The following is a 72089-nucleotide window of genomic DNA, read 5'->3' as shown; positions in this document are numbered from 1 at the left end:
AATGGAAGAGGATCTGGCATTACCAGAGCGCTGACTTTGGAGGTGGAGAACCAGCTTCAAGTCTCAGTGTCGGGCTCACCATTCTGCGATTCTGGGCAAATCGCTTAATCTCCCTGTGCAAAAAAGAAAGTGTGTCCTTGTGTAATGCAGCTAGTGCTCATGTGAATGGCTCAAATGCCTCCTGATGGGGTTTGCAGTACATAAAACAGCCCAAATAAAAATAACAAGCATTTACAATGCAATGGGTCTCTCACTTGCTCGAGTTGGAGCTATTGGTGTTGTAAATTCCTAACTGGACTTTTCTTGCCACATAAGTGGAAAATGAAAAGGAAAACGGTTGACATAACCGAGCCGATTTATAGCACCATGGCCTGAAGGAGGGATACAAAAAGAAAAAGAAATTTGCTCCATCGTGCAAGTACCCATGTAACAGGGGCAGTCCACAAGGAGGTTAAAAAACAGACCCAAGGAGGGACAAATGTAAAGCATTTACCAATGATAAAGGATTTTTGAAAGGCAAGCCCACGAATGAGCGAAAGTGATGGGCTTGCAGTGGGCGTTGTTAAAGGCCTACAATACTTACAGCAGGTCAAAGCGCTTGCGCGCTCGACCTAAAACATTAGGATTCTGCTTCACTTTCACCTAAGAGTTGTGAAGGAACCAAGAAAGACTATCCACCTTTTGGTTGCACACTTGCTTTGAGTATTAGAAGATTTAACTCTAGCCCACCACTAAAGCTGACAGAATAGTTTATGGGTCTCACCTACTTTCTGGAGTGGTACAGAAGAGGCAAGTTGCTCAGATGCATCACAATGATCTTCAACTTATCATTAAAATACAAGCTTTTTGGGCCATGTAAATGGCCTTCAATACCAGGATGTTAGCATCCTTTGTAGAACTTAGGGTGCACTAATAAGAATTGTTACATATTTTTTTTTTTATATATCTGTTTTATTATTTCAAACATATATATTCAATTACATCTTCAAATAACATAATACACAAGTCAAAGATCAGTAGACGGAGATTGGGTCTATACATTCCATCATCCAAGGGTCAGTAAATCATTTGTTTTCTTTTGGTGTAACACAGATATGTGTATCGAAAAATGACAAGCGAAGTCGCAGTTTGACAATACCATCTATTTAAACTTATTCGTTATTGGTTGCAGGCTGAGTACCAAGTAGCCAGATAGAGAACAGTTTTACTAACATTATATAGCAATCATTTCTGCCAAACCTCCCCATTCATGGTGGGCTTTCATCGTTTTTGGTTTCCAGCTGTGTAACAAGCGTATCCCAAACGTCATAGCCTGTGTGTGTCTGCCCTCCATCTTGCAGAGCTCGCAACATTCGTAGTTCCACACGTGCCCACTGCAGTGTCATGACTCGCCATTGGTGCATTTCTGGTGCCCTTGGTGCCTTCCAATTCATAGCAATCAATCACTTGAACATAATAAATGCCAGGTCAGCGAACCTGTGAGTATGTATGTCCTGTTTAATTCTGGCTCTAATCCCTAGCAAACAGGATCTCGGCTCTAGTGAGAACACATGCTTTGTGATGTCAGTAACCACCACTACTACCTCATGCCAGACTTTCTTAAGGGGCCCGCAATCCCACACCATGAGATAGAAGTGGGCCGTGTGTGACCCACATCAGGGGCATGCCGGATTGGTCGCAGGGTACATGCGGTGAATACGGGATGGGTACAGGTATGTTTGATGTACAAAATTATATTGGGTATATCATAACCTAGGGTTTCGCGATACCCGCTGAACTTGTTGGAGGGTCACCAACCATGTCTCGGGGGTCAAAGGCATGGGGAGGACTGTATTCCATCTTTGTCTTGCCACCTCGAGTCCATTACCGTCTACATCCATTAAAGCTTTATACAAGTTTTTGATCACTTTTGATAGGCCATCATCAGAAAGCATGAAGTGTAATGTGGGAGAAGGCACAGGTTCCCTATCTCCCCCCGCCCATTCTGTTTTAATCAGGCGACGTATGGTATAGTACGATATAAACTGTCCTGCTCCCACCGATGTGAAGTCCCTAATAGCTGTGAATGACATCAATTTACCATCATCAAAGCAGTCCTCCACTGTCTCTATCCCTGCCTCCATCCATGTTGTTAGGGGGGGTGTTTTGAGCAATTGCATGCCTCCCGGTATTTGATCTAGGGGAATGAGGGGTGAGTATGGGGGACTACTTCTTCCTTTCTGTACATATCTCTTCCAGCATGTATGGGCCGCTTTCAACAAGCAGTCGTCGGTGTTATGTTTCACTGTGCAATCTATGAGCCAGGTGTACACAAGAACGTTCTGTAGCTGTGTGTGTATCCATGCTGCCTCTGAGGATTCAGGTCTACGTATCCATTGCAATATCAACTGTAGCTGTGCTGCAGCATAGTAACGTTCAAAGTTTGGAGCACCCAGCCCCCCGCACGTAGCGGCCTCTGCAAGTTAGTAAGCGCCACTCGGGGTCTACCGTTCCCCCATATAAGATCTAACAGTAGTTCGTTCAGTTCGCGGAAGAAGCTCTTAGGTAGGACTATGGGCAATGCAGCAAAGTAATAAAGGAGTCGCAGGAGCACCAGCATATTTGCTATTGCCACCCTACCCAGGGGGGATAGGTGGAGCGAACACCAGAACCGAAGCGAGCCCTTCATAGAGCACAGTGCACGGCCCAAATTACCATCTCTCAGGTTGTCCAGTCTATGGTAGATCTGCACTCCCAGATATTTGAAGGTGTTGAAACACCACTTCAACCTTCCCGCAGGGAGTCCCTCCCTCATTTCTGTAGGCAAGTCAACCAGAGGAAATAAGCAGGACTTAGACCAATTAACTCTCAGTCCCGAGATCTCTCCATACTTGTCTAGTAGTGACATCACCGCAGGCAGTGTGGTCCCACCACTTTCTAGGTAAATCAGCGCATCATCCGCATAACAAGGAGATTATATGGTGCTTCCCCATTCGGTAAATCCCCCACTGCTCGGCCAATGTGCGCAACCGTGCTGCAAGTGGCTCCATTGCGATGGCAAACAATAAAGGTGATAGAGGGCACCCCTGCCTGGTCCCCATACCAATGGGAAACCTGTCCGATATCACTCATCCCGTTTTAACCCTAGTTGTAGGGTCAGCATATAATGTCTGTACCCATCGCACAAAACCCTGGCCAAACCCCATGCGGTGTAAGGTGGCAAACAAGAAGTCCCATCCTAGCGTATCAAACGCCTTCTCTATATCCAAAGGCATTGCTACATTACCATATGCATCTGTGGGAGTATCACTAATGATGCCCAATAGTCTGCGGATATTTAAAATTGATAACGGCCTGTAGGATCTCACGTCCGTGGGATCACGACCGGGTTTGGGGATCACCACCACTAGTGCCTCTCTCTGTGACTGTGGGAGTTCCCCATTAGTCCACGCCTACTCACACACCGATAACAGTTGTTGCCATAGGTGTTGTGCGTAAGTGGGATAGTACTCTATTGGCAACCCGTCCACTCCCGGTGTCTTATTGCGGGCTATTTGTGTTATGGCTACTCCTATTTCCTCTATTTGAAGGGGTTCATCCAGCATTGCCATATTTGTTGCCGATAACCGCGGGAGGGGGGCTCCATCCAGGAAAGCTTCCAGTTCCCTATCATCGTAGCTTACTTGCCCACAGTATAATGTCATATAATAGTCCTTAAAGGCATTGTTAATTGCCTCCTGTGAGGTGACCAAAGTTCCATCATTCAGATGTATAGCCCCAATTGGGATGTGTTGTTGGTCCTCTCGCAATAGCCATGCCAGCAGTCTCCCCGAGCGGTCACCCTCCGCTTGCAATCGCATGAGATGATAGTTATAATCATGACGTCGGAGACGTTGATCCGCCTCTTCATGTAACACTCGCTTATCATGAAGAGATTCGGGTGATGCCCTATTTTGTGCAACTGCTATTTCCAGCACCCGCAATTCCTTTTCCAGAGTGGCAACCTCAATGTGCAGCGAGCGGCGCCCCCCCCAGGAGGCCGAAAGGCAATGTCCCCTCACCATTACTTTATGTGCGTCCCATTCCGTAGTCCTCAAGTCTGTGGAGCCACTATTTAAGTCCCAATATTGTTTTACACAGGTATTTAATTCCTCTCCGTAAGGTCGGTCTAGCAGCGCCTCTCTCTGCAGTCGCCATGTGGGTATTGTGGTGCGCTTTTGTCCCCATTTTACGGTCAGCAGCAACGGGGAGTGATCGGACAAAGTTCGTGCTAAATACTCTGATTCTTTAATTAAGGAGCACACATTTGGAGTTACCCATAGTAGGTCTATTCTAGTGTGCATTTTGTGTATCACGGAGTAAAAGGAGTACTCTCTATGTGTCGGATGATGCATGCATCACATATTATGTACTCCCAAGTCATCGGCCCAAACCGTCAGCAGGTTAGAGTTGCGCCTGCTTGCCACGACTTGGAGGGGCAATATCGAGCGGTCCTTTAGTACATTTGGGACACAGTTAAAGTCCCCCCCCAGATGGCAGGGGCATCAGGGTTCATCAACAAAGCAGGGGTCAGTATATGGAGGAATTCGTTGAGCGCACTATTAGGGGCGTAAACCCCTACTATGGTGAACGGTCTGCCATCAAGTCACCCTTCCAACACCACATATCTGCCCTCTTCATCTACCCTATTTTGTGCTCAGTACGCATGGCACCCCAGGCGCTATCCACATAAGCACTCCTCTCGCATATGCCGAGAAAGATGTGCCATAAACCTGTCCTTCCCAACGTTTCCGTATAGCCTGCAGATCACTACTCAACAAATGTGTTTCCTGAGATAAGTGTATATGCGATGTCTCTTACCCAGCGCAGCCATTCCACGAACGTTCCATGTTATGATTCTATATTCCTGCATGATATGTAGTATGTGTTGGCCTGCAATCTGGTAAGTCGTTTGCGTGTGTTCGCTTCTCCTCGTGTTCTATTCTTAGCGGGGGTATGTATCCATAACCCTGGATAAGGTGTTTATAAAGTGATTGTGTAGACCTGCATCCTGACTCGTTTAAACATATTGAACAAAAAGCCCCACCCCCATCAGCACCCAACATCCCCAATAATCACAGTGGTGCGCATGTGCCTCTTTGGGCAACACCAACAATAGTATGAAATAAAACACATATTGAGTGCAACAGTACCGTGTCCATTTGGATACCATCTGGGGGAGCGTGATGGTTATCACTGGAGGACTGTCTCTAGGGCCCCCACTGTAAGTTAGAAGATATTCGTGACGGCGCCTCCGACAGCCTGAGCCTCATCGCAATAAGGATCCTCTCCTTCCTGTGGGTCAACAAGAAGGTCTTCGCTAGCACTTGTGGGCAGAACTATCGCATTGTTGGAGATTTTATCCCAAAAAGAGGTCAGTGTTTTCGTGTCCTTGAGTTTCTTTATCCATATAATTCTATGTTCATTATTCTGACACCACAAGGGCTTTCCAGATCCCCATGCCAAACTCCGCCAGCTGGGGGGAGTTACTTTTCAAGCATCATAACTCATCTGCAGTCCTGGGTGTAATCTCCGGCCCCTATCAGAATTGTTACATATATGGAGAATACATGAACTGGAAGGTAGCTTCCTAAAAATAACATGCAATATCAGTGCTGTTCACCTCCTGCCAACTTACTGTGGCACAATTTGCAAGGTTTGAAAAGAAACATTGTTGCAGCATACATTGTTTGGGATGTAGAGTCGCCAGATGGAGACACCAGAAAAAGTACCTAAAACAGAAACATGGATGTTTTGGAGGGTGCTGCAGTCCAGACCACCGCACAAACAAGTGTAAAACATGCAAATTGCAGTCCACAATTATCAATTATCAGTAACTGTTCGGAGAACAGAGCAGATTACAGGGTTTTCACAATATAACACTGTTAGGGTAAAATATCATTTGAATGGGGCTCAATCTGCAATTAGGAAGGAATTGCTGGGCCTTGTAATAGTCAGGGCATGACTTTCCAAATGACTTTGTTCCAGAAGGGAGTGGGATTCTGTTTTGACTAGGTGTGCAGTCAGTGTAGTGGGTTTGTTAGTCTTTATGATTTTTGAGTTTCTGTAAGTCTGGAAGGCTGTATAAAATTGCTTACGTGTTTCCACTGGCTTTACCAATACTAATTAATGGCATTTATATATGTGCTAAAAAGCCAACAGTAAACAAAATGTTTTACTAGCCAGTTCATTGCACTTTGAGGCTGCATAAGGTGCAAGTTTGGAGTTCTGTGATAATGTGTGCTATTGGAATGTGATGTCTTAGTGGTCAGCTTGACAACGACTTTTAAGTCTCATTATCTGTGCTGGAATGGGTTTGGTGTTCTGGCCAATACATACATAATGTCATGTTTGTGATTGTTTCATTCTTGTTTGCCCTTTCCCCCCTGCCTTTCGTTTGCTTTCCTCCATATCCTTTTCTCGTAGCACGTGCCTTGGATTTTCGCACTCTGTGCGAGACTAGAACCCGAGCATGGCGGGAAGAGGGACATCTTGGAAAGGATAGTCAAACCAAAATGGGTGCTGTTGTCAATATACTGATGTCTAACTATACGGCATGTTTTTTGGGGGTTGGATTAGCCATTCGTGGTTACATCTGAGTACACCTCTGCATGACAGCTTTGAATACCAATCTGAAGTGACACCACAAGGAAGCTGTAAATATTTTCCCTGGGAAAGAGGTCTAATGACCTGCCATTTCCACAACTTTCTACTATATATTTTTTTATTTGCTAGATCCTTTCATTTCAACATTGTCCGCTCCAAAGACAACATAGAGATAAGCTCAACGTCATTATATCACACTGCTAAAATCATCCTTATGTTCTTTTAAAATAATGTCAATTCTAAACGCTCACGAATTGTATTTTAAGCCGTTGTTGACTCGAGCGCCAACAAGGGCTTTTGTTGTCAGTGGTCCCTTCTTGAGAGAGCGTTTACCGAAAATCTCTTAGAATAAAACCGGTGATCGACCGCGCTTGAGTGATTCCACTGAACATTGTCTCGGGCCTTTCGGGAGGTCAGGCACCGACAAGCAGCCCCAGAGACCTTTCAGCCTTCTGATCACGGAAGCACATGCAACTGTTAATGATGCTTCACGAGTGGACGATGAAGCGCTGATTCTTTTGCAAAATATTTGGATGTTTACATCTATCTTGCACTGCTTTTTTGGAAGCATGAGGAGAAAGGTGCTTGTTTTTACTGTTTGCTATATTTTCTTAGTTACTTTTACAGTCCTACCTTTGCAGAGTCCTAATGGAACCATACCTTTGATGTATATCAGTGATTAATTTGTGCTTGTCCTTTCCGGACCAGAGCACTGGCACTTACTTTTGAGGTCCAGCACTTATTTTTCTGCCTCAACCATTTACTGCGAGCAAAAGACACAAATGGGAAAGGTGGAGGAAGAGAAAAATGAAAAATGTCACAAGGGGAGAGAGCAGAAAGCAGCAGGAGTGAGCTGAAGGGGCAGGGAGTGGCTTTAAAAGAGGCAAGGAGTGGTTGTAAATGGATTGAAGAGGCCTGATAGGTCTTCAGGATTACGCTGCCTCAGGATTACGTGTTCCCACATTTAATTGCAGCAACCTCGTGTTTAAGAGGAGTGCTTTGGACACTGGCACATTTTGATTCACAAATTAAGCAGTGATACAACTTAACCGAGGTTTTCGTAATGCACCATCACCAATCGATATAATGCATCACTATCTTTTTTAGTAATTAAAACCTTTGCATACTTCCGTTTTTCAATGTGTTTATTTATTTAGAGGCAATAAGACGTCCATCAGAAACATTTTACACCCATAATGTTACCCAACACCAATCTGGAATGCAAAATAATCAGTGCAAGCTTAAATAGTTATTTTCCAATCTTTTACGAGGTATAATTTGCCCAACAACATTTATTCAAGAACTCTAAATCGTATCTTTCAGGTGCACACTTAAATCAGGCTAAAATCAATATTTGATTACAAATTAGTTAGAGAAAAACAGTGTCACTGAATCCCACCATATAAATGTAGTGAAATTGATCAATTAATATCCTTGCGCACCCCTTTCACAAACGTATAAAATAAGACCAGATCCTAGAAAGTTGTCAACTACCTGCTGCCAACCCCCAGATGTGCATGTTTTTAGTTCAAAGATGATCAACACCGCCTACCCAAACACACACACACACACAAACACACAGATTACAACCTTTGTCCTCAAGTACTTAGAATTAAGAAATCTTGCTTGGGTTCCTTCCTTAATTGAACGTTCTAAATGTTGACAGAGAGATGTTTGCATCTTCTGGGTGCACGCAATACAGTGGCATGCCTGCAATCAAAGTCCATTAGATTTCTAAATACATGTCAAGTTTCACAGAAAAGCGCTCCTTTTGTTTTTGCTAACCTCTGGATGTGAATAGTGTACATACAATAAAACTGTAAACCCTCTTTAAATAGGGCACTGAGTTTTCCTGTCTCAGCACTGCAGAGGAACCCGCCTCAGCCTTTGAAGGTATGCATCGGCCATTATCTCACGCCTTCCTCCTCTCTCATAAAATGACTATGGCCAGAATCCAGCCTCACTCCGGATTCCTCTGTTTGTACGCCTATGATAGCTTTTATTTCTGCAGTATTTGTTCGGCACCAGTACACAAATCATACTTGTTTCACTCACACAAAAATTGTTTTCCTGACTGAGCATATCAAATCATTGCCCTTGTATTTTTGGAAATGAGAGATTAAACATGTTACCACCTCCGCAACCTATTGATTTTTAATTTACTCTTGCCACATAAAACACATTTTTTGAACCTTCAATAATAAAAACTAGAGGATGCATGGCAATGCATATGTGCAGTGGCGGCCACTGCAAATCTCAGTAGGGGGAGCAGGGGGGCTGTTGATAGGGACATTTTCACTTTTTTTTTTTAGCATGAGTGGGATCGCATAGTGTAAAACCCAAGGAGATCGCGGTGTATATTAAATAAAAAGTAGTTCAGAAATCATGGTGAAAAAATGGAGCCTCTTATGTTTTCAGTAGTTAGCCAGTGCACTCGAGGAGGGCTAAACACTGGAAAAAGCATGATGTATGCATGCCTTTCACTAAGGAAATCAAGCAAATTTTAAATTGCAAGCCCACAAACCAACGAAAGTAACGGGCGTGACATGGGCGCGGTTAAGAGCCCACAGAGAGATTACAGCAGGGACAGAGTGCTTGCACGCTCAACCCTAAAAATGAGGGAGGAAGGTGTTTCCCACTGTGCAATAGTAGTAATGTATCACTGGCTGTAACTGAAGCATCAGTACAATACATTGGAACACCCGCAGGCACCAGATGTTTTTCATGTCTGAACATTATCTCAAGCCTTTTGTTTCACATGTTTGGTCTTTAGCTTTCTGATATGAAGTTTCAGGATAATGATTTGCATAGAAACCTACATCCGTTTTTTCACAGAGGTAGGTTTGGTTTAGCTCGAATATAAAAAAGGTTCTAAATTGTAATGTGGGCAGCTTTACCAACATCACTTCATGGTTGATGGGAGACGGGCCGTGCAGCACCTGGATATTTTTAGTGAGTTTACTGCTGGCAGAAAGTGACTAGTTATAACACTTAGGAAAGAACAATTTGAGGATTTGGTGAATGAAAGCTATTTTATCAAATGGCTGATAAGCACTAATATATATTTTAGGTGGTAACAATTGCACATTTCAAGACAGAAAAGAAAAGATAATGAAAGAAAGCAAAAGCTATTTATTGTTAAAAAGGTTGATGATGCTTTCTTTTGATATCCCAAGATGAGAAGGTGAGGGGCAGGGAAAGCACGGTGCATGCCACAGTGTGAGAGTCAGGCCCGGACTGAGTTCCAATCTTTCCCCAGCAATGCCTGCTTTGTCAGACTTCCACAGTCTCTCTAGGCCCTGTCTCTCCAGCAGTGATTGCTCTAACTCTTTTCATTCCCTTCCTTCCTGGACATTCTTTCCTCAAAAGTCTTTGCTCTCAAACTTCTCACCTACAAACCTCTTGCTGTCATCCCATTTCCTCACTTTGGCCCCTTTCTCCTCAGGAGCACATCCTTCCTCACTCTCCCTCCCCCGGCCTGCTCTGCTCTCAGTATTGCCTTCTCCTATCCCCCGGCCACTCTCTTCTCAGCAGTGCCTTATTTCTATTGTGCCCCTTCTTTTGTTCACTCCTTTCTCTGAAGTTTTGCTCTGCTTTGTAATAGAGGGTGTCCCGCTTTCCCTTGTGAGACTGACCACAACCACAGCCCAGATCTTGGTGCAGTGTTTCTACAAGATAAAAGTTTTATGGCTGTTGTGGGAAATTGGGTTGTTGATTGAGGGAGAGGGTGTGAACCCCTCTGAAGCAACAGTCACAATCCCTGTCAGGGTGAACCTTAAAAGTTACTAAAATAATCTGTTCTTAAACCTTTGGTAGCTTGACACAAAATCAGTCTTAACTTAGAGGCAATGTGTAAAGTATTTATGCAGCACATATAAACAGCATGTGTTTCATAAATACTTATTCAGCACAAACAGTAATAAAGTGAAACACAAGACAAAAAACATCCCACACCAATTTAGAAAAACAGAGTGCAATGTAATACATTATTTGACACCAAAAGGACAAAAAACCAATTAGTTGAACCAGAGATGTGCAATTATGAAGGGATAAGGTAGGTATTGCACCTAAAAGCACAAAGTGCCACTCGCAGTCATCTGGTCATGCAAGACTGAAGAACATGACAAGTTCAGGCTGACTGGTATGATACAGGAACCAGGACAGAGCCCAGTATTGTCCTTTCCTAAAATAGCCACATAGACCACTGGAATATTTCAGGTGTCCCCTTTAAGTGCATTAGTCATGTTAGCAAATTTATGTCAAAAGTGTGCATTAAATGCACTTTTTGATTTCATTCTTTTTCAAAATTTTCTCGGGGTTGGAAGGTCCTCCTATCAAAACTTTACTTGAGGAAGGCTTGCTGGCTGAAATTAAGATCGGGTATTACGTCTGGCTTTTAGCAGTGCCAGTTGTGGATGTGGGCTGTGCCATTAGAGAAGTAGGTGGAGCAAGTGGAGGAAGTGGGTAGAACCAGGGGGAGCGGGTGTGGCCTCCTAAAAAGATTTGAGAACCTGCATTTAATATTTTACAAAGTAAGCACTGACTCAAAATATATATTCTTGGTCCAGTTAAGTGCATCGATGCTGGGAACTGGAAACTAACCATACTAGCGCCCAAAATGGCAAAGAGAAAAATAGCACAATGCTGGGGCAGAGGATGTACACCAGATTGTGAAAACTGGCTTAAATCAGATTTGTAAAAATACAGCAGGTGATATATTGGAATGTACAGATGGTATTGGCTGATACAGAGGGAAAAACTAAGCAGGGAGAACCTAATATTGCTAATGTTTGATGCAGACCGGTAATCCGCTTGTGTGTTTATAGCAAGCCTCATTTATGACGAATAAACAAAGGCATACACTGTAATAATAAAGGGTCCCAGATTTTTGTTTTTTACTGATTTGTACTGCAAAATACAGACTGAAAATCATCTGTTTTCCTGTCTGTCTTTATTTTTTCAAAATGCAGGAAAACACAGAAAATAGATTTTCTCTTTCACAATTTCCACTATTGTCAATCATGAATGCTAGGTCAATAACTCTGCTGATTGACTGATGGGACAGTTAAAAAACGAATAAAGAATTCATAATGAAGGTTAAATAACTGCAGCAGTACGCCTGTTTGAGCAAATGTGTTCAGAGGACTGCTTTGTACACGAAATGGCTAAAACCCATTTTCAAACATGAGTAAACATTTGGCAATTAAATAAATCTGGAAGCATTTCCATTGCAGCTTCAGTTTTTACACTATGCCCAACCTAAATATGAATAAATATAAATAAAAGGAGCAGTACACAAATATAGAAAAATACATCTAAATAAATAAAAGTCAAAACAATAAATACCATATACACAGGAGACCCACCTATCATATTTTGAACTAGAGAATTTAGAATATATTTTCTGTGGAAATTAATGTTATTAAACTGTAGGCCGAGTGCTATTTCCTCATGCATAAAATGAATGAAAAAGACTTAAGCAAAGGACTTGAAAAAGACTGTGTAAGTGAGGAAGAAGCATGTTGGGTTCAAGCTGTAATGAAGAACATATTTTAGTGTAAGAATATGGACAGGTTGTCACCCTGATTCTTCAGAAGTGGTGGGAAATATATGTTTTAAGTACTGAGTCACGATACTGTAAAAAATTGGGTTTTTGGTTGAGGGTGGAGTGAAACTCTACCCAAAAAACAATCACAATTCTTGGTAGTTTGGCCCAAAACCAGTCAGGTTTAACTTAGCAGCAATGTGTAAAGTATTTATGAAGGACACAGCCAGTAATAAAGTGAAACATACCATGAGAAAAACCCCAACCCAATTTAAAAAAAGAGAATGACACCAAAACAAATCCAATCAGTACAACCGAATACATGATTTTTTAATGTTTTCAGTACACTCTAGCACTAAAAAGTTCAAAGTGCCATTCAAGGATATTTGGTTGCGAAGACTGATGCAAAGTCAAAAGTTAAGGTTAACCGCAATGGAGCACAACAGATACACAAGGTGGATTGGGCCTGGTTTCAGCTTACCTTAGGACAGAGAAGACATTTTGAAGAAAAGTCTGGGAGAAGGTAGATTTCAATGGGGTGAGGCAGCAGGCTATGTCCAAAGAGGAGTCATCATCATCGGGGAGGGCTGGTTGAAGTCTTGTTGAAGCAATTGACAATGGCAGGAGCAAGCTCTGAGCAGAAGAAGCTAGATTTCAAGGCTGAGGAGTTTGTCGTTGTTGATTGGGAGGTGATCGGCATTGATTCGGTGATGACTTTTACCTTCCAACATAGGCAACCTCTTGTAAGTCGAAAACCTCCAGCAGGACACAGCCACAAACTGTAGCCAAAGAGGGCTCCACAAGGCCAGATGCCATCACTGAGAGGGCCCGGTGAACAGGATTTATTGCTGCTACTGCAAAGTCAGACCAACTGTCAATGTACCTTGAGTAGATCGACTGGCAAGTAGATTTGCCGTCTCCTCTTGGTTTTTCTGGTGCTTTTTGGCAAACATTTTTTGAAGTCCCAAGATTTAAGGGTACGCAGGAGCAGCACTTCCACATGTTCAGAAGGGCACTGAAGAAATGTCCTGAGGGTCCAATGTTTGTACCTGGTGCAGACCATTGAAGTGGAGGAATTTCTTACACTAGCCCCACATCTCGTTTTGGAAAGTTCTTCCCTTACCCTGCCAAGGCTCAAAGATTTCTTGCAGGCCTGTGCCTCCCTCACCCCCTGACTTTTAACCTACTTAGCTTGCTCTGTTTCAGCACATTTATTTAATTATTTCTTTCAAGATGGCTGCCATGTTTATAGTTAGGAAGATGTTTTAATTTCATTTTATCAGTACTACTCTGTAAAGGCGTCACTATCAGCGATAATGATACATGAGATACGTAGCTATTCACATTATATACTTTCCAACTTGCAGGTGACAGTGACATAAAGTACCTTTTTAGGGAATTGTTTATATAATTGCTGTCCCAAGCATGCCTCCTTATCTATTGTTTGGGAACATACCTGTGTCAGGGGTCCTACCAGATCTGTATAAATACATCTCACAAAGATAAGATAATCAGAGGGATTCCTACCAGATGCCATCGACTCCATCTATGCTACTTGTCGCCTTCATGCTGACCCAGTCTTCGTTTTCCCCACAGTATCTGATCTAGCGACCTCATTCCAAGGTAACAAGGGTTGGGGGTTCTTCTGATGGACATGGTACTGGCAGATACGGTTTAACATACCTAGTTCTCTTTAGGTTAGAGATTAGGTTCCTCATGCTAGGGTATTAGGGCCACCTTTACATCTATTTCAAATTACATCTTATAGCAAGATGGTGCCGGTCTTTGTATTCATGACTCTCATTTTACCATTCTTTTACTTGCATTGTTCATTATCCTAATCATTGCAGTCCATTCAACATATCGTAAACTGCAGTCTTGTTAATAAAACCTATTGAAAACTTTGTTGCATCTCCTTCATTGCCTGTGTTTGACTGAGACATGTTGTTCATGTGAGAAAGGGGTAATCTTCCTGAGCTGTCATCTGTAAACCAGCAGTCTTGCCTAGAGCAAGAGTCAAACTACAACATGGTGCCACCAACGATGGTGTTTAGGCATCAATTTATGGATACCCTGACTATCACTGTCTAACACACAACAGGTACCCAGAGTACCATTATACGGAGACGTCCGTGGTCTTGGGGAAGATCCTCCTCATCTGAACAGGGAGCACCTAACTAGGCTGTAAGTTGTTCGAGCTCGAACTATTAAGAGGACCTTTCTCCCCACTTAGTGTTCCATCTCTTTACCCATTACATAATATGGATAACGCCATAGACCTTCCTGAAAATGCTAGACAACCATTAACATAACACCTAGTAACGTATGGCTTAACAGACGAGGGCGGGGATGTCACATTTATAGTAGAAATTAGCAAAGCTTACCAAACAGAAACGTTTTATTCCTGGGTCATCTTTCCTCAGGAAGACCAGAGATCATACACATTCCACACATACACAATTGCAAACGTACCACAATGGTACCAAGCATACCACTATCTCAAAATTCCGATTACTGATCAAGAGCATGAGAACTGGTTTGATGGCGCCCTACCACATGTAACACAGCCCATGAGGTTAGGGGCCAGATGTAGGAACATTCCGAATTGCGACCCGCAAATTGCGAGTCGCAATTCGGAATGTTGGATTGTGTCCCTGACACCATCTGCGACTCACAAGGGGGTCAAAAAGGCCCACCTCATGAATAATCATGAGGTGGGTCTCAATTTGCGACCCCCCTTGCGAGTGGCAGCCCTCACAGGGATGGTGCCCTGCTGGAGACAGCAGACCACTATGTCTGTGACTGCTTTTTAATAAAGCAGTTTTTTTTTTGTAATACAGCCCATTTTCCTTAAAGGAACACGAGATGCATTACAAAAATAAAAAATGAAACGTTTTTGTTTCATTTTTTCAGAGCAGGCAGTGGCCTGCTCTGTAAAAATGTTTGCAGTGCCATTCACAACGGGTAAGGGGTCCCATCGGGACCCCTTCCCTTTTGCGAATGGATTACCACCCATTACAAAAGGGTGCAAACTGCGATTGGTTTGCGACCACGTTTACGGTCACAAAGCAATCCTGCATTGCACTGCGACTCGCATTTAGGAAGGGAACACCCTTTCCTAATTGCGATTCACAAACCTGTTTTGCGATTCGGTAACCAGGTTACCGAATCACAAAACGGGGCTTGTGCATTGCAAAGTGCTTTTTGCACGTCACAAACAACGAAATTCACTGTTTGCGACGTGCAAAAAGCTTTGTACATCTGGCCCTAGGTCCCTTACGTAATGAAGGGCCAACGTGGCCTATGTTTGCCACATATACACATCACCCTACTGGACAAAACATGCAGGCAGCTAATCTGCGTAACCTATACCTTGAGCTAGTAACACTATGTAAACAACTTGTTCAGTTCATAATGCAAACTCTGAACACTACTTCAGCGTGTCCAGCACCACCAGCACCTGTTGGATACCAATTGACTACTACTGGGATGAATCCACAAACAGTACATTCTATAATGGGTAAAGTGCCCACAGAACAAGAGAAAAGCTATTTCTGGATAGCCCAGAAAACTAATCTGCTGGAAGCTGTGTTTCCCCATACAGGACCACAGGAAAACATAGAATTCTTACAATGTGCTTGCCTTTTGGGATGGTTCCCTCAGTGGATGACTGCGCCACATGGGGTACAGTATTCATTGCGATATATACTACCACACGTGTTACCCCAAAATTTGCCAACTTACCGAAAGTGTTAAAACAGATTCAGAATGAGCACTGGGCTACACCAGCCCTATACTTGGAGATGAAATTAATGCGTAACTTTGACACAGTCTCCTCAATAATACTCAGTAGCATTAAAGGGGAAGCTGTAGTGTTGCCCATACTCCAGTGGCTCCGAGAGATTCCACACCTGAAACAGGAAAAACAGCTACAGAAAATTATTTCTGACACTTATACCAATATAGGACAGGATAGTTAGTGGGCCAAGCTGAAAAAGCCTGAAATACAGAGTGCCTCCCCTAAGGAAGGTACTAAACAATCACATGAGGGTTCTAAAAAGTGCTGGGATAAACAAAAGCAAATTAAAGACAAAGTCAGAGAGCAGATTTTCTGCTTCCGAAGAAATCTGACAGGAGGCCAGGGCCTGGGTGGAAGTCGGACCACTCCCAAAGCAGCGGTTCTGCCTCCACATTATGACTGAGGCGAAGCCGCCACAGTCGGACCGCCAACACTGCCAGGTTGACACCAGCTGACAGCCTGCGGTCTCGGTGCATTCAATTCACCAGGGCAGCACAGCGAGCGGTGCTGCCCTGGGGATAACGAGTCCCCTTTCCGCCAGTCTTTGCATGACGGTATTCCCGGCCTGCAAAGGCTAGAGGAAAGGGGGTGCCGGGAGCCCCATGGGGGCGCCTGCACTGCCCATGCACTTGGCATGGGCAGTGCAGGGGCCCCCATGGACAGCCCCGTCGTGCTTTCCACTACACGAATTATGGGCAGTGGAAAGAGCAACGGGTACTGCTGCACCCGCCACACAGCCACATAACCGCTGGCTCGATTATGAGCTAGTCTCAATGTTAAGGCCCTGTTCACCCCAGGGCCGATGGGAGGAAACAGCCCTGTGGTGAACTCGTAATAGGGCCGGCGGTGTTCTGGCCGAACTGGCAGTAAGGTGGTAGTACGAGTTTGGCGGACGTCCTCTGCCACCCTCCAAACTCATAACAAGGGTCATAATCTCAGAAATAGGGAAAATATAAAAGCTCCTGACAGATATACTGATTCACTCCCATCTCGTTCCTTTCAGGATGCACCAGATAGATGTAGCGAGAGAGTGAACTGGTCAGAGCGACATCCTTACTACATGAAATAGAAGAAAGACCCACCACAGCCTTCAGACAAAAAAGAAGATAAGTCCCCTCAACAAAAGCCACAGTTTAAAAAGAAAAAGGTGACAGCACTGTCAATAAAAAATGCCAGTACACTTGAGAACATTACTGAAGAACAAGATGTGGGCAGTGACACTGTTAGACAGCACGGCAGATGATCACGATACGTTGTCAGAGTCTGAAAGATCATCTGGATGCAACAGCAACTAGCGACTTTATTGCAGTCGAGACTGCGGACGGGCGCGTTCTCCAACCCGACAGGGTTTATGATTTAAATATCAAAATTGAGGGAGACATAGAGCGCACCATTAATGTTATATTCTGGGATTAACTTAGTTGTGATATCCTGCAGGCTGAGAGGGACTGGCCACCCGAGCACATCCGTAAGCTCCCACATGGGGAAGATGTCATTTTGCCTTCTTTCTCAGATCTTGTTCCAGAAGTGGTAAAACAAGCCTATGCTGTTAACTGAGCTTTAGCGCAGGCACCTGCACTATACCACAACCACGTAGGTTGGGACAAGGATTCTCTTTGTCATGTAATACCTATTAGGTCTACACCCCAGGCTCAGCCACAATATCCTGTTAAACATGAAGTTAAAGCTCCAGTGAGGGAGATCGTCACCCAGCTCAAGTACCAGGGAGTAATTGAGCCTTGTGTCTCTGCAATGAATAACCTGTTATTCCCCGTTGCAAAACCAAACCATTCTTACAGAATAGTCTTAGATAGACACTTAAACAGTCATACACGCACATACGCAATACATAATTCACACAGTATGGCACTAATAAACCACACAGTGCTTAAAAACTATAAAACAACATTGGATATCTGCAATGGCTTTTTCTGCCAGAACTTACCACACAAAAGTCGGGATCTGAGTGCTCGTGTGACATCAATATTACATGATATTCGGGTCCACTCAGCCTTTCATCCAAGTTCTGTGGTCGATAAAATGAGTACCATTGAGTTGGGTAACAATAAACATCTGTTATTCAGCGCCAAGAGGCCTATGGGTGAACGTGCGCTTTATAAATACACATGTTATGTTATGTTATGTTATGTTATTCATCCTGAGGCGTTGTCTTACATGAATGACATCTATCTCATGGATGACAACCTCACCATTCATCTTGCAAGGGTTGATCGAATCATGCTAGGATCTGCAGCCCTCGGTTACAAATTTAATTTTAGGTAAACAAGATTGCCTTTCTCAGTGTATTGTTCCTGGGATACAAGCTATCAAATAAGGGCAAGATCCTGGCCCCGTACTTTTTAGAGAAGTGTGCTCAACTCCTGCCACCAAACACTATCACGAAAGTATAGTCTTTACTTGGTTTCTTTAATTTTGGCAGAAATTACATTCCTGACTATGCACAACGTATCAAGCCACTCTATGACTTAATATGCCCTGATTTTTGTAGCAGACACCGGACAGTAGAACACACACGCATCCTTAGGGGTCTGCAACAGGACATGCTAGAAGCAAAACACTTACACACCTGTGACAACAAAACAAATTTGGTCATCAGAATAATTACTGGTGCCATTGGGTTCACTTATGTACCTTTAATGAAGGCAACACAGTCCCCATAGAATATAAATCTCACTTTTACTCCAATGCAGAACAACGTTTTGCATCTACAGAAGAAATTCTGACTGCTGTTCAGATGGCTGTCATTAAGGAGAGGCCACTTGCCCAAGGGAAACACATTATTGTCATTACCCCGGTGGCAGCCTTAGAGGCCGTCACCAACGCAAGCGTTCCTAATGCTAAAGCATTACATCCACGTTGGATTCAGTGGGCAAACTCCCTGACTGCCACCGATGTTGATTACATCTTTGATCCAAAACTTCAGACACAAGAATTTCTCCAATGCAAACAGGAGTACCCTGTACCTCTAGACATCTTGCCACTTGACAGATACCATACTGTCATTTACACTGATGGTTCAGCACAACCAGCTGTAGGTCTTAATATTGCGCAGCTGTGAGCAAAGTGATGAAGGATGGCATATTCCACCCTCACAATACGCACACGCAGACCCTGGGGGGCTGCACAGCTCAGCTGGCTGAATACAAAGCCCTTATTCTAGCGCTAGAATACATGGATCCATGACTACTCACTTTGATTGTCCGTGATTCATACTACTGTGTGCAATAATACAATGATTATCTTAATCGTTGGAAGTTGAACGGGTTCAGTTACTGAAAGGGGAACACACTAAAACACAGAACTTTGTAGGGGAGAGTGGCTGATCTCAAGGGTAAGCTACCTTGTGTCCATGTCATGCATATATTGGGCCACCTACGTGTAGGAGTAAACGTTATAGGTAAACATGGCTGAGAAAGCGGCCAAGTCTGCAGAAGCTATGGCTTCTGTTGCTGCAGAGACTCGTTCTCAGACGAGATTGGATAATGAAATTTTGGCTGCCGTGAAAGCTTCAGCTGAAGGCAAGCCTCTCCCAAAAGCATATCCTACAAAATACTCTTACCACATCAGTGCACAGAACGTTGCCTATGCAACACTTCCTGGGGTTGGAGATCAAGCGATCCCCAACCAAGACCAGAGATTAGATCTAATAAAAGCAGTGCATGAGGGTGTCGCCTCTGCATGTGCTGGTATTGGGGCCACAATAACATTCTTACAGAAACGTTTCTGGTAGCCAGGTCTATACAAACAGACCAAGCAATATGTCCTTTGCTGTGACATCTGCCAACAGATAAAGTGCTTCAGCAACACCCTCCTCAGACATCCCTCTTAGTGTCCAACAGGCCACTAAAATGTGTGTACCTAGACATTGTGGTTCCTCACAACCTGATGGTGCATACAAATACATCTTCGTCACTGTAGATTCTTGTTCTGGATTCCTGTGGCTATGGCCTCCGCGGTCGGCTGATGCTTGAACTGTTATAAAAGACTTGCTGATCTTTATCGGTACATATGCAGTTGCAACATTTCATTCTGACCACGGCCCTGCCTTTGCCTCTAAGGCATTCAGGGATACCATGGGGATGATGGCTGTTAAACTCCATTTCTCCTCACCCTACCATCCTGAGGGAAATTTGGTTGCAGAGAGGAGGAATCGAGATCTAAAGCAGTCCTTAACAGCTGGAGTATTAGGTTCTGGCCGCAGCTGGCTTCATCAACTATATGGGGTCCAGAGAGCACTGAATAATCTGCCAGGAAGGTCCTTTGGGGAACTCACTCCTTATGAGGTTCTCTTTGGGATACCTATGTATCTCCCAGATCTAGATGGCCCTGGTTTAGTGGCAGCAGATACACCTTTTGACATAAATGAACGTCTCACTGTCTTACAGGAGCTTCAGCAATTTCGTGATGGTATGTCATCCATCAGTGTTGTCACCTTAGGAATAAGGGATTTGCCAACAACTTCTACTGGCTGGATTCGTGAAATTGTGCATCTGGTCCGTGATAAGGTCACTGTGAAGAAGAATTTCGGTCTATCCTACAGAGCACCGATCCAAGTCCTGGGAATACAAGGTACCAGAACTGTCGTCCTACCACTGCTGCCTGGTTCCAACGCATACAGACTTGTCTCAATTGAGAACATCAAACTTCACCATGTGGCCAATCCTGCACAGTAGACCCAGAGGTCCCTTGGGTAGTTCCCGGTCCTCTCTCACTACCCAACAGGACATACCTCTTCAAAGAAGAAACAACAACACTTCTGACTACAACAGCATGAACAATGATGCTATAAATGCTTCCTCAAGCATGGGGAGGGCAGAAAACAAGCTTTTGCTGATTCCTTTTACCACTTCAATGACATCACCTGTCCAAGATGTGGCTGCCTTCTATTCCAACACCACAAAACTGATGACATAATCTACTATGAGCCTCCACGTGAAGTGGATCCATCCACCAGTAATGCACTGGTTCCTGTGTTTGCAGAGACTGCTTCTGGTTACTTCATCGACCTTGATGACTTTTCCTCGACTTCATCCACACCTGATACTGAAACTGTTTCAAAGACACGTAAGTTGTACATGTGGCTTAAAAAAAATATTTAATTTGTCTATGGAACTATCTGTGGTTATCTCTGACATTGCTTACATTTTTTCTATGTATTGGTTTTGTGACTGTTTTCTTCCTTGTTCTAAATGGTTGTTACTATTCTGAAGGCTCCTCTGTTGAGCCTGTGGATAAAGTCCTACCTCTCTATCTTTCCTCACATAAGGTCCGAAGAGACTTGTCCCTTGTGAACATTTCAAAAGTACCGATTGGTGATGGGATTGTGTGGGATAAAGTTCCCTTTGATATATACGGGTCTACTGAGGTCTTTCAGATTCCATATGTCTTTAAAATGTCAATAACTGATGTCATTACACCTGGTCTTGTTTCTGATGATTGGGATGTTCAAACGGTTGATTCCATGTTAGACAAAATGAAGGATTAGACTGTTTTTGAAAGTGATGATGTGTACACTAACACAATGGATTATGTGAAAATGTTCTGCTATAACAACTGGGGACCTTACTACCTGCACTGTGCAACTAGACATAGATCAGTATTCAATTACACACAGTGGGAACACTTTTCAACTCTACCTGTGGGTATCCCAAAACATTATTCAGATAAATTCACATATTTTTCTGGGCATGACACAAAAAATGTAGGGTCATAATATTTCAGGTTACCACCTTCTAAAATTACGAAACTTTTGCTAACTAACACCAAATTAATTTACTCAGATTCATTTGTTTACCGACTTGCAGTTGAAGGCTATGAATACTGGAAACACACTATAGATGTAAAAAGCATATGGGGAACACAAGATTGGCAAATTCAGGGTAGAGAAGCTTTATTTAGAGCATGCCTTATTCCTGTATAAATGATCTTTTTAAATGACACGATTCAATAGACATCCTGTCTGGAGTTAGCAAAAATGAATGCGCCCAGTATCCCCACACCAGCGAAATTCACCAATTGGCAGTCCTTCTTGAATGTCACCGACAAAGAACTAGATGCAAAGGTTCAGGCTGGTTCCTATAATTCTTCAATTTCCAGTCCCGGCGGGCAGTTATTGTGGCCAGTGGACACGAATGAGTGACAGGCGCTTTTTGTGAATTTGTCAGGGGGTTTCAAGATTAGACGGCCAGACCCTCACTTTGTCTCGGGTCAAAACTCAGATATAGTTACTACATACAGTGTGGGTAAACTGTGCCAGCAGTGGTTACAGACTAACACCTTAACAGCAGTTAAGGAACATCTTAACACTCTTTCAGAGGATGTAGACTTGCAGTACTTCTTGATAGACCCAAGAAAGCCACGCTCAAAAAGATTCATCTACGCCATACACAATGAGATTTGGAAGCTTTCTCAAATAGAAGCTGCTGCACATTTAAGGCAGATACACAAAGAAAATTTAGAAAAGGCTTTAGTTGTTGCCCATAATGCATGAAAACTCTGTCCAACAGGATTTATTCCCTTAATATCATAGTGTCATCTGCGATTGACATCATTCAGAATGACATGTCCTTTACACCATGGACAAAGTCAGCTGCGTTTTTAATCAAGCAGTCAGGTTGGACAATACAGATTCTGAAAAATTGCAGTGTTTTTATGGAAGTATATTAACGGTAATGACTTGCTTGTTGCTTTTAATTTATCCAGGGAACAACGGACAATGGCTAAAAGGGAAGCAAGTTTCACCATGCTGCATATAGAAAAGCTAGAAAAGTTGCCTTTCACAGTTGCAGAGTCAATTGACAATTTGGCTCTTCAGTAACTCTGCTGCATTATAAATGTGCCCATTTCCACTGTTCGTTTTTCAAAATGTTTGAAACATCTTGCTGTGTGCAGATACGAGCAGGTAGGCGATAGCTATATCAAAGAAGAGTGGGAGTTGTGCTTTGATTATAGATGTTTGAACGGCAAAACAGAGGTCTTTCTTAGTGGATCCGAATGTGAAACTACTGTTAGTCATTCAATGATTTGCTAACAGATGTCCCTTCATGGCCTATGCAATGCAGGGGTCGCAAACTTGGCCTATTTTCTGAAGGGTACTCCTGTCCCTTTGAATCGTCCGGTATTTCATGTGCTTTCTAATGGAAGTTATGTGGTGCTAAACGACCAAAGCTGTTGCAGTATGCGACCAGGAATTGTCTACGCAATTTCAGTCTATAAGAACGAAACATGTTGCAGACATGTTTTATTTACCCCACACAAGCGATAAGTGTAACAGAAATGTGGCCTCACATTGATACTACTAATGTAAATTATGACAATCTGAGCAGACTAAGGGCGCTACTGTTCCAGAAACAAGTTGCCATGACATCAGCTAGAGAGCGATATATTCTCTCCAGATAGAGAGATCATCAACCGAGATACAATCCCTATTAAATAACCACTTCCCCAAGCACGTTGGAGAACTGATATCCATAATATTCAATGCTTCGAGCACTACGGGGATTGTCCATTTCTTTAAGGCTGTTGGGTCTGGATTTGTGTCCATCTTCCAGACAGTCTTTGGAGTCATTCCTTCAGCTATCCATTCACTCTTTTCCAGTGTGTCTGGCGGCTTCCCTGTGCCTTTGGCATTGATCAGCGGGATACTACTGCTGTTGTTCCTGATATGCAATGGTTGTATCTTCCCAGCTTAGCGGAGTGATGGAGCTACTGCCACCAGCTCAGATGTGCTGTGATCGCATGATACAGTTTTTTGGTGCTCCATTGCTGGAAGACTTGGAGCACGACTGCTCCTTGTCATTCCAACCAGTCCTTTGGTGTGTGCAACCAGTCTTTCATTGCACGTGGTGCCTGTTTGAGCATCTACCTTTGGTGTACCTTGCTGTTCTGCCAGTTCCTTCTGTGGACAAAGAACTGCTAATGTTCCTGATGATGGTTTATTCACGGCCATGCCCCATGAGACTAAGGCTGATATGGGAGGCCACTTACGAGCAACCCTTGGTGGACTGTCTGCCTCCTTAGGGCACTTTGGATGGTGTGGCTATCGCGGGAGATCCTGCATCTGAGACTGACACTCACTACTGCTGTGTGGATCCGTCTGCCAATCCTGTAATCGATTTGACATCTGATGGTGTGGCTTCTTTCTTGAATGCCTCTCCTTTTGATGGCTTCAAAGACATTCTTCAACATCATGACTACTGTTAAATAAATTTGACCATTGACCTATTCTAAAGTTTAAAGTTTGTCAACATTGCCTTTGACTTTGGCCTGCTGTGCTTGTTGTGGTCGATAGTATGTCTCTTTGTAAGTTTTAGCTATTTTTAATAAGTTTTTAATTAGATTTTAGTTATATTATAATATGATTTTAACTTGTTTTAGCCCAGAGCATTTTAGCTTGGGCTCATTCACTTTCTCTGGATACTTGTTACAGCAATGGGGAGGGTAAAGTGGATCCTATTTAGTCTTAATAGGAATCAGGAGTTTAGCTTAGCCTTTGGCTTGCAGGCCTGTGCCCCTGTCACCCAGTTACTTTTAATCTACTTAGCTTGCTCTGTTTTAGCACATTTATTTAATTATTTCTTCCAAGAAGGCTGCCATGTTTATAGTTAGGAAGATGTTTTAGTTTCATGTTATCATTGCCACGCTGTAAAGGCATCACTATCAGTGTCAATGATAAATGAGATACGCAGGTATTCACATTATGTACTTTCCCACTTTCGTGTGACAGTGACATAATGTACTTTTCAGGGAATTGTTTATATAATTGCCGCCCCAAGCATGCCTCCTTATCTATTGTTTGGGAACATACCTGCATTAGGGGTCCTGCCAGATCTGCATGCATACATCTCACACAGACAAGATAATCAGAGGGATTCCTACCAGATGCCATCAACGCTATCTGTGCTACACATCGCCTTGATGCTGACCCAGTCTGTGTGTCCTCACGGAGTCTGATCTAGAGACCTCATTCCAAGGTAACAAGGGTTGGGGGCTCTTCTCATGGGCATGGTACTGGCAGATTAGATTTAACATACCGAACTCTCTTTAGGTTAGAAATTAGGTTCATCATGCTAGGGTATTAGGACCTACTTTACATCTATTTCGCGCCATATGTTATTGCAAGATGGAGGGGGTCTTTGTATTCATGACTCTCGTTATTACCATTCTGTTTCTTGCATTGTTCATTATCCTAATCATTGCAGCCCATGCAACTTATCGTAGATTGCAGTCTTGTCAATAAAACCTATTGAAAACTTTGCTGCATCTCCTTCATTGCCGGTGTTATCCATTGGATGAGACAGGCCTAACAGTGGTGAAAAATGAATTTAGAAGTTTGTCACTACCAGGACATGTACACAGCAGGTACACATAACAAATACCAATGTGTAATCATGACTGAACCTTTCCATTGACACATGATGTTGACAAATAAACTGTCTGGGCCATAACTGTGAATAAGCTACCATTGCCTATGTATTATACCTACAACAGTATGCCTATGGACAAAACTGTGTGTCCACTTTCTACTATCAGAACATTAGCATGGTAGCAACATTCCTACCTCTGATACTACTACTACACATCAATGTGTTCACAGGAGATCTGTGACACTTTGCACTTACCATGTTGACAGAGCTAACATTCTTTTACATCACTCAATCGCCTGCTAAAGGGACAAACATGTGTTATCTCTACACTTACCCCCTTGGGGCTGCTGTGCTTCCTTCAAACTCCCATGCAACTTTGGTTAGGCCACCGCCAAAATGCCGGCCATTAGGGGGTTCAGGGAGCAAGGGGCACCCAGTCCTTGTTGGGAGGACATCCACAGCTGGGCCTCTGCAGTCTTCTGGGCTCAGCATCCCAGGTCCTCCGACCTCTTCCGGCAGTGGGCGCTCCACTGGCTGTGGTACCTCAGTGCCCACTCTTTCTTGGCGATGACACACCAGATCTCCTTCTTCTGATGGATGTTGATAAGCATGGATGACATAGACAATAAATAATGCCATGTCCACATGTACCACACTTAAATAGGCAGAGTTATCTACAACTAGTACAGCAATTCAAAAACAGACTGTCTTCTACAACCTCTCCACTGATAGAAGAGCATATACAGTAAGGACATAGGTGAGCTAGAAAAAGGCATGCTTCTAGGACACGAGCAGGCATGTGATCACATATGACAATACACCAAACACACATGAAGATGGGATTTTTCAGGCAGAGTATGGCATAAAATCTTTAGTAACCATGTGCAACAGTCACAAGGTGGGCCAGGGAACATACATGACACAGTCTCCACAATGGCTCAGGACTCTAACTCTCTCAGCAAACATGAGTACATGACCAGGAAGTCACCCATTCTAGTACAACCTTTGCACCCAAAATACTTTAAGGACACAATCAGGAGCATTACCCATCAGCCTTTGTTTAGCATATCAAAGAATAGTCGAGCTATATGTGCACTTGGTGCACTTACCTGCTCCTATGGTGCACCATAGAGTTGTCCATACAGGGTAGGTCCTCCTCCACCAGCTTCTCCTGTTCCTTGGTTGAGAAGGCAGGGACCCTATCACCTGTAGGACGTGGCATGATTGCTCCCAGAGGCAGTACACAGCAGCTCAGGTTGTGGAGGTCTTGCTGGCAGCTGTGTCAGGAGTCAAGTGAGAGATGAAGTATGAGATGGCGGTCACGCCCACCACGTAAGAGACTGTCACCGCTGGCAGACATCACCATTGGTCCTAGACTGCCAAAGGCAGCAATGTCTTCCAATCGCAATGTTCACAGTGGTAGTATCCGCCTACCGCCATGACGACTTCCGCCAGTGGTTCAGGTAGTTTCCTATTGTCCAGTACAGTAGGTCAGGCAATTGCCATGTTAAGTCCCTTAGATGGTCAGAAAAGTTATTTTAATGATGTGTCACAAGGTAGGAAACAAATGTACTGGTTGTATGACAGAACCACGCATAGCAGAACCACAGGTGGCTTAACAACACGGTCGGAACAACAACCTTGTCCTAACCATGCATGCCGTTACCACGCATGCCTTTACAACTAATTTCATTGTAAAATCATGCTTAGTAAAGGTATATCTGGTAACGCCATGCATGGTTCTGTGATAGAACCCCCCCAACCAACTCGCCCCACCCTAAACTCTAAAACCTATCCTGTCCTAAAAACGACTCCACCCTGTTCTAAAAACTACCTTGCACCTCCGTCCCGCCCTAAACCCTAAAACCTACCCTACCCTGTCCTAAAAATGATCCCAATCCCTGCCCCACCCTAAACTCTAAAAGCTACCATGCCCTGTCCTAAACTCTACCCCACCCTGTCCTAAAAACTAACCAAATCCCCGCCCCTGCCCTAAATCCTAAAAAATACCTCAAACCCCTGTCCTAAACCCTAAAAGCTACCCTGCCCTGTCCTAAAACATACCCTCACTGTCCTAAAAACTACCCCTAGCCCCCACCCTAATCCCTAAAACTTACCCTGTCCTAAAAACTACCCTACCCAGTCCTAAAAACTAGCCATACCCACCGCCCTGAATCCTAAAATCTAACCCACCCTGTCCTAAAAACTAGCCGAGCCCCCACTCCACCCTGAACCCTAAAACCTACCCTGCCCTGTCCTAAAAACTACTCGACCCCTTCTCCATCCTAAACCCTAAACCTAAACCATTTGCGTGGTTCAGTCACATGAGTGGTTCAGGGCAAGCATGGTAATGCTTGCGTGCTCACCGCCTGCGTGGCTCTGGCCACGTTGAAAAGGCCGATTCCCAAATCTACTGCATAGTCTTTAATGCTGGCATTGACCAACCATGTATGAATTTTCAGAATGGAGAGACATGTTGTCATGTTGATAACATAAATGTAAGGTATCTTTAGTGAACTAGTCAGCAACCTCTTGGCAATTGGATAAATAATTTTTGTAGCTTTTTAATGAAAATCATAGTCAGATTTCAATATCACAGAGACTCGCTGAGGCAGGCGTTTACATTTCCATGTAAAAATTGAGGGAAGGGGAAGTTATTTCACTAAAATGGCATTATTTCCATAGGTATGCGCTGTGTACCATTTTTCTACTGTATCATATGGCATGTCTGATTATTATGTGAGGCATATGTATTTTGACACTTACAAAGGACATACTGACTAATAGACATACCTTCTTATTTCCTCTCACGTAGTTACCCTGGAATGAGAAAGGGGATACAACCTCCAGCGTCCACTAGCAGACCTGCAGACCATGGAGGATCGACATGTCATTCAGATCTACCGCCTGAACAGGCAGACAATCATGGATCCCTGTCATCAGTTGGAGCCAGATCTGATGCCAGCCATTCGCAATCCCAATAGCATACCTCCCATCTTTCAAGTTTTGTCATTGCTGCACTTCCTGGTCACAGGCTCCTTCCAAAATACAGTGACCCTAACTGCAGGGATGTCCCAGCCTATGTTCAATCTGATTTTGAAGGCTGTACTGTCTGCATTGTTGAAACACCTGGACAGCTACAACAGATTTACAAAACATGAGGATTTAGCCCATATGAAGGCAGATTTGTATGGATTGAAACGCATCCCACATGTAGCGGGAGCCATACATGGTACCCATGTACCCTTGGTTCCCCCACATGGCAATGAACAGGTGTATCGGAACGGGAAGAACTTCCACTCCATAAATGTCCAAGTAGTCTGTTTGGTGGACCATCATGTGGAATAGCACTACCCCACAGCTGATGACACAGCAGTACACAGAGAGCATCTGGCTGGTGGTAAGTCATATATGTCATGTGTGTCAGTTTCCTATGTCTGCAGCCAAATGTAAGGATGTCCAAGATTTATTATTGCACACATTCCTTACAGGGGATTACGGCTACCTAAACCGTCCCTGGTTGTTGACACCAGTGAAGTACCCATCCACGCCAGGAAAAGTCTGCTTTAATGAGGCCTATGGAAGGACACAACGTGTCATGGAGTGGACTTTTGGGCTCCTGAAGGCAAGATTCCACTGCATTGATAAGTCTGGTGAAGCCCTCCTCTACTCACCCGCCAAAGTGTGGCAAATCATTGTGGCCTGCTGCATGTTCCACAACCTCGCCCTGAGACATCAGATCCCATACATCCCAGATGAGGAGGAGCCAGAAGTTCCACCAGGTGAGAATGCAGAAATAGCAAGTGAGGATAACAGTGATGAGGATGAAGGTGGAGACATCCGGGAAGATCTCATCAATCAGTACTTCAACTGACTGTAGGTGTGTGTTGTTCTGTAAAATGATTGACTCAGTGAGGAATTGCGGGGCTATGCATGTTTGAGATGGGTCTTTGTAAGACCATCAGACAGGTTATTAGTTTCAGAGCAGTACATAGCTCAGGTTTTCATGCAAAATAGTACATGGAGCTGTGACAAACATGGTGCTCTCCTTTGTTAGTGTTTGTCACAATGCACAATCAGAGTTACCATTGTATTTGGGACCTGTTGTTCTAGGTCATGTGTACCATTACCTGCCTAAACTTATTGTTCTACATTTTTACTTTCCAGATTTCTTCACAATGCCATCCTCAAGTGGACATTTCTGAATTGGGTCACTTGCAGGTGGGTTTAGCAGGTCTGACATGTGAAGTGGACATGGATTGATCCAGGTAATGTATGACATTATATTGGTGGTGCCATGCCCAGGCTGTCAGGACAGTGGGATGGCAGTGTTATGTCCCACACAATAGACCTTTTTTCCATGGTATGTGGGTCCAATGGTGTAATGTGTGTGGTCTTTTGTCTATGACACATGTCTTCCTGTGCAATCCATTCCCTCAACCGTCTCATTGGTTTGATAAAGATAATAACTTGTATGTAGCTGTCAAGGTGTTTCCTCATTGCAGGCCACTGTGTGTGTGTGTGTCAAGACTGACATAGGTGAGTAGCATGCCTTCAGATACCTGTCCATGGTAAGTAGAAGGCTCCCTGACTGGAAACAATAGTACTGACCTCTGTCTATATTATGGGCTATGTTCATTTGGTAGATATGGTATGGTATGGGATAGGGGTTTAGCTGATGACACATTGCACCAGTCTGTTTGCCTACTCAGCGAGACAAAGTCTGACATGTCCCTTACTTCAGTGGTGTGTGGATGTTAATTAACAACACCTATGCTGAAACACAAAATTGTGGGGATGTACTTCACTGAGTGATAATTGGCATGTGGTCAGCCTTTGTGCAGCATTGTGCTATAAATTGGGATTGATTATTGTCCACTTGTATCATTGTTCATGCACTGAACCCAGAATCAACAGTACACATGACCTGTCCCCACCCACATTTCCTACATTTGGGTATATCATGTGTAAGAGAGACACATTTAACTTTTCAAAATAGATAAAATAAACATATGTTGTGGTTTAGTTGTGTTTATTTACAAGTGCACAGAAAAATATTATAAATGGGATCAAAGAAATAAAGTGCAAACAATGAAGGGTTCAGTGTTCATAGAAGAGTCGACAGGGTGTATTAGTGGCACACAAGGGGAACCAGTAGAGAATCACTTCCTGCCAGTGGTTGTAGTGTTGGCATCTGCTCAGCCTGGTTGTTTGGGTGGACCTCCACATTTGCAGGGGGGTTTTTGAGCCACAGAGGCATGTCCTTCCCCTGGCAGAGCCTCCATTCCACTGGCTGCCACAGTTGTGGAAGGGGCTGATGTTACATGGCCAATGGAAGGGATCTGGTGTTGTGGACATAGCCCGCTCAGAATGGTGTCAAATGTCTCTCAGCAGGCCTTTTAGGGAGGCCATGTTGGCACTGAGGACCTCCCACTGTTGTATGACTTCCTGGTGGTTATCCCTCTGCAGCTGCTTGATGTCCCCCCATCACCTGGCCAATCATGCCTTGGGACTGTTGGTAAGCTCCCAAGACTTGAGCGATGGTGTCCTGGCCAGTTGTATCCCTAGCAGCCTCAAGCCACTAGCCCACACCATCGCTCCCACACACCCTTCCCCCATATGCCTACGCCCTTGGCACAATTTGCCCACTGTCACTGGTGCCAGGTCCTTCATTGTCAGGGTTTTCTAGTTGTGACTCCACTACCTGTACTGAGGGGCACATGATGGTTGTAACTGTCCTTGGGACACAATTTTGGGGGTGAATGGTTCCTTGGGATGCAGATGCAACAGGGCTGGGAGGAGTCAATGTAGGCAGAGTGAGGCTAACAGTTGAAGGCTGACCAGGTATCCTAGATGGGCCAGAGTTGTCCTCATTGTCCACATATCCAGGAGTACTTTCCTCACTCGGGGCTTCTTCCAGGGGGAAGTGTCTGTCTCAGGTATCCTCTCCATGGTCCCAATGGCATGTAGACCTGTGGAAGAAGTGGAACAGACAGTTACAGATATGACATGTGATATCAAACTTTGACAGATAGATATGCATTGAGACATGTACAGAAAGGCTCAGCGTGATCTCCTGATATGACAGTGACACCTGCTTTCTATTCTGGGGAACAGCTATATGAGAAAAAGGGAATGTCTATCTCATACACTTTGCTACAGGACGTTAGAGTATCTTGGCAGTTGAATGTCTATTTATCTCGTCTGCTGTGAAGCTCTCTATTTTTCATGTTACCTCCCAGTTAGCAGTAGTTCAATATTGAGTCACCAGAAAGCTGCGAAGTTAAAGTGGCTACTGACCTGTCCATAATTTTAGGAGTGACCACTCCATCCTGCCCATATGTGTGAGGTTATACCACGTACAGGGCACTGCATATATGTGTGTTCCGCCAGGTGAGTATACTTCAATAGGTGATGGGAGGTTGTAGGGCCAGTTTAGCTGTAGCTGTGTGTTGGTGGTATTATACTGCCAGATGCCCATGGCATTGCTGTTATTGCCACAGACTGTACAATTGTAGCGCATTCAGGTTGGTTTAATCAATTGTTTTGTTGACATGCAAGGCAATTGTTATTGTGGTATACTGTTCTGGTTTTCTTAAAAGTAGTACATTGCCCGCTGGGAATTGTAGTGCTGTCAGGCCCTGTACTACACAGGTCATACACAGACATTGTGGCCCCAGGTGAGTTTATTTGACATGTGGGATGACCGATGGGGTATTAGGACAGTTAGACACAGGGGTGGGGAGTGGGTTGTCTGTTAGGACATCAAAAGGTGATCAGTGAGAAGCAAGACAAAGCTTTTGAGTGTCATTTTTGTTTTTGTGACTTACCTGACTCCACTCCCACAGGTATTCCTGTGAAGCCCTCAAGATGCAGGATGGCCAAGACTTTCTCCACCCATGATGAGTATGTTGGGAGAGGGGGGGGGCGTACCACCAGTCTTGATGACTGCCAGCTGGTGCCTGGCGGCCACAGAACAGAGCTTCCCACTGAGGTCATTCCACCTTTTCCTGATGTCCTCCCTTGTGTGTGGATAGCTGCCTATAGAATTCACCCTGTCGACTATTCTTTGCCTCATCTCCATTTTCCTGGCGATGATAGAAGTTTGCTGGACTTGGGCTCCAAACAGGTGTGGCTTTACTCTGATGATTTTTTCCACCATGACCCTCAACTCGTCATCAGTGAAATGGGAGGACAACATGTGAAGGTAAATAAATGGGTGATGGGGTATGGATGCTGTGTGGATGCTGTATTGTGAGTGGGTGACGGTTGGTGTCGCATGTGTACAGTACTAATTTGTGTGTTGTGTATGTTGTGCAGGTGTGGGATGAGTGGTATTTGAAGTGTGGAAGGGTGCCTAATCTATGGTTCCTAATTTCTATATACCTCTATTCTGTTGTGGTGGTGTCCTGGTTGCCAACGATTGTGGTGTGTGAAGGAATGTGTTTTATAGTGCAGTTTGTAGGTCTGTCGGGTGTGTGGATGTGTGGAATTCAAACTATCCAATGTAGTGTTGTGTATTACTGTGGTAACTGCCGACCGTCGTGTTCCGCACCGCCATTAGTTTTCCACCATGGAAGAACCAATATTATGATTTGTGAGTCGTAATAGGTTTGATGGATTTTAGATGAGCTGGCGGTGCTGGAACCGCCTCTTTCCCGCCCTCCAGAGCCCTGGTGGTGTCAGAATTTTGGCTGGCTTTTGGCGGTCCTGGCTGTGTAACGCATAATACGGCGGTCTGTATGCCCGCCAACATGGCAGTCTTTTGGTGACTGCCACAGTGGTGGTCTGGCTGTCAGACCGCCAAACTCGTAATGAGGACCTTAATGCGAATATGGTGAAATTCAGATAATAATGTAACTTAGGGCACAACAAGCTTTAAATCCACTCTAAAAAACATATTTTTCAACCCCACTTCTGATGCTATTGATGTTTTTATCCTGGTTTCAATTGATTGCAAAGCACCTTAGAAGGAGTTTATAAGGAGCTTGTAAGAAATTGGGTTACTGGTGAAGTCACAAGCAAACCCTAAGTTAAACTGTGCTCAACCCTTGAATAGATGGCACAGGGCAGGATCCTGAACCAGTTTAGAAAAACAGGGTATTTTTTGAATGATTAAACAAGAAAAAAAAAAAAAAATCCAGTCAATAGAACTGGAAACAGGAAGGTTTTATTTCAGTAAAAAGAGCGTCAAAAAGCACAAAACGCCAACTGTGGATATCTGGTTGCGCTGGACTGGAAAAAAGACACAAGTTAAGGTAAAGGGCGATGGAGCATGGGCCAGCAAGAGGGACCTAGTTAGGCCCTCTGAACAAAGTACCTTACATCCTGGTTCATGCAGCATTGCAATGTTCCACATCAAAGATGCGTTGCTCAGCTGAAGCAATTTGTCAGTTCTGAAGTGAGGCAAAGCTGAGGTGTGATGTCCTGTGCCGTAGTTGATGATCACATTGCAAGGGCTTGGAATGCAATGTCCAGCTTTGCGAATGAGTTGCACAGTCAGGGCAATCCATCTGTTCTGAGGAGCTGAGAGGCTGCGATGCTGAGATTGTTGTTGTCATCAAGGCTGTCGTCAATGAGTTCCGATGCAATGAGAAACTGAGAAGCAATTTGTGGTGGTACTAATCCACACAGCAGTGGCAAAACATCAATTCTGCTCAGAGTTGTGCCACAAATAAGCAGAGATGCATCCGTTCCACTGGATCCACAGAGGCTGACAGAGCACCTTAATCCCTCTTACAAGGGTCCAGGACTGTGTGGGCAGGGTAGACTCACAGATGTTGCAATCCAGGTGCTGAGTTCAAGATAACTGGAGCCTTCTGTCCCTGAGGCTCAGGTTAAGAGGCCAGCCAACTAGCCCTTAGGGTCACTTTGGGGTCTTGGGTTGAACAGATACAGATCCAGTCCTTCTCATCCAGGCATGAGGGCAGCAGGTCAGCAGGGCAGTTGTCCTTCTCCCTGGCAGAGTAGTCACAGGTCCACAAGTGTACTGAAGAGTTTGTGTCTGAGGTCCAGTATTTATAGCCAGTTGTGTCTTTGAAGTGAAGAGGAGCTTCTAGAGGCTTTCCCTTTAAGTCCCAAGGCATCCTGCATTCCTGACCTGGCTCCAGACTAACTACAGGGAGTGTACAGCCCCTTGTGTGGAGTCAGGACATAGTTTATTCAAGTGTAAGTAGAGCTTGGCCCAGCTACGCTCTCCCATTCTGCCAGTAGTGGCCCATCCAAGCCCTCCTAAGCTCTCTATTGTTTGAGGCTGTGAAGGAGGAACACACAAAGCCTATCTGTCAGCTACACCCAGAAATGTGACCCAGAAACATGGTACAGCACTAAATTGCTAATGCAGGAAAATCCCAACTTTCTAAAAGTGGCATTGTCAAAACTGTAACTTAAAATCCGACTTCACCATAAGTTAGGATTTTTCTTTACAATTCCAAAGGCATCAAACACAAACTGGTTACCTGCTCCCATTTGGAAATTGCAGCTTATTAATAAAGCAATTACACCGTGATTCTATGAGAGAAGTATGTCTTACAGCAGTTAAAAACAAATGTAAGAGTTTTTCACTACCAGAACATGTAAACCCGAAAAGTAAATGTTCTACTTTTTTAAATACACTGCACCCTGCCCTCTGGACTATCCAGGGCCTACCCTAAGAGTGTCTTATATGTATTAAAAAAAGAAGGCTTGGGCCTGGTGAAGGGTTATTTTGCCAGATTGATATGGCAGTTTAAAGCAGCACACAGAGGCTAAAATGGAAGGCCTTAGACATGTTCGAAGGGCTACTTAAGTGGGTGTCACATTTAGTGCTGCAGGCTTACTAGTAGCATCTAATTCACAGGCCAAGGGGACAGGTAGTGCCACTTTACTAGGGACTTATAAGTAAATTAAATAGGCCAATTGGGGATAAGCCACTGTGACCATGTTTTAAAGAGTGAGCACACACACTTTAGCACTGGTTAGCAGTGGTAAAGTGTGCAGAGTCCTAAAGCCAGTAAAAACGAGATCAGCAAAAATGGAGGCGAAAGGCAAAAGGTTTGGGGGAAGACCACCCAATGGCTGACAGATCTAAAAGACCTTGGCTCTCATTGCAACCTCAGCGGTCTTTTGAAAAGACCGCCGAGGCTGCAGGAGCCGGGACACCGCCAGTGCCAGCAGTATTTCTGGCTCCCTATTATGACTTTTCCGCTGGGCCAGCGGACGATAAAAGTGTTACCGTCTGCTGGCCCAGCGGAGAAGTCACATCAACATTGCTGCCGGCTCACAATAAAGCCGGCGGCAATGCTGATGTGCAGCGGTGCGGTAGCATATGTCGCGCATTTCACTGCCCGAAATTCAGGCAGTGAAATCCGTGACTGGGCTATGCCTGGGGGCCCCTGCACTGCCCATGCCAAGTGCATGGGCAGTGCAGGGGCCCCCAGGGGCACCCCAGGTCCCCCTTACCGCCAGCTTTTCCATGGCGGTGTTTACATCCGTGGCCAGGCTTGCAGTCGGGGACTCATAATCCGCAGGGGACTATGACCGCCAGACGAAAGCCTGGCGCTATAGTGGAGGGCCCAGCGGTATGGCCGTGGCTATTGCGCGACGGTCATAATAGCTGGCGGAACACCGCCAGCCTGTTGGCGGTGTTACCACCAGCTTACCGCCGGCCACCAGGGTCATAATGAGGCTCCTTGTCTCTACATAGCTACTCATGAGTTAAACTAGCGTATATGTTTGTTGGTAGGTGGGGTAGATGTTTCACCCATGATGAAGAAAAGGGGTGCAAACAGTGGGACAAACAAGGGTGCTTAGGGACAAAAATAGGCCACAGAGTCACTGTATGGTGCCTTCACAAGGGACCACACCCATCCCTCAAATCGTTTACAATGTAAACAAACCATTTGGGGTGGATGTTTGACATTTCCAAGCCAAGACATATGTATCTGTCATAAGAATGTCAGATGCATCTGTCTGAGTCATTTTTAGGATGCACTTACTAATACAAGGGTCACAACAACAAAAAGTATTAACCCACTGAGCTGTCCATGTAAAATACAAATCTGTCACACAAGAATACTTACTTGCAAGTTACACACATTGCTTGGCATATTAACCCTTAATGCTGTTTTATTGTCTTAATTATTTGATTGTTTATTTAACATGAAAAATACAATTAAGTCACAATAATGTGTTTGGGTCACAATGCGGTATACAACACAGCATACTTGTCAACGTGTAAACAGCTTGCAGAGGTCTTGCCCTGTACTGTGGGGCAAGACTTGGTGGGAAGTTGAAGCTATTTTATGATAAATAAAACCTGTAACTAGATTGTACACAGATCTGTTCAGCAAGTGAATTAATCTTCATAGTTATCTCATCAATGTTAAACATGAGAATTGCTTATACAGTGATCTCTATAGCAAGTGCCTTATTGTGGGATAATTTTAAATGTAGACTGCTTGTGACTAAAAAAGTACTCAAGTACACATTCACTGTAATATGTCAATTCCTTTGGATCTAGCCCTAGGTCCTTTTGGAACCTTGAACCCATAAGAAGCTGAGCTTTCATATGGCTTCTGCCTGCTATCCTCTGCTCAGCATGTGGCATTACGGCCAGATCTGTCGACTTTGTAATTGGGTAACCAGGCTCAAGTCTCAACATTCTGTGATTCCAGGCACCCTTCCCAGGACAAAAAATATTTCACCTTTTTGTAACAACTGATGCTGATGCAAAGTGCTTTAATGCCTTTGTTAGTGTTGCACTACATAACAACTGCAAAAAACATGTGGAGACGTAAAAACTATGGCCCTCATTACAACATTGGCGGTAAGTGCCGCTTACTGCCATGCTGACTGCCTCCAACACACCGCAACCGCGGCAGTATGCCGCTCCCCGAATTATGACCCACACATAGAAATCTGCCACTATACAGACACACACACAAGTCCGCCACACCAAAGGTCAGTGATAAACTGGCGGTACCAAAACCCACACCGTTACGCCAACAGAAATCATGACCCACGAATCACCGCAGCGGTCATTCAGCCACGGTAAACCATTGGCGGTAGACACCGCCGTACTCAAAATACACACACACTAACAAAACACCACCACATTCAACAATAAAAAATACACACATCTGACACTCATACACACACCACACCCACACCACTATAAAACACACACACGCATTACCCACAACCCTTTACGACCCAAAGATTTTGGCAAGTGAGAGAGAGACAAGCCAGGAACATCCACTGAATCTGAGCCACAAAACACTATCACCCACAGACCATCCACGCACCTCAAAGCACCCCCCCAACACATCCCTCTACACACCCTCACACATACCACTCACACTACACCCATGGCACCACAAAGGCACCCCAGGTCCTCAGAGGAGGAGCTAAGGGTCATGGTGGAGGAAATCATCTGGGTAGAGCCACAGCCATTCGGATCACAGGTGCAGCAGACGTCCATTGCTAGGAAGATGGAGCTATGGCGGAGAGTCATGGACAGGGTCAACGCCGTGGGACAGCACCCCAGAACAAGGGATGACATCAGGAAGAGGTGGAACGATCTACGGGGAAAGGTGCATTTCCTGGTTGCAAGACACCAGACAGCTGTACAGAGGGCTAGCGGTGGACCCCCACCTCCTCCCCCACAACTAACAAAATGGGAGGAGCAAGTCTTGGCAATCATGCATCTTGAAGGCCTGGCAGGAGTAGCAGGAGGACTGGCCTCTGGGTAAGTCAAATCTCTATTACTATCACCCCCCCACCTGCATGCCATTACAAACTCCTACCCCTACCCTCACCCCATCACTCCACCACCTCACATATACCCCACCATCACATCTCACTCATCCCAATACCATCCCTGCATGCAACACCAATGCATGGACCCCCATCACAGACCTGCATGGACATCCATTACCACAGCATGCACACTAGTGACAATCACTTAGCCAAACCAATCACAACTCGCACAACCCAAAGGTGCCTTGCTAATAACAACCATAGAGGGAAACATATCCATGCACAAGATGACACACGCAGAAACAATAACACTGCACTTACATCCCCACAGGACCCCAACTCAACGTCACCGGAGAGAAGGTGCCAGGCACATCCAGTCTCCCCCCCCCCCCAGAAGAGGCCCACAGTGATGACAGCAGCTCTGCACACCTGGATCACGATGACCAACCTGGCCCATCAGGGACCTCTGGACAGTCGATGACCCAGTCACAGTCCCAGACCACCACAGAGCCTCCCCCCTCAGGAAACACCAGCACAGCACCCACCCAGCGGGCCCATCCCTCTGTCCCCAGGACACGTCAATCAGCAGTGTGTCCACCACCACAGGGACCCCAGGCAACCCCACAAACATAGGAAGATAAGGGACCTGGGGTCAGTGGCAGTGGGCACACGGTTCAGGGGACAGAGGCACAGCACAACAGGGAAGCTGGGAGGACTGCTGTGCGACAGGGGAAGGATAGGCCCAGGGAACCGACTCTCCACGAGGCACTCACCAACATCCTGGGAGCATACCATCATTCCTAGGACACCATGGGCCAGATACTGGCCAAGTTGCAGGAGGCCCAGTGGCTACAGGAGTGTCAGTACCTGGGGATCAGGGAGGACCTGAGGGACACCCACACTACCCTGGTCACCATTGCAGGGGTGCTGGCTGACATGGCCAAAACTATGAGGGAGGCAGGGTTACACCAACGGGCCCCTGACACTAGCCAAACCGAAGAACAGCCCTCCACCTCCACCGACGCTAGCGGACAGGAGGAACCACCACAGGAACAACAGGCCACCAGCACCCCACCCCCTGCAGAAGGAAAACCACTACGCAAACGGTCCCTGCGATCCAGGCAGAAGCCAGAGAACATTGCCAAGACCCCGCCAGGAAATAAGACTCTCCTGATTGTCACCTTTGTGTCCCACTCTGTCACCCTGTCCATCTTCAACTGCCATTGCTCCCCATCCTATTCCCCCTTGGACAATGCACCTGTGATAAACATAGACTGGACTCTACCCTAGACTTTCCTCCATCATCAACCCAGCCCATTGCATATGCCCCCTCCACTCATCAGCACCTAAATAAACACCCTTGGAACAAAATCAAATGTGGAGTCTGTCAATGGTTTCACAAATGTATTAGTTACACAAACTGTAAACATTGCAATTCAAATGTACTGTAATGTTTACATAGGTATGTCCTGTAGTAAGCAGCAGTAAACACACAAGGAGCCAGAGTGGGGCACAGAGATCTGAAAATAGAGATGCCAAAGGGTACAGTAAGCGGCCATAGAAATAGGGAATTCAGGCTGCCATGTTCAATGTCCAACACAAAACTGCAATGGAAGGTGAAGTTACAGTGTCTTACCTGTGTGTCACTGGAAGTACTGTTGAATTAGTGTGGTTCTGTTGTCCACATCTTCTTCCTCTGCCTCCTGTTCGTCAGTGTCCACAGGCTCCACCGATGCCACCCGACCATCCCCAGGCTCACCCTCCTGCAGAAAAGGCATCTGGCATCTCAAGGCCAGGTTGTGCAACATGCAACGATGATCTGGCACACTTTCTTGGGTGAGTAGTACAGGGATCCCCAGTCAGGTGGAGGCACCGGAATCTGGCCTTCAGCAGGCCAAAGCTGCGCTTAATGATCCTCCTTGTTTCCCCATGTGCCTCATTGTAGTGTTCCTCTGTCCTTGTCCTGGCATTCCTCACTGGGGTCAGTAGCCATGAGAGGTTGGGGTAACCAGAGTCACCTGCAAATATCGAGGGATACCTGTTAGCCACACACTCACCCTTAGGGCCAACCCCACACCAATATACCTATATCAACTGGGTGGGGACCATGGGCTCACCTATTAGCCACACCCGGTGCCTCTGGAGTTGAGACATCACATATGGAATGCTGCTATTCCTCAAGATAAAGGCATCATGCACAGAGCCAGGATACTTGGCATTGACATGGGAGATGTACTGGTCTGCCAAACACGCCATCTGCACAATCAGAGAATCACAGCTCTTTCTATTTCTGAACACTTGTTCATTTCTCCAGTGGGGGGGGGGGCAAATGCAATATGTGTACCATCAATGGCACCAATGATGTTGGGGATATGTCCCAGTGCATGGACGTCAGCCTTCACTGTGGCCAAATGCTCCACCTGGGGGAATGTGATGAAGCTGCACATGTGTTTCAGCAGGGCAGACAACATTCTGGTCAGCACGTTTGAGAACATAGGCTGTGACATCCCTGATGCCTTGGCCACCGTCGCTTGGAAGGAACCACTTGCCAGGAAATGGAGCACTGATAGGTCCTGCACTAGAGGGGGGATACCTGTGGGGTGGCAGATAGCTGAGATCAGGTCTGGCTACAATTGGGCACACAGTTCTTCGATTGTGGCCCTATCAAGTCTGAAGGTCAGGATAATGTGCCTGTCCTCCATTGTCGCAAAGTCCACCAGGGGTCTGTACATGGGGGGATGTCTCCACCTCCTATTCATCCTCAGTGGCAGAAGGTCAAATTCACACATATTTCAACCATAATATGCATTTGTTCCTTCACAGAAACAGTATGTGAACTCAAAAGTCAGTTGATGTGCCAATGTCTGCTGTGACGCAGTTAGGTGCCATGGCCTGTGCCCCTCTGAAATGGAGTCTGCCTGACCTGTAAGGAGGGACAAGTGGAAATGAGGTAATTCCGCTGGCTTTGTGCGTCGTTGCGGTCGCCGACCGCCGCGCAACACCACATTGGTTATCATTGGGCCCTATGGGTTCAAGGAGCCAATGGCGATGTACACTGGTAGCGACAGTACGCACCGCCGCGGAAGTGACCGCCATTTTCTATCTGTGCACTTACTTGCTACCTGACCTTCAACAGGAGAGGACCTACACTGCAAGTGCTGCTGTGACCTGAGTCTGGAAGCGACAATGGCTAGAGTGTCTGGGGAAAGAGCCCCTGCATTCACTTCGGAGGAGTTGGAGAGACTGGTGGATGGGGTCCTACCCCAGTACACTTTACTCTATGGTCCTCCAGACAAGCAGGTGAGTACACTGTGAGCATGATGCGTGGGCCATGAATGTATGGATTGCTGGGTGTGTAAGCCTCGTGTAGAGGGGTGTGAGGGGGTCCTAGCCAAAATGCTGCATGTATGGTGGTCAATGTATGTGCGTAAGGGGATGGGGATATGTTGGGCCATGAGTATAACAGTCCGGACGGTATGACTAATACCTTTTTTGCTGTTTTTTTTCTGCAGGTCAGAGCCCATCAGAAAAAGGGTATTTGGCGTGCCATCGCCAATGAGGTGCGGACCCTGGGGGTCTTTGACAGGCGAAGCACCCACTGCCGCAAACAGTGGGAGGACCTGCGCCGCTGGGCTAGGAAGAGGGTGGAGACCCAGCCTGGCCTCCCAACGAGGAAGGGGTGCCCGTCGTACCCTGACCCCCCCTGATTTCCTGCATCCTGTGGGTGGCCTATCCGGAGTTGGATGGGCGCTTGAAGGCATCACAGCAGCCACAAGGGGGTGAGTACAGATTCTGAATCATGACTTTGCGCGCATTAAGGTATTACTTGGGTGGGGGATGTGGGCTGTGGGTGCCCCTAGGACAGGGCGAACATGGCAGGGTATGTCCATGATGGGCAAGCTCAGATGCACTCCAACCCCAATAATGTTAGTGGGCATCTACTACTGGGCAGGGTCCTATGGGTTTCAGGTGTGCAACTAATGGCGTTAGGCAGTGTACCCCATGGGCTGGTGACTAGCATTGTAACTGGTCCAGTGCATTTGTGTATTCCAAGGGTAGTGTTGTTGCTGGCATTGACCAAATGTATCCTCGGTCTCCCCCCCCTTTTTGTTTTGGCACCCTGTCCTTGTGTGCATTAGCATCATCAGGCAGAGGAGCTGAGGCACCGGCGACGGAGGGAGCTGCATCCCACATGGGCCTGGAGGCCGAATCCACTGACGGTGAGTGCACCAGTGGGACGGAGGGCGAGGGGAGCACCACGACAGAGACAGGAGGGAACACTACTGACAGCGACACCTCCTCCGATGGCAGCTCCCTGGCGGACACCTCTGTGGCCACCCCAACTACAGGTACAGCGGCCACACCCCGTACCATCACCGCCCTCCCAGCAGCCCCTCAGTGAGTTTCCCATGCCCGCTCACCCAGGAGGGTGGGCATCTCCTTCGCCCCAGGCACCTCAGGCCCTGCCCCAGGCAGCCCCACTGCCCTCAGTGAGGAGGCTATTGATCTCCTGAGATCCCTCTCTGTTGGGCAGTCAACCATACTGAATGCCATCCAGGGTGTAGCAGGGCATTTGCAACAAACATATGCATACCTGGAGGGCATTCACTCTGGCGTGGCGGCCCAACAGAGATCATTCCAGGCTCTGGCCAACGCACTGATGGCAGCCATTGTCTCTGTCTCCAGCCTCCCCCCTCCAACTTCCTCTACCCAGTCCCACTCCCCTCAACCCCAGCCTATCCCAAGCACACCTTCAGACCAGCAATCACCCAAATTAACACATAGAAGTGGCTCAGGCAAACATAAGCACCACACTTCATCTCACAAGCACTCACACAAGCACCATCCACATGCAGACACACAAACATCCACTGCCTCCACTGTGTCCCCCTCCTCCTCCTCGTCCACCTCCCTCCCAGTAGCGTCTCCAGTCACACCTGCATGCACTACATCCTCATCCACTACTTCCATCACCAGCACGTTTATCACTACACGCCCCTCACTGGCAGTCACCACCCCCACATCCATGCACCCGTCCACTGTGCCCTCTCTACACTGTGTCTGTGACCCCTCCTCTCAAAGTACACAAATGCAAGCACACAGACACCCATCAGCCATCCACCTCACAACAGCATCCAGCCCATGCACCTGCACCCAAACACAGCAGACTGACACCTCTTACAACCACTCCCTCTTCCTCCACTCCCAAACCTTCACCCTCTTCCTGCCCCAGTGTCCCTAAGAAGCTTTTCCTCACCAACATTGACTTATTCCCTACCCCTCCCCCATCCTTCACCTTGGGCCAGAGTGGCCAGAATCCAGCCCAGCACCTCAGCCACCCAGTCCACAGCCACTGTGGTTTCTGCAGCTACTGCAGGTGTGAGAGGCTCCAAGGAGGCACCCATCATCCCAGCCAGTGTGCCAGCACTACCTGTCAAGGCCAAGAACAGTCCGCCACCTAGCAAGGGCAAAAAGGGGACACCAGCCAGCAAGGGGAAGGAGGCACCACCAGCCAGCAAGAAAAAGACACCAGCTGGCAGAAGCAAGGAGGCACCACCATCTGCCATACCTATTTAGTGGCTGCATTTTAAAAAGTGAAACCAGAAAGCCTAGATAAATCACAGCTTCCTTCCTTAAATTGTGTGATCTTAAGTAAATATTTTATTTGACTAAAATTCCATTTTCTTCATAATTAAATGTTAAAGTACTTTCGAAAACATGATATCAGAATACCAGCTCTATAAAAACCTAGTGTTTGATTTGATAGACCACAATGTTGCTCAATAATGATTTGGGAAGCATACAGGGCTCACATGACAGCTGTCTTGTCTCTTAATTCACTAATGGCACTGTCACCAGTATGGAAACTGGGGCAGGAATGGTTCTACAGCCATGTTTGAAAACTCATGTTTAAAAATCACTTTTACTGAGTGGTTCTCAGTACTGAGCTAATAATGCTTCCACTTGCTCAGGAAATACACTTCTTTAAATTTTTATCAGTCTTCATCGTATGTTACAAAATGTTTGTTGTATGATTTTCATCAGCTCTGAGTTCAACAGGGAGTCGGAGTCATATGGGATATCACCACCAGGAATGTCTACATGCAAATACGGAAGGCCTTTGATGCTTCTGTCCATGTAGTATCTCTAAAGGTTTGAATGTGTATTATTATTACAAAGCCAAAATGTTTTCTTTCTCCATTTTCCTCTCATGTTTTCTCTCTTGTTCTCTTACAATCCTGTAAATATTCCTTGTTTCCCTCTTGTATTTGCAAAATGTCCTTACTTTTTCTATTACTATGATGGTTCCCCTCCTTTTTTATTAGCTTTTCCTCATGTTAATTTCCTTTCCTGAATCTTTTCCTTTAATATTCAAGATTCCCATTTCTTTTTCCCCTTTGTTTTACATTTAATGAATATCTTGAGACTGTCAGTGAAAATACTCAGAGGTAATGGCAGGATAAACAAACTCTCTATGGCCTTTATAATGAGTCTGGCAGTCCTGGGACTGCCATACTCACGGTAGCTGTTCGTATCACCGTGATATTATGAACATGGCGGAGCCACCATGTTTGAAATGCCACCACCGCCAGGCTGCCGCCAGCCAGCAGACTGGTGGTCTCGGCGTTTGTAATCCTCCTGGGGATTATGAATCCAGTTACCCCAGCCTTTTCTTAGTGGTTTACACTGCCAGGGAAAAGCTGGAGGAATGGGTGACTCAGGGTCCCCATGGGGCACCCGCACTGCCCATGCACTTGGCATGGGTAGTGCACGGGCCCCCATGCACAGCCCGGTTGTGCATTTCACTGCCCGAATTACCGGCAGTGAAATGTGTGACAGATGCTTCTGCACCTGCCGCACCGCCGCATTGGCGCTGGCTCTATTACAAGCCAGCGTCAATGTAAAGGCCCTGTTTCCTGCTGGGCCGGCAGGGGGAAACACTGCTTCTGCCCACCGGCCCAACTGGAAAATCATAATAAGGCAAGAGGGGACTTCACCACACTGGCAGTTAAGTGGCAGCAATGAGTTCAGCGGGCAGCAACTCATATTGACGCCCATAATCTTCTCAACATGATTTTTAACTGCAACTCATTGTCTGCTAAAAACGAGAACCTGGGTCTGTCTCCTCTCAAGAGTTTGGCTCTGACTGACAAGGAAGACACAGCACCCACCCTCAGCAGCACCCGGGTACTGACCACCAAGGCAGCACAAAACATCTTCAATGAAGCCGAGAAGAAAATGGTGAAGAGTAAAGTGAGCTGGCTGTCGTAGGTGCAGGAGGAGCCTCTGCTTAAAGAGAGCTTTCAACGCTTTTGTCGTCTTCCCCATCAAGTATCACGACATGTAGCAGATGTACAAAAAGCTGAATCCTCATTTTGGATGGCAGAGGAGGTTGATCTTTCAAAAAACCTGCAGCACTGGGAATCTCTGAAGTTCAACGAGCGATATAAAGCGATACTTTATGCCTGGAGTTCTTTGCAGCCAGCGATGGCATTGTGAACCTGGCTGAACGTTTTAGTCAAGAGGTCAAGAAGTGCTACTCACAGAAGCCTGCTGTTTTTAGGGTCGAGTCTGTGAGTGCATATGCAGAGACTCTGTTGTGTACAGTAAAGTGCTTGGAGCCCAACTGTCACTTTTCTTTACAGCATTGTAATGCATCTACTTCAGGCCTAGCATCATTTCCGTTCCTCTCTGTCACGCAGGGACCAGGCACTGATTGATTTAACTTAATCAGTGACTGTCTACTGCTCCCGAGGTGATCAAGGTACGATATTGTTTTTTTTAACTTCTAGTGGCCTGCAAACAGAAGGCTTGTGACTGGCAAAAATATTCCCAGCAGGACAAACAAAATGGCAAAGTTTTCTCTTTTAAAGCTAACTTTTTCTTATTTTGCGAACTTGTCTTTTCTCATGTCCCACTCATGTTTCATTTTATTTTTGCTCGTGGAAGCTCTTCTCAAAAGATCATCTTGCTCGAAATATTGCAATGTGATGTTTCTTTTTTATGTGTAAGTTATGAAATGATGCTTTAACACATAATCATGCTGTACACCCCAATCCACCACACTCCAATCCACCCCACTACAATCTACCCCAGTCCACCCCACTTTACCCACACCAATCCAACCCACTACAATTCAGATTACTCACCCCAATCCAGTACAACCCACCCCACTCCAATCCTCCCAACTCACTCCAATCTAATTTTCCCCACTCCAATTTGCCCCACTCTAATCCAAAACAATCTGCCCCACTCCAATCCAATATGCCTTACTCCAAACCAAAACAATATGCCCTTCCCCTATCTACCCAACTCCAATCTGCACCACTTCAATACAAAACAATCTGACCCACTCCAATACAAAACAATCTAACCCACTCCAATTTGCCCCACTGCAATCCAAAACCTTCTGTCCCACTTCAATCCAAAACAATCTGCTCCACTCCAGCCCACCTCTCTCCAATCTGCCCCACTTTAATCCAAAACAATCTGCCCCACTCCCATCCAAAACAATGTGACCCACTCGACTCTGCCCCACTCAATCTGTCACACTCCAATCCAAAACAATCTGCCCCACTCCAATCCTCCCAAATCCATTCTGCCCCACTCCACTCCAAAACAATCTGTCCCACTCCAATCTAATCCACCCCACCCCACTCCAATCCAAAATAATACATCCCACTCCAATCCACCTCACCCCAATCCACCCCACTCAGTCCCAATTCACCCCACTCCCATCCAGCCTACCCCACTCTGATCCAATCTACCCCACACTAACCCAATCCACCTCATTTCGATCCACCATAATACAATCTGCTCCACTCCAATTTGCCCCACTGCAATCCAAAAACAATTTGCTCCACTCCAGTCTGCCTACTCAGTCCAAAGCAATCTGTCCCACTTAAATTTGCCCCACTCCAATCTGCATCACTCCAATCCAAAACCATCTGCCCCACTTCAATCCAAAACAGCCTGCCCCAGTCCAATCCATATCAATCTGCCCCACTCTAATCTGTCCCACTTTAATTCAAAACAGTCGTCCCCACCCGAGCCTACACCACTCTACCCTGCCCCACTCCAAACCAAAACAATCTGACCCACTCAAATCCAATCCACCTCACCTATCCCAATCCATCCCATTCAAGCCCAATTCACCCCACTCCAATACAATCCATCCCAGTACTATCCACTCCACCCCACCCCAATCCACTCCACCCCACCCCAATCCAATCCACATCAATCCAGCCCAGTCCAATCTGCCCCACTACAATCCAATCTACCCCACTACAATCCAAATCCACCCCAATCCACTCCTGTCCAATCCACCCCAATCCGCTCCAGTCTAATCCACCCTATTCCAGTCTAATCTACCCCACTACAACCCACCCTACTCCAATCCAACCCACTCCATTCCAACCCACGCCACTCCAGTTTATCCCACCCCACTTCAATCCAACCGACCCTACTACAATCCAATCCACGTACACCACCCCAGTCCATCCTACTCCAATACATTCCACATTAATACACCCTCCACCAGCCCAATCCACCCAACTCCAAACCACGTTAATCTACCCCCACTTCAATCCAGTCCACCCCTTTCCAATCAATCCACCCCACACCAATCCAATCCACCCTACACCAATCCATTCCAACCCACCCTACTCAAATCCAATCCAACCAACTCCAATCCAGTCTACTCCACTCCAGTCCCATCCACCACAGTTCATTCCACTCCAAGCCATGCACCCCACTCCAATCCAACCACCCCAACCCAATTCACCCACTTCAATCCAATTCCATCTACCCCACCCTTATCTTATCCACCCCTACCCACTACATTCAATTCAGTCCACTCCCCCAACCCACCCTACTCAATCCAGTTGCCTCACTCCAATCTACTCAACACCACCACCCCCAACCATATATATCCCAATCCGGTCAGCCCCAACCTGATACTCCCAAATCCAGTCCACTTCAGTCAACACGACTCCAGTCCATCCCACCACCCCACCCCGATCCAATCCATCTCACCTCACTGCAATCCACTGAAATCCAATCCACCCTACCCCAATCTAACCCACCCTAATTCAATCCACCCAACACCAATCCAGTCCACCCCACCGTATTCAAATCCAATCCACTCCACTCCAATCTACCCTACTCCACTCTAATCTAGCCCACCCCATCTCAGTTCAGTCTACCACACTCCAATCCAGCCTACCCCACTCCAAGCCACCTAACTCCAATCTAATCCACTCCAGTGTACCCCACTCTAATCCACCCCACCCCAATCCAATCCACCCTAACCCATCCCAGTTCAATCCACCTCACTCAAATCCATTCCATTCTATCCACTCACCACACTCCAATCCACCCCACCCAATGCAATCCATCCCACTCCAATCAAATCCAACATGCCCTACTCCATTTCAATTCACCCCACTCAACTCCAATCCAATCTACTCCACTCCACCCCAATCCACCCCACCTTATTCCAACGTGCACCACTCACTCCAATCCACAACACTCTACTCCAATCCATCCACTCTATCCCAATCCAATCCACCCCACTCCAATCCATCCAGCCCACCCCTCTCCAAACCATCCAGTCCACCCCACTCCAATCAAGTCCCCCAACTCCAATCATATCCACCCCACTCCAGTCCAATCTACCCCACTCCAATCCAGTGAAGCAAGTCCACCCCACTCCAATCCAATCCACCCTACTCCATTCCAATCTAATCCTTCCCACTCGAATCCACGCCAATCCCATCCACCTCATCCCATTTCAATCCACCCCACTCCAATCCACATCAATCCACCCCACTCCACTCAATTTACCCCACTCCTCCCCAATCAAATCCACCCGCTACTTCAATCTACTCCAACCCACTCCACCCTGTTCCCCTCCACTCCACTCCAATCTAAAACACGCTCTGCCACTGAACCACTGAACTCTACTCTCCTTTACTCAACACTACGACAACCTGCTCCTCCTACTCCACTTTACGACATTCCAACAAATCTACTCTACAACACTCTACTCCCCCACGCCACTCGGACACTCCATGCCTCTAAGTTTTAGTCATGCTGAACATCAGCCACAATGGTATACAACATGGCAAAACAAAATGCCAAAGCCAATAGGCCTTGTACAGACGAGACCAATGGGCTTTGCCAATGTTTTTTGTGGTTTCCAAATTGCCATGGAGAACATACACTCCGAAATGTACAGTCTCCTTATCAATACATACATTTTAAGAATTCCAAAGAAAGGGAGTTTCTCTTCAGTTCCATTGAAACCCTACCTTGTGTTTAAAAGAGGGCTGACTGGGCTATGTCTTTAATTGGAGACAGACAAGCTATATGTGGTGAATGTGTGGTGGCATTTGCGGTAGTAAAGGGAATGTTCTTCTCTGGCTCAAGAAAAGCAGACTGATGCTAGGACTTACATTTTCTAATGAGCTAATCAGCAGAGATGAGGGTTTTCGTTGTGAGTTTGCATGTCTCGTGTTAAAACACCCGTGGAACTTGTCTGTAAACCTGATTGTCATGAATTGCACTTTAATGAAGCAGTACATTGAATTTGTAGCAGATCGACTGTTGTTGGAGCTGGGCTTTAGCATTCAAAGCAGAAAATCAATTTGACTTTATGGAGAATATATCCCTGGAAGGAAAAACTTACTTTTTTGAGAAGCAAGTGGGCGACTACCAAACACTGGGTGTCATGACAAAGCCAGCAGATAAATAGTTCATGTTAGATGCTGACTTCTAAATGACTACGACAACGATTAACTCTGCCTCGAGTCAGCTCTTGTTGATCAGCATGCACGACTGGCATGAAATGCAGCGTGTCTGACTTTAGGGACTTGCGGTGTTATATTGGGCTTGATGCATTTTTAAGACAGTCTGCTCAAAATCAGTAATAGCAACTTGGTACTAGTTCATGTCTGTCATTTGAGACCTTTTTGCAATCTCACTGGCACAGCTACGAGCATTAGTGATGTGTTTTTAGCTTTCAAGTTGTGGTTTTGTGTACAAGGTCGCTGTTTTAAACCCTATATCTGCCTTGCAGATTTTAGGTTTTAGTGTTTACTTTTTAAAATAGTTTGTAAATAAACGTGGCACTTTATTTTATTGAAATTATCGTGACTATGCAAGCAGAGCCACGGGTTTAAACATGGGGCGCTGCTGCTTCTGCCTGCTAAAGTCGAGGTTTACCTCTTCTGAAGTGGACGGGGCTGTTGTGGGGCCGTCCGAGCTGCCCAATAAGCAAGACCTCCGAAGTCTGCCGATGAGTAGGGGATACGCGACATGATGGGGATGCCAAATATAACAGCCCTAAAGTGGAAACGAAATGATCGTCCCAATGTGTACGTCTTAATGTTAAATACAGCGCGGGTTCAACAGGTACTAAAGTCACGAGATAATCTGTAATAGAGCTAATAGAGCCTTCATAGAGCTTCTGAGAGATTCGGCGTGCAATCTCTGCGGCTGACAGAGTTCTTAGAAATGGATCTCAACGTCTTGCTTGTCACTTTTGTTAAGGGTAGAAGATAATTTAAACATGTCTGTCAAACCTTCCTGGTTGAGGGTGTTATTAGCAGAACACAACCAGAGAGTCGACAAGCCCTTCTTCAAAATGAGACAGTGCAGTATAGTGTCCCTTTTCTAAACTTGCCTCACTATTAGCCAGAATACTAACCAAAAACAGAAGTGGGGCCAGCTTTACTTTTTCGGAGATATACTGTAAGCTTAGCTCTGAGTGAATAACAAAATGAGTAGTGGTGGAAGAAATCACTGCTCTAAACAGAGCTCTGTAATGCACTGAGAATTATATATGTATACAAGCGGGGAGAAATGGTCCCTCTACCTGCCACCTGATGGCGATTAAATATTGCTCCTGACGACTTATTGAGCTCCAGGCTTGAGTTTATAACCTGTGACTGCCAAGCACCTGAGAAGGCAAGAACGACTCACAGGTAGCACAACTTCTTAACACTAGTTAGGGGTTGGCTACTGATCGATAATTTAGGAACATTTCTCCTTCCTGGGCCACAAGTCATAATATGAGACTTTAAAAAATCGGTGATTAAGTCTAATTTACTCATAAAGGTCATGAAAGAAACCACTAATATGCAAAGTGCTCATGGGGTCAGTGCCATAAGTACTGTGTCATCTGCATAGAATAGCGCCGGGACAAGCTATTTCCCTATCTTTGGGATATCACTGGTTGCACTAACCAAGAAGGAGCTCAGGTTATTAATGTAGAGAATAGAACAGCAGGGCCTAAATGCAACCCCAATGCTCTCCTCTAGCTAACAGGAAGATGTCTGACTTTTCTCCTGCCGGGACAAATCGGACTTTAGCAGGTAGGTTCCAATGAAGGTAAAAGCAAAAAAATTACCAGTGCAACCACAACCTCCAGATCCAACAGCATCAGCCAAAGCTTAGTCTCTTTAACGTAATGAAATGCTATTGAGATGTCCATGGAGGCCAGGTAGAGTGGGCAGAGCCTGGCAATGGTATACTTGCCAACAGTCAAGTGCAAGTTCAGGCATTGTTCCACTGTACCTAGCCCCGATAGAAACCTATATTGATGGGGACACAGAACATTATTTTATTTTACCCAACGTCTCAAACTATTTAAAATCACCCTTCCCAAGATCATACCAGTGCTATCAATAAGGGATAAGGGGCGACAACATTTGGTTGACATACGATCCCCTTTTTTAAAGATGGGAACTATGGTTAGAAGAGCCCACAAATATGGGATCCTGCTGCACAGCCAATTGTTGAATGTATCCTTAAACAGGGGGTCCCACAGGTCACATTACATTTGATGAGGTCCATAGGGACCCAATCCGGCCCTGGGACTATGCCACCACGGCTTTGCCTGATGGCCTCCAGCACTTTCAATAAGGTAACAGACAGAGTAGGTGGCTCATTAATTTTTTGTCAAAGTAACTTACCTTGTTTCTTCCTTTCTGCTAAATGATAGATGGCTCTAAAATGCCTAACCCTTTCAGGGCCCAGTAAATTGTGCTCAAGAAGGAGTTTGATGAGGCATCCCTTTGCCTAATGCTTTTGACCATATCCCAGAACACTTTGCTGTTCTTGGAGAACACAGCATTTTCTAAGATTTCCCAATCCTTTTCATTTAGTGTCTCCTTCCTTAACTTCAAAGTAATTTTATAAAACCTTTGGGCTTTGCAGACAATAATAGGGTCTTTTGGTTTGGTTGAGAGAGTCTTCCTTAACCAGTGATTAGCAGCAAAGCAATGCCTATCGAACCATTTGGGCACTCCTGAGCACACCGATTATGCACAAGCATAGATCCTCATAATGAGCTAACATGACTTCCCCACTCACTTCACCTGACTCTTCAAAAAGATATCCAGATGATTCTTCAAAAGTAAACCAAAGGCAGACCCTGGTTCTTTCAAATGCCTAACAAGCCCTAGGCCATTACTAGAATGCTGTGTAAAGGGGATTGATTTAGCAGGGATTTTTGACCTGAGTACTGGGAAGTGCCCTGCCACAGTACCACAGTTAAAGCAATATGGCCCCCCAACTCTGTCTCAACTACAGTACCTGTGAAAAGCGGGATGAATAATTTCTTGTTGTACATAGTCAGTGACTGTAACATAGCCGTACTCTCTAAAGGATGACAAGGTTCAAGTTCAAGTTAATTTTTTTAAGTGCATAGTTAATTAAAACCTTAGCACTGAGTGCTGTTAGACAGAAAGCAGCATAAAAACACATCAGATCATTACAATGGGTAAAACATAAAGGTGTGGCCAACATATCCCTTTAGATAAAAAAGAACTGCTAATGTCCCAGGTGGATGGTTTCCACCCATGGATATTATAAAGAGTCACTATTGCAAAGGTTGTGTGGGGGCCCTTAATCCAGATCATGGTGAATCACAGGGGCAGAAACGTCTGGCGCGCTAGTAAAATCTGGTCAAGGCTGATGATGTATCTTGTGAGCCTACAGCTAAGCTGCATGTCTGTTGCGTTAAAGCAAGCTAGTATTGGCCTAATCCAACGTAACCCCCTCTGATTCCAAACTGATCATAGAATAGACCTTCGATCTTGTATGCTAGCTTTGCAAATACATATCTGGTGGACCAAAGTCTCAGGAGATTTTCCGCAAAGCTGGGAGAGCTCTGTCGTGCTTGTACGCTTCAAAGGAGGCAGGAGTAAAAGTGAGGACAGCTGTGCTTTGATAGCTATGCCCCAATAAGAGTGGGGTGATAGCTTGGTGTAGGATGTCAATGTGAGCCAGGCATGCCGTCTATGTGCATATTGCGTTATTCACAAGTAGTGAATAGGATTCGATGTACTTGATGACCACAGTCTTGGTTTGAGAGTAGGTGGCAAAACTCCCCCATTGTTCCATTAAATCTAATGATGCCTGGGGGCTAGTGAAGTAATCTCTGGCCGGTGAGTGAGCCCTAGCTTTGATTTCAGACCATAGATGGAAATTTGATGTTTAGCAATTAGCTTCCTTTAATTTGTAGCAAAGTTTAACAAAGGGTCCCTGCCTTGCAATGCTTTCCTTGACTAGGCTGAATTCAAGGCGAAGCTGAGCAGGAGATATATGTACTGGCAAAAGAAAGGCAGCCTTGAAGAGTTTAAATATAGCTTTATCCAAATGGACAGCATCTCTCCTCCGCAAGGCTTTGCTACCATGGGCAATGGTGGGAAATATCTTGGCCTGCATTATTTTCAGCAGTGGTTAAAAAAAGTAGAATATCCTGTAGCTGCGTTAATGCGCTTAAAGGTGAGAGTAAGAGCGAATGAGCTCTGGGGCATTAGCTCCAAGTGGAGCTTGAAGGAGCCATGGCCATCGACAAGCGTGCCCAGGTACTTGTATTCTTGCACCTGTTCAATTTTGTCTCTGCCCATATACCACTGATAAAGACTGAGTTGATTTGCCCTGGATAATTTTTTTGGACTTTGTAAAGTTGACTTTCATAGAGTTACTGTCAGAGCAGTGGGCTGTGCCTCCAGGAGCCTTTGGATGTCAAGTTTGGTCCAGCTAAGTAGCACTAAATCATCTGCATACATCAAACACGGAAGTAGAGTGTAGCTCAGCTCCAGAGCATGAGAGTTAACCTGCGCTAGACGGGGGTAGGTCAGCTAAGAAAGTTTGAAGAGGATCAGAGCTAGCACACACCCTTGCCGTAGCCCCTGATGGGTTGGGATCCTTATTCATAGGTGGGCGCCATCACCTAGCTTGATCCTAACCCAATTATTAGTGTGGAGTATAATTATAGCTCTCAGCAGTGAGTTAGGTATATTCCAGCTGGCCAGTTTGTTCCACAGCATCCCTCTGTTTACTCGGTCAAAAGCAGCATGGTAGTCTGTGGCCGAAAGATAGAGGGGTTGCTTGGATGTCCAACTTTGATCGAACAGTAAGGATATGACCAACAGGTTTAAGGTTGTTCCAACACCTTCAGCAAGCCCTGTATGGTTGAACAGGATTAAGTTGCTTTCAGATGCCCATGACGCTGGTTCCTCTATCGGACAACCAGCAAAGTATTTAGATTTCACATCCAAGAATCCAATAAGGCAATGAGCTGATAGTTTACTTGGTCGGAGTCAGTGCTCCCTTTGTAAATAGGGGTGAGCATTGAACCTTTCCAAGATGAAGGAATGATATTAGAAATTATTAGGCTTTCATATACTGACTCCAGATGCCTTAGCCAGTGTGATTTGTCTTCTTTGAACAGTGCAGTTGGGATACTATTCGGGCCGGGTACCCCTTCTCTTAGGCTTCTTAAGATCTGTTGCTAAAATGTTGCTGCCAGGATGGCCATGAGGCTCGAGACAGAGTGGTTTTAGAGTCGGGAGGTGCTGTCACTCAAGTGGTGACTGTCTTCTGCGGGCTTTGCTTGAGGCCTAGATGACCAAAATGTTTTGTGAGATATTGGTACCACGGTTCCTCTGGAATATTAACTGAGACTCTTGTTTGAGATAAAGCTTTTAGATTATTCACAAATTTTCCAGAATTTATTGAACCTATTGGACTTAAGGTCGTACAAAAGTTTGGCCGATAATTTGGGAGTCACCTCTTTTTTCAAAGCCCACAAGTGATTTCTATATGCAAGCCTTGACTTAGCCAGGTTTTCCTTCAGTGTATCATCACTTGGGTTTCTTGAAGCATACGGAGGGCTTTGTTTAGGCTCTGTTTGAGCTTCTTGCTTTTCCTGTTTACAGCCAGACGGAAAGTGCTGTAATTGTCCCTGGAGCAGCCACCAGAGGATGGGTGGAGGTCTCCGAATTTTCTTGTAAGTAGCTCCCAGGTTTTGTGAGCAGCACTCGTATTTTCCAGAAGGGCTGCCCATAAGCCCTTAGCCTCTGCTGACAGGTAAGTAATTGTCGTGGACGATCTTTTAAGCTTGTTATTGTTTATCTCGTAGACGCTACTGTGGACAGCGTCTATTGGTTTTTGGCAGTCCAAGGGCAGGGCAACAGATATCTCTTATGGCATGTAATTGCTTTTGTCCTTGGGCTTAACTTGAAAGCTTGAGACCAAGTGGCTGAGTGGAGCTGAGAGCACAGTAAAATCTATTAGGGAGCATTATGATTTTGGTAAGAAAAAGGCGGCGAACGGTCTTTATGGAAGCGGACATTTTTTTGGCTCGCAAGATGATGATCTCCCTATTCTCTGACGACTTCTCTCCACTTTTTGTCATGCTTGAAAATCGGGTTTGGGACTTGAGCTGGAAAATTTCAGAAAGTGCTCTGGGCTATCAGTGACTCCTCGTCCTGGGCTGATCCCAGCAGGTTTATCTTAAAGTCCGCTGAGTGTATTATTTCATAGAGCGAGGAGCTGTCCTACAGGGCAGAAATCTTGCTTATCATGTATTTATTGTGCTTCTGATTAAGCTTTGCTTTTGGGGGTATATATATGTTTGTTGGAGCGTAGCTTTTATAATCAAAATTAACATGAAATGCTTGCAAAATAATGTGTAATGAAGCTGCATAGAAAACGTGACAGACTAATATTAACATATGAGTTTGAAATGTGCCCACGGGGAGTGGCCACCAATATACGATGATTAATTAAATTGACTAATGATGAATCAATAATGTACTAATGTGTGATTTTGTATTAGCACTAAGAATTATATGTTAAGGTTTTGCTAAATCACTCACTAGGCCTTAGTTAGCAAGGGTCTGGGCCTAGCTGCCCGGTCTCATATTAAATGTGTTTTTCTAACATGCAATGTGCTGTCTTCCTGAAGGACATAAAGCTGTACTTTTCCAGGAGCTAGAGATGTGTGTAACCGTAGTAAATTCTTTCTCATGAGACCCGACTTGTTCAAGGAGACATTCTTGCCGAATGCAACAGTGTAATTCGCAACAGGTACAAGGTCGCCTGAACTGGTAAAGAAAATGGAGCTACTAACTGAAGCCGTGCGTGTAACTTTTCTTACCTGCCATCTCACCCGATGAAGACGTAAATCACAGGAGCCAATGAACTGTATGAGAACTGTCTTAGGTGAAAATTCTAGTGAGGTGACCACTCAACTATTGGACAGAGATAGTGGTGCGCCAGATTTTGCCCATTTGGAAATTAAGGGTTTGTTCAACGGATTTAATATAATGACATGCCACAAGGAGAAATCGTCCACTCTTTTGCCATCCTTTGCCGTTACTTGCAGCCATTACCTTATCATTACTTTGAGAGACTTTTCCTTACTTTGAACCATCCTCTTTACTCGACATTTACTTCACCTCCTTAAGAGGGAAGGATTTGCTGCCCTGTTTGCGGAGACTTTGCTGTTCTGTTCTGGCTGATGGCGGATCGACTACTGTCCTGAGGACGAAGACTAACTCTGTGTGCTGACCCATTGTGGAGGGTAACTATATGATAATGAAATTGTAATTGTCTGTTTGCCTTTCCTTTCTAGGTACCAACTGCTTTTGACAGAGACCATAGCTAGATGTTTTCCAAATTCGTGTTACTAAATTGTTTTGTATGAATCCCAACATGCCAATGCTAATTAGAGGTTAGTCAAGGAGTCCGCTAATATTGGGTGCAAATAGACAAAATGACTGAATCTTTGCTGTGTTGAATAGAGGCGCTAATGATACTCTGCTAAAGTTGATTCATGTTAACGCCGTGTTTTGTTCTACTGTTTATAATCTTTGCTTTACTTAAATCCTACTCAAGTTGCCATATTGTGACATTATTGATGTGTTTTCTGGTGTTGAGATTAATAAACTTGCTAGTAGGTTGTAATCAATAGGGAATAAATCTTATAAACCTTACTAAATCGAGTGTGGTAAGTAGTTGCAAGTACTTATCCCATCGCTGCTTCCAATGTAGGAGGCTGGCCTGGCTTGTAGTGGGTACCAAGGGGTACTTACACTCTGTACCAGGTCCAGTTATCCCTTATTAGTGTAGAAGAGGTGTTTCTAGCAGCTTAGGCTGATAGAAGGTAGCTATAGCAGAGCAGCTTAGGCTGCACTAGGAGACATGCAAAGCTCCTACTATACCACTGGTGTCATATGCACAATATCATAAGAAAACACAATACACAGATATACTAAAAATAAAGGTACTTTATTTTTATGACAATATGCCAAAAGTATCTCAGTGAGTACCCTCAGTATGAGGATGCCAAATATACACAAGATATATGTACACAATACCAAAAATATGCAGTAATAGCAAAAGGAAGTAATGCAAGCAGTGTAAAGTTACAGTAGATTGCAATAGGAGCACATAGGTATAGGGACAACACAAACCATATACTCCAAAAGTGGAATGCGAATCACAAATGGACCCCAAACCTATGTGAGCTTGTAGAGGGTCGCTGGGACTGTAAGAAAACAGTGAGGGTTAGAAAAATAGCCCACCCCAAGACCCTGAAAAGTAGGTGTAAAGTGCACTTATAGCCCCCAGAGAACACAGAAGTCGTGATAGGGGGTTTCTGCAAGGAAGACCAACACCAGCAAAGCAACCAAAGTGGATTTCCAGACCTGAGTACCTGTGGAACAAGGGGACCAAGTCCAAGAGTCGCGACAATGTCGAAAGTGGGCAGATGCCCAGGAAATGCCAGCTGAGGGTGCAAAGAAGCTGCCACCGGATGGTAGAAGCTATGGATTTTGCAAGAACGAAGAGGGCTAGAAACTTTCCCTTTGGAGGATGGATGTCCCACGTCGTGAAGAAGCTTGCAGAGGTATTCCCACGCAGAAAGACTGCCAACAAGCCTTGCTAGCTGCAAGGGTTGCAGTTATGGTTTTTGGATGCTGCTGTGGTCCAGGAGGGACCAGGATGTCGCCACTTGGATGAGGAGACAGAGGGGACGCCCAGCAAGTCAGGGAGCCCTCACAGAAGCAGGCAGCACCCACAGAAGTACCGGAACAGGCACTTGGAAGAGGAGTGAACCGGAGTCCACCTGAAGTCACAAAAGGGAGTCCCACTACACCGGAGGACAACTCAGAAGATTGTGCACTGCAGGTTAGAGTGTCGGGGACCCAGGTTTGGCTGTGCATGAAGGAAATCCTGGAAGAGTGCACAGGAGCCGGAGCAGCTGCAAATCACGCGGTACCCAGCAATGCAGCCTAGCGTGGGGAGGCAAGGACTTACCTCCACCAAACTTGGACTGAAGAGTCACTGGACTGTGGGAGTCACTTGGACAGAGTTGCTGAGTTCCAGGGACCACGCTCGTTGTGCTGAGAGGGGACCCAGAGGACTGGTGATGCAGTCTTTTGTTGCCTGCGGTTGCAGGGGGAAGATTCCGTCGTCCCACAGGAGATTTCTTCAGAGCTCCTGGTGCAAGAAGGAGGCAGGCTACACCCAGAGCATGCACCACCAGGAAACAGTCGAGAAGGCGGCAGGAGAAGCGATACAAGGTTGCAGTAGTCGTTTTTGCTACTTTGTTGCAGTTTTGCAGGCGTCCTAAGCAGTCAGCGGTCGATCCTTTGGCAGAAGGTGAAGAGAGAGATGCAGAGGAACTCTGACGAGCTCTTGCATTCGGTATCTGAAGAATTCCCCAAAGCAGAGACCCTAAATAGCCAGAAATGAGGTTTGGCTACCTAGGAAGGAGGAAAGGCTAGTAACAAAGGTAAGAGCCTATCAGAAGTAGTCTCTGACGTCACCTGCTGGCCCTGGCCACTCAGAGCAGTCCAGTGTGCCAGCACACCTCTGAATCCAAGATGGCAGTGGTCTGGGGCAAGCTGGAGGAGCTCTGGGCACCTCCCCTGGGAGGTGCAGGTCAGGGGAGTGGTCACTCCCCTTTCCTTTGTCCAGTTTCTCGCCAGAGCAGGGCTGGGGGATCCCTGAACCGGTGTAGACTGGCTTATGCAGAGATGGGCACCATCTGTGCCCATCAAAGCATTTCCAGAGGCTGGGGGAGGCTACTCCTCCCCAGCCCTGACACCTTTTTCCAAAGGGAGAGGGTGTAACACCCTCTCTCTGAGGAAGTCCTTTGTTCTTCCTTCTTGGGCCAGGCCTGGCTGGACCCCAGGAGAGCAGAAACCTGTCTGAGGGGTTGGCAGCAGCAGCAGCTGCAGTGAAACCCCGGGAAAGGCAGTTTGGCAGTACCCGGGTCTGTGCTAGAGACTCGGGGGATCATGGAATTGTCTCCCCAATGCCAGAATGGCATTGGGGTGACAATTCCATGATCTTAGACATGTTACATGGCCATGTTCGGAGTTACCATTGTGACGCTATACATAGGTAGTGACCTATGTATAGTGCACGCATGTAATGGTGTCCCCGCACTCACAAAGTCCGGGGAATTTGCCCTGAACGATGTGGGGGCACCTTGGCTAGTGCCAGGGTGCCCACACACTAAATAACTTAGCACCCAACCTTCACCAGGTGAAGGTTAGACATATTGGTGACTTATAAGTTACTTAAGTGCAGTGGTAAATGGCTGTGAAATAACGTGGGCGTTATTTCACTCAGGCTGCAGTGGCAGGCCTGTGTAAGAATTGTCGGAGCTCCCTATGGGTGGCAAAAGAAATGCTGCAGCCCATAGGGATCTCCTGGAACCCCAATACCCTGGGTACCTCAGTACCATATACTAGGGAATTATTAGGGTGTTCCAGTATGCCAATGTGAATTGGTAAAATTGGTCACTAGCCTGTTAGTGACAATTTGTAAAGTAGAGAGAGCATAACCACTGAGGTTCTGGTTAGCAGAGCCTTAGTGAGACAGTTAGGCATCACACAGGGAACACATACATATAGGCCACAAACTTATGAGCACTGGGGTCCTGGCTAGCAGGGTCCCAGTGACGCATAACAAACATACTGAAAACATAGGGTTTTCACTATGAGCATTGGGCCCTGGCTAGCAGGATCCCAGTGAGACAGTGAAAACACCCTGACATATACTCACAAACAGGCCAAAAGTGGGGGTAACAAGGCTAGAAAGAGGCTACTTTATCACAGTTATTCATGACTGAAAGGTCATGGTGAGCTTTGATTCTTATCGATGTCATTATCTAATTTAATTAATTTGCTATTGTGAATATTTATGAGATTACTGGTCTATTGATCGAAATGCTAAATAGTTATCTCGTCTCAAGGTGTCTCCAATCAGGGTCAAAAGATTCATTGGCCTAAAACGAGTCCCAGAGTAAGTAAATTACCTAGGGCGGGATGCGTTATCAGTTCTGGTAGCAGAGGACGGTTAAGGCCCTTTGGGGCCCTAAGACGGAGGCCCATTGTTTAGGATTGTTTTGAAAGGATGCAAATTGGAGAGCTGATGTTCCCCTAAGCCCCAAATGACTTTCCCGTGACCCCGGAGCTTGTCGAAGTGAGTTGGGTATGTTATCGGCGTTCTAGTGATGGTGTGAGTGAAGCAGGATTTGCGCTTGCACAGCTTATTGGTGAATTGTGAGGTTTGTGAGAATTTTAGGCCAGGTGATGTTTCAGTAGGAGTGGGCGTACTCCGCAGTGTGAGAGTAGGGAAGTCGGCGAACTTCATCTGAGTGTGGCGCTTTGTGCTCAAAATTGTCCACGTGGTTGTTGGTGATGTATGGACCATGCGTGGTCTAAGACTCCGGAGTATACTGATAAGTGTATGAGACACTTGGTTTATGTTGCAATTTTCACGGTTTAATAGGTCAATCGGGCATGGTTGACGAGTCCAGTTTGGGTCAAAGTGAGTGAATTAAAACTTCGATGGAGATTTGGTAAGTTCTAAAGTGCACTAGGACGAACCATTGACAAGTCGAGAGTAGAATTTGCGGGTCGAATTCTGCTTGCGAGTGCAGGATCTGAGAAGGAGAGAGTAGCGGCCGAGGCTTCAAGTGAAATCTCTGTAAAGTTCTGAAGTGATTGTGTTACCCTTCCTGTAGTAAACCGGCAAATTTGAGTTTTGTTGTTAAAGTGCTCGCAATATATTGCATTAGGTTGTGTGAATAGGGAGTGAGGAGGACAAGCCGCAGGACTTTGTCAGCCGCAGTGTGTGTGAGTGTGACGTCATTGGAGCCGCGCTGGGAGAGGTCGGTTAGTGAGAAGGGTCATGCACGGATTTGCAGCCGTCCGTGAGAGGCAATTGGTTGAGAAGGTAGGCAAAGGGTGTTCTGGGAGTTAAAGTCACATCCTGATTCAGTCATAAACGAAATAAAAGACGCAACAATGAAGTTCTTCAAGGCCTTAAAGAGCACTTTGAGGGGAGATGTGTACATTACCCCGAGTGTGGGGGAGCCTACACCACCAGAGGATACTCCGGCTTATGCAGTAATGGAGGAGAAGGGAGTCGCGCCATGTCTTTGGCTAAAGCAATGGTGCAAATTAACAGAGAAAGATGGGTGTTTTGCGTTTCCAGAGAATGGGACGTTCAACATAGGGGTTCTAGAGAATTTGCAGAAGTCGTTAAATGAGCATAAGCCGCCTCCAAGGCAACACAGTTTGAGGTGTTAGCAATTTGGGAATTAATGGCCATACGACAGAGGCAACAAAAGTTTGAGAGGAGAATGAGAAAAGCAGAAAAGACGCTAGCGGAGGCTAGGTGGGATAGTGAGACCCGGATGTGGAGAAGAGAAATAATAGATGGAGTCAGGATGTTTCCGGCAATCACTCAAGAAACCGACACACAAGGAAGAAAGGCCACTTGTAAAACAGGCAAGGGTTCTAGTAGACAGAAGGAGAATAACGAGTCTTGGGCAGATGCAGATGACTCAGACGATGATGAGTTCCTTAATCAGTTGTTACATGATCGTCCACTGCCATATGCCATGGATGACAATAGACCAAGTACTAGTGCAGGTCCTGTAAATTCAACACAGAATTAGGGAGCAGCGAATACAGCACAGGCAAATGCAGTCGCAACACCAGCTTCGGTGCAGAATAGTGTAAGCGTATCCACTGCTCCGGAGATGCGGACCCAGTTGCAGCCACCACCAATTCAGAGGCTCTACCCTGATGTCCCAGTGTTAGAAACCACTACGAGCTTGATGGTGCCGCCTGACCCGGCATATGCGAGATCAAAATTAGTGCAGATTGAGCCAACTCCACTTTTACTGCCTCAGCCACAGCCACAGATGGTTCCGAGTTACACTCCGGTCACAGGATCGCAGATAGCTACGGCACGGGTAATAAATCAGAATATGGGGGCCAGTGTTCCACAGATTGTGGGGAATAAGCCAACACCAGACGCAATATCCCTACCTATTACGGTTGGTCCACCAGTACCATTGTACGTGCAGGATAAGCCTAGCATGTGTGATCAGGTGGTAATGACCCAGGATAAGACAAGAGGAGGGTTCATAGGAAACTCTTTAGGGATGAGCCCAGTGGAACAGATGGTAGAAAGGTCGAGGTCTCTGCTAGACTTCAGTCCGATAGGGGTTCCTCCAGATGCCATGAGACCCTCAGGGTTGAGATTGCTGACTCCTCAGGTCTCAGGTGTGAATGCGTGGCAACAACCAATGATACAGGCTGGAAATATCTTGTTGCAAGGTTTAACTGCACAACAATTGAATGAATGGTTAGACAAGTTGAATTCACCACAGACTACTCCTGCGACAGCAGAGCGGTCAGAGAGAGAGGAATACTTGAATTTTGTGAGGTTAAGCATGGAAGCAGCCGAGTTAGTTGAAGGGAGCATGGGAGTGAACAGGCTAGAGTCATACACTGAAGCAGAATTGAGGTATCTGTGTTCAAAAATAACCAAAGAAGTGAGCAAGGTGCACCAAAGGTTGAAGAATCGAGAAGACAAATATGGCATAGACTTAGACAATACTAAGCATCTAAAGAGGAGTTACAGATTGGACTTCGAACCCAAAGATTTTGATCACATGAGGTCTACTGTAATGAAAGCCCACCTTAAAGAAATTGTACAGAGCGCGCAGTTTGGGGAGCCTTAGAGAAGTGGGAAGGCAGATGGGCAAAGAAGAGAGATAAAAGGAAAAGTGACTGCTTGGAGCAGCAGCAGGCAAAACCAGTGCCAGAGGCCGGTACAATAAAAATGCTACCCATGAGAGAGACAGCTTGAGGGGTTCTTGTCCATGTACCGTGGTCTAGAGGTGACATTTTGTCCTTTACAAATGATTTCCCCAGGCTGAGGGAAAAGCCGATAGAGCGGTACCAGCAGACAGACAGATTTGTGAAGCTTGCGAAGTGTCTCTGGGAAGACTTGAATACATTGTTTGAGATCATAGTTCCTGCCGATTTGTGGCTCGAGTGCAAGAGAAGTGTTGACTGGCCGACTGCAGAACCGGCAAGGGATAGGGTTACCGGAGCACCCTCTCCGGAGGTAATGAAACATTACTATAAGGTAATTGAGTTTTTAAAGCAGAAAGTGTTGCTGCAGAATATTGATTGGCAAAGGAGAGATCGAACGGCACAAGAAGGCAAAGAGTCGATACATGCTTACTATGAGAGGTTGTTAAAACCATTCAAGCATTACAGTGGCACGGAAGTCATAGAGCCGAAAGACATGAATCACCTTGGGTTCAGGTTTGTCGAAGGGCCAAGACCAGAGATTAGCCAAATGATAAAGAATCATTTGGTCTGCTGGCAAGCGAAGGGGATTGATGAGGTGTTATAGTATGCAAAATACTGTAGCAATGAGATTGAATTGAAGCAGAGGAAGTTAAAAGAGAAAGTGATGGTGATGCAAATTAAGGCAGCGCAAGCAGGGATGCAGGAAAACGGAGTACAACAGATGGTGCAACAGCCGCAAGGAAGCAGAATGTTTCAGACGCAAACGAGAGGCAGAGGTCGAGGAGGTTTTGTGTACCATGGTGCAGATTTGAATTCGGTAGTGGTTCAGAATGATGTACAAGGGATGAAGAAGGTGTTGCCATGCCACACGTGTGGGGGCGTGGGACACTGGAAGCGGGAATGTCCGATGATGGTGCCGGAGGGTGTTGTTCAGCAAAGCAATGATGTTAATGCATTCCAAAATGTTAAAGGACCAAGAATGAGGGGTCCTAATCCAAATTTTCAGAATAACATGGTTCAAATGCAGGGTCTCCAACCCATGCAACAGGTGCAGGTGCCATGTATGCAACCAGTGCAGATGCAGCAAGTGCAACAGTCGATTCCAGTGGTACCTAGACAGCAAATGCAGTTGCCCTTAGCACCAATGGGACAGCAACAGGTGATGCTTCCTCAACAGGTCACAAGTCAAGGAATGGGCCAGAATAACACAGTACAACAGTTCCCATTACGTGGTGAAAATGGAATAAACAATGAATGGTCGGATGACAGTTCAGATAGTGAGGAGTGCAGGCTTGCAGCGTCCCTAGAAGTAGATCAGAGGGGACCCTATGTGCAAAGGAAGGTAATGGGTCACAAGGTCTCATTTTTGGTTGACACAGGAGCTACGTGCTCTACCGTCAGAAGTGCAGAGGTTCCGAAGTAGCCCCTTTCAGGACGAACAATAAAGGTAGTGGGAGTGGCAAACCAGCTCCTGACTAACCCGATCACAGATCCGGTTCAAGTCGAGATTGGTACCTTTCAGGGATTGCACAGGTTCGTAGTCTGAGATTCAAGTCCCGTGTCCCTACTGGGAAGAGACTTACTGTGTAAGACGAGGTGTTCTATCACCTGTTCGAATGAGGGAATAGAGGTGCAGACAAACAGTGATGACGAGGGAGATGATGGTCAGATCTCAGAGCCAGAAACAGAGACTACAGATGAAGAGTACCCTTGGATAAGCTTCTTCCCAATGTTCACAATGACTGATTTGCCCGCAGACCTGCAGGGGACAGTCACAGAGAAGGTGTGGGACATGACAGGAAAGGAAGTGGGACTGATAAAAGGAGTAGAACCAGTCAAAGTCGATGTGAAGCCAAATGCCATGTTTCCCCAGGTACCACAGTATCACATGGCACAGGATGTCCTCATACAGGTGACGCAGATAATTGCAGACTTTGTGAAGCAGGGAGTTCTGAAAGAAGTGATGAGCAGCCCATGTAACTCACCTATAATGGGTCTGAGAAAGCCCTGTGGGAAAGTCTGAATTGTTCAGGACTTACGAAAGATTAATGACATAGTGGTGAAGTGTTGCCCAATAGTGCCAAATCCAGCTGTGATTCTGTTCCAAGTTCCATGCAATGCAGAATGTTTCTCAGTCGTTGACTTGTCCCAAGCGTTCTTTTCCGTGCCTTTTCATGAGGACAGTCAATTTCTCTTCAGTTTCAAATTCCTGGACAAGGTCTACAGTTGGTGTTGAATCCCTCAGGGGTTTTCGGTTCACCATCTATCTTCAATCAAATTCTGAAGAAAGATTTGGAGTCATTGGAACTGCCTTTCCAATCGACTCTAGTGCAGTACATTGACGATTTGTTGATTACTTCCATAACAAGAGATGATTGCAAATACAATACTATTGCCTTATTGAATCACTTGGGAAAGAATGGGCATAAGGTGTCCCCAAAGAAGCTGCAGTACTGTCAGAAAGAGGTGAACTATTTAGGCCATTTGATTGAGAAGGGGTCGAGGAAAATATCCAAGGAAAGAGTGACTGCAATATTGCAGATGAACCCCCCGACATCCAGGAGAGATGTCAGGATGTTTCTGGGAATGGTGGGCTACTGTCGTCAGTGGATCCCGAATTTCTCCATTATCTCCAAGCCCTTGGTGAGACTGACAGCTAAGGAGGTTAAGGATGGCCCAGATACCCTAACTATGTCCGAGAAAGAGATAAGGGCGTTCATTGAGTTGAGGGAGTGTATGTGCAGGGCTCCAGCTTTAGGAATGCCTGATTACACAAAGCCTTTTGTCCTGTTTTGTTATGAACGTGATGCTTGTTCTTTGTCTGTCCTGACCCAGGTCCATGAGGTGCAAACCGACCAGTAGCATATTTTTCAGCTATCTTGGACCCAGTAGCAGCAGCCTTACCGGGTTGTCTGCGCGCAGTTGCAGCAGTTGGTCAAAGCCTCACTAATGTGCGAAGGCATAGTGATGGGACATCCCTTAACAGTAATGGTTCCACATTCAGTTGAAATACTATTGGCCCGAACTAAGACCCAGCACATGACAAATGCTAGATTGACCAAGTACGAGACAATTATATTGGGGTCACCAAATGCGTCACTGAAACGTTGCACTGTATTAAACCCGGCAACTTTGCTTCCCAATGAAAATACAGATGTTGATGATGCTGAAGAGGTAGAACATGATTGTCTTGAGGTAACAGAACTGTGCACCAAACCGAGACCTGACATTAAGGATACTCAATTGGAAGAAAGTGACTACATTATCTTTCTTGATGGCTCATGTCTGAGAGACTCAGTAGGAGTACTGAGAGCCGGGTATGCTGTATGTACAATCACTGGTATCCTAGAAGCATCTTGGCTTGAAAGGGTATACTCTGCTCAAGTGGCTAAATTGATTGCTCTTACTAGGGCATGCCATGCTGCTGGCAAATTAAAAGTGACTATCTATACCGATAGCAGATATGGATTTGGGATTGTCCATGATTTTTGGCCAACTATGGTCCCATAGGAGTTTCATGACCTCTTCTGGTTCTCTAGTGAAAAATGGTGAAAGAATTAAGGAGTTGTTGCACGCGATTCAGTTACCTCTTGAAATTGCCATGGTGAAATGCAGTGCTCATGTGAAATCGCAAGATTTTGTGTCAATGGGAAACGAATATGCAGATCAAGTCGCAAGGTTTTGCGTATTGAATTGTATATCGTTCAAGGATCAGTGGAAATTGTTACCTGAAACAGAAAATGAGAGATGCACAGGTTACGCATTGAGGGTTGTTGACACGATGGAAGAATTGAAATTGCTACAGGGTCGTGCCAGCAGGGAGGAGAAACGCTCTTGGCTCAAAATGCAGTGTGTACAAAGACCAGATGATTTGTGGGTTTCAGATGAGGGGAAGATGGTTTTGCCAAACAGTCTTTTGTCTCAGTTTGCAAGGTTTTACCATGGTCAAGCCCAGATTGGGAGAGATGCCGTAATCAGATTGCTCAAAATTGGTTGGTTCAATCCAAAATTCAGACAAGCCGCAGAAGTGATCTGTCACCGGTGCATCATCTGTCAGCAGATGAATGCGGGGAAAGGGACGATGGTGAATTTGAGCCACATTGGGAGAGCTGGAGGTCCATTTAGCCGGATGCAATTGGATTTTATCGAGATGCCTGTGTGTGGAGATCTGAGATACATGTTGGTGATTGTGTGCATTTTTAGCCACTGGATTGAAGCTTACCCTACACGTAGGAATCACTGTCTCACAGTAGCGAAGTTGCTGCTTAGGAAATTGATACCATGTTTTGGGTTTCCGATCTCTTTAGAATCAGATAGAGGAAGTCACTTCAACAATGAGGTGGTTAAGCTCTTGTGTGCTGCAACGAACATTGAACAGAAGTTGCATTGCAGTTACCGCCATGAAGCATCAGGACTAGTGGGACAAATGAATGATGCTCTGAAGTCTAGAATGGCAAAAATGTGTGTTGATGTCCATGAGAAACACACCCAACAAGAAAACAGGACTGTCTCCTCATGAAATTCTCATGGGCCGAGCTATGCGATTGCCCGCAGTGCCTGCAACTGCTCTTGTGAATATCACAGATGATATGGTGTTGGACTACTGCAAGGGTCTGGCTGACGTGGTCCGCTCTTTCTCTCACCAGGTGGAAGCAACCACACTGCCACCGATAAATGATCCAGGTCACATCCTAAAAGCTGATGACTGGGTTGTTGTCAAGAAACACGTGAGGAAGTCGTGTTTGGAGCCACGTTGGAAGGGGCCATATCAGGTGATACTGACAACTACAACTGCTGTGAAGTGTGCGGGAATTCCAAACTGGATCCATGCCAGTCACACAAAGAAGGTGATGTGTCCAACTGATGAGGAAATTGAGTTGTCGAAAATAACCACTACAGAAAAGGAAGTCTCAGGGCCGGAGAGTAATCAAAGGGGAACTGAGACTACAGGAGAGCCCATTGAGGACGGCTTGGTCACTGAAACAGTAACAGGTATCCAGAGGGTTGACAGTGAGCCTATCTCAACTGAGGCACCAGGAGAACCAACACAAAGAGAGGTTCTCCCAGAAGCAGATGGATACAGGTTTGAAGTTGAACCCCTGACAGACCCAGAAGGCGAAGGAGTTGAGGCGGAAGGAAGTCAGGGTGTCCAGACTCCTCCTGAGCCATTTGCAGGTCCAGCAAGACAGAACACCATAGCACAAGAGGAGGGCGTTGAACAGCAACAAGAAAAGCCAAACTATGAAGGGACACTGAAAGGAGATAAGTGGCCAGAACCGCAAGTGACAAAAGGAAAAGTGGTTGTCGATGAGACAATTGAGGAGGAGATAGATACGACGAGGAAAGAAGATTTGAGTAAAGGAGAGTTGCAAGGTGACTGTAAACTGAAAAGAAAGAGAATAGCAAACAGAAGATACGCTGGTCCTGAATGGGCTTATGCAACTTCAGCTGAGTGGCAACCAGAATTCTTGGCATTCTGTTTTGATCGAGAAGTCCCAGGTCAATACTATGGTACCTGAGTTGGCCACAAGGAAATGAGACTGTGTTAAGTTGAAATAAAGTTGAGAAACCTGAGAAAAGAGAATGATAAATTACCGGATGTGTCACTGTTAACCCGAATTGACTTTTGAAAACTGATTGTGACAAGCTGCTAACTGGATTGACAAAGGACCCTGGGAGCGAATGAGAAAGCTGTAAATACTTGCTAAAGAGAGACTTTGCTTAGCCTTGCTGAGAGAATAAAAAGAAAAAAAAGAAGCATTTAACCATCCTCAGTTGATTTGTTGCTTACGTTTGTAGCACTTTACTTTCTGATTCTTTACAGATCATGCCTAACACGGGAGATGACATTGAGGGGAGTAAGCATTGTAAATATTTGGGTGTTGCTTTGGGTGTTGTGTGCATGATATTCATTATAGCTTTGTTTGTGGAGATGCGCTTGGTGGATGAAATTGAAGCTAACAATGCCACAGTTTCCGAAACTGCTACACTAACACCTTGGGAGAGGTTTGAGCAAGATACGAAGTATCTGCATGACAAAACTATCTCAAAAGGGGAGCTGTCTACTAATGTTTTCTATCGCTTGCTGAGTGAGTATGTTTACACTATGGATGCGAACGCTTGTTATGTGTGTACACAAATTCCTCTTTCAGTCCAAAAGGGAGTCACATATCACAGTTTGCCACTAACCTATGGGATTAGTTGTAGTCTACTACTAACGCGTTTCTATAACCAAGAAGAAGTGCAATATTTTTACTCCAACTATGACCTTTTGTTCTCTTATATGCCTATCATAGAAGATTTGAATAGTGTAGCTAAATATTATGCCATAAAGCTGATTAAAGGATTCTTTGAACCTAGAGTAACAATTAGTACGCCATATGCACACCGCAACAACTTGACATGCTTGCTTACACCTGTAGAGAAAAGCTGTTTAGATCACACTGAAGATAGAAGAAGGGTTTTAAAGGGGAAATTAGAAAAGGACTTGCAGCAACGATCCTTTCTTAGTAATAGCAACAATGGAATTAGGGAACAAGGGAAGCTAGCTTTAGATGCAAAACATGTAGGTAGGCATTGCATAACATGGCCAAAGTCATATTATGATAATGTGTTTGTGGGAACGAGTGAATGTAAGCACGTGTTTTTGTTTCAGAATAAATGGACGTTCATGCTAAATGGAATGGATCAAGCGATCCCAGGGGTTTACTATATTTGTGGACTTAATGGTTATTAACGTCTTCCAAAGGGATGGTATGGGACGTGTTATTTGGGAATAGTTTTCCCAAAGATTTACCAGCTAGAAGATCTTAAGAAATTCCCGAAAGTGACTGAATTACTTCGTGCTAGACAAAAGAGAGAAACTGCTGCTGGTGTAGTAGGAGACATATTTGGAGCGATAATTCCTTCAGTAGCGGTTGTGTTAAACTCCGTAAAGATTCGAAAGTTGTCTACTATTGTGGATAACATGTTGACAAACTTCACAAGGGCTATACTCCTGATGGATACCGAACTTGCTGCGGAGAGCGCTATGACTCTTCAAAACAGGCTTGCTTTAGACATTCTCTTAGCGAAAAGTGGCGGAGTCTGTAAGATGCTTAATGAGCGTCACGGCTGTGCCTACATACCTGACAATAGCAATGAGATTAGAAGTATGCTTACTAACCTAACAAGAGATAGTGCAGATTTGAAGGAATTGAAGAAACCAGGAGTTTGGGAAAAGGTTGGAAAAGGATTTGCTCATGTGGGAAGTTGGTTTAGTAGTCTTTGGCATGGAATATTGGGAAAAATAATACAAGGAATAGTGATTATTCTGGCTTGTTTATTTGGACTATGGTTATTGAGCAAAATTAGCAAAAGGATTAAAGCAAAATTGGCAAAACATAAAGCGAGGAGGGAAGAAAAGGGAAAGAATGATCAGAGCAAAATATGAAAAGGCAAAACAAAAGGAAGAAATTGAGATGAAAGAGATCAAGAAGCGACAAGGGGGTTAAAGGAAGGATTTTTGTGATGACAAGAGTCACAGAGGAGAGATTGTTGGAGTGTAGCTTTTATAATCAAAATTAACATGAACTGCTTGCAAAATAATGTGTAATGAAGCTGCATAGAAAACGTGACCGACTAATATTAACATATGCGTTTGAAATGTGCCCATGGGGAGTGGCCACCAATATACGATGATTAATGAAAATAACTAATGATGAATCAATAATGTACTAATGTGTGATTTTGTATTAGCACTAAGAATTATATGTTAAGGTGTTGCTAAATCACTCACTAGGCCTTAGTTAGCAAGGGTCTGGGCCTAGCTGCCCGGTCTCATTTTAAATGTGTTTTTCTAACGTGCAATGTGCTGTCTTCCTGAAGGACATAAAGCTGTACTTTTCCAGAAGCTAGAGATGTGTATAACCGTAGTAAATTCTTTCTCATGAGACCCGACTTGCTCAAGGAGACATTCTTGCTGAATGCAACAGTGTAATTCGCAACAGGTACAAGGTTGTCTGAACTGGTAAAGACAATGGAGCTACTAACTGAAGCTGTGCGTGTAACTTTTCTTACCTGCCATCTCACCCGATGAAGACGTAAATCACAGGAGCCAATGAACTGTATGAGAATTGTCTTAGGTGAAAATTCTGGTGAGGTGACCACTCAACTATTGGACAGAGATAGTGGTGTGCCAGATTTTGCCCAATTGGAAATTAAGGGTTTGTTCGACGGATTTAATATAATGCCACAAGGAGAAATCGTCCACTCTCTTGCCATCCTTTGCCGTTCCTTGCAGCCATTACCTTATCATTACTTTGAGAGACCTTTCCTTACTTTGAACCATCCTCTTTACTCAACATTTACTTCACCTCCTTAAGAGGGAAGGATTTGCTGCCCTGTTTGCTGAGACTTTGCTGTTCTGTTCTGGCTGATGGCAGATCGACTACTGTCTTGAGGACGAAGACTGACTCTGTGTGCTGACCCAATGCGGAGGGTAACTGTATGATAATGAAATTGTAATTGTCTGTTTGCCTTTCCTTTCTAGGTATCAACTGCTTTTGACAGAGACCATAGCTAGATGT

The 72089-nt window shown here is 45.4% G+C and overlaps 1 pseudogene; it reads left to right on the top strand.

Annotated features, from left to right (window-relative positions):
* The first annotated feature begins 45163 nt into the window (after nt 1-45163).
* LOC138261414 (ribonucleoside-diphosphate reductase subunit M2-like) lies at nt 45164-49871 on the top strand (annotated as a pseudogene).
* The last annotated feature ends 22218 nt before the right edge of the window (nt 49872-72089 follow it).

Source organism: Pleurodeles waltl, chromosome 1_1 (genome assembly GCF_031143425.1).
Source record: "Pleurodeles waltl isolate 20211129_DDA chromosome 1_1, aPleWal1.hap1.20221129, whole genome shotgun sequence".
Classification (NCBI taxonomy): domain Eukaryota; kingdom Metazoa; phylum Chordata; class Amphibia; order Caudata; family Salamandridae; genus Pleurodeles; species Pleurodeles waltl.
The sequence above is the reverse complement of the archived record's forward strand: the minus strand, read 5'-3'. Positions and strand labels throughout refer to the sequence as shown.